At 35.6% G+C, this 72089-nt stretch overlaps 1 protein-coding gene across 1 annotated transcript; it reads left to right on the forward strand.

Moving 5' to 3' along the window:
- Positions 1-24841: 24841 nt before the first annotated feature.
- Positions 24842-30423, forward strand: LOC115921370. The gene is made up of 7 exons (XM_030978795.1): positions 24842-25483; positions 25769-26059; positions 26364-26596; positions 27181-27312; positions 28109-28244; positions 29092-29308; positions 29792-30423. Exons 1-7 carry the CDS (start codon positions 25129-25131, stop codon positions 30081-30083), a joined length of 1656 nt encoding a protein of 551 aa, XP_030834655.1. The 5' UTR covers positions 24842-25128; the 3' UTR covers positions 30084-30423.
- The last annotated feature ends 41666 nt before the right edge of the window (positions 30424-72089 follow it).

Here is a 72089-nt window from a genome sequence, read left to right on the forward strand (position 1 = left end):
TGCTGCAGGGATAATCATAAACCTTTAGGTCAGTCAAGAACGCCATGAATTTTACAATCCGATCGCCTGTCTGATTATCAAGATATTTATGATTGGAATTACATATTTTGAAAACCGTTTGCCAAAAGATTTTCATAACACTACAGTCTATTGGGGAAAACGAGTATGGTAAAACCGGTCACTCACAGATTTTTACTTTTTTGAGGCACTTCTTGATCAATTTGAATCGCGATTTTTTGTAGGGCTTCAATATTACACCATATCACAGACACTGATAACACGTAGCGTCGTGTATCTAAGATTTAACATTGTGAAACGATCCTTTTTTTTGGGGGGGGGGGGGGAATAGGGGGGGGGGGGCAACAATTAGAGTACACTTTAAATGGATTTTTGACAAACTTAGCCCCATAATTTAGCCAGTTGTTTCCTACCTATTTGTTATCCATTAAGATTGTTTAAAATGTGTTATGACCACGAGAAAACCCGCAAATCCAATCTGGTGTTCAAAATTCTACCCAGTATCCTAACATAATCGGTTCCTGCATGGCTACTATCTACAATAGATATTTTTAAAGTGTAAAAACACATTTTAAGGGTAAGAATACACAATGATGCACGGACAATGTATCATCAATTATACTTATATGATGATGAGTTACACGACAATCTTCATTTGATCGTAACATAAAAACACACAAAATTGAGTCTTGTCACTATTGTATTAACACTGTTATCAGACTCTGATGAACGCACTCCACATAGTGTGCAATTTGAAAATAGTTGTATACTTTCGAAACAGAATTCTTCAGCAGTCATGTCGCTACATTATAAATCTGAATATTCATACCTAAATTGTCCACTACTTGAATCATTAAAATATATTGAAACAGCATTGCAAACAGTGATGGAAATGATAGGGATTGAAATTTACAAATCAGCTACATACTGTTACATTCACAAACAAACGTTTACCCAAAGACCATGCCATATAAAGATTAACATTAATCTTACATATTTTCTCTCTACAGGATGAACAATCTCCTCCCACACCTCCTGTAAGTATATACACAGAAATAGTGAAAATACAAAATTATCAATTTTAAAATGATTCGATGAATGATTGTTGTGTAGTATGACGTCAGATCAATCTATACACTATTGTGGATCTATCAATTAATACGCCTATTTTTAGAAAGGTTCAACGTAACGTTAAGATATGAAAAGGATTTCCTTATTTACTGTATTTCTTGTAATGAATTATTATTATTTTAAGATGCGAAATGCATAGTAGAAACCGCTACTCTCATGTTTTTTATTTCATGGATCCTGCTTTAATACAAGTAAATATTTTGAATATCGTCCAGCTAAAAGAGGTAAACTTACGTCGCATTACACGTAAATGGTGATTCGAAATACATTATGTCAGCCTACAGTGTGCACATATTTAAATATCTATTTAGTGTAATGTCAAGCATATAATACGCTGTTTCTGTTTCATTTCATGATATGCACATGCATTATGTTTTAATTGTTGTCTTCTTCATCAAACAAGTTCAGGAGCAGTTTATATTGGGATTGGCGAATTAGCTACAGACTTTTGAAATCACTAACAAATGTTTTCTCAAAGGCTATGTTTTATAAATATTAATTTTTTCTAACATATTTTCTTCCTACAATAGGGAGAAGATTATGTGATATGCACATACCTTTTGTTTTACGCTGTGTTCATTCATCAAAGGAGTTTATGAGTCAGATTCGCTTTTTTCGTCACCTTTAAGTTTTTAAAGATATTACGATTAGTTGCGATTATCATTTGTTTAATTCATTCATTCTTAACAGTCCATTCCAATACATGAGCTAGTAAGTATTTATTCTTTTATTTTGTTGAAATACATGTAGAAGATGTATTATGAACATTGTTACCCCTCAAGCTAAACAATTTTTAAATTCCCCCCCCCCTTTCCTTAATCAATTGTGACATCATGGTTTATTCTTCATGGATAGCGCGTACATTGAAAATAGTGCTATTCCTGCCACCTCGATCCATAATTTCAACTAGAGCCTCTCAGTGCATATTGTAACGATTTGAAATATAAAACCCATGAATATCAAAAGCATATTTTTTATTTTGCTTTTGTAAATCTTAACTAACGTTATATTAGTTTGAAGTAATATTCCAACGTATCACTGTATTTTACTGATTTTTTTTTAATCTGTTAAAATCACGCAATTATTCTTTTTTTTACAATCTATTGCAAATATGTTGATAGCCGGCTCTGGTTACAAACATACACGATCCGTTAAAAGGGCTGTGACTGTGCCATGGACCAGTGATGGCCTGGTGGTAGAGTCGCCGCCCGGCAAGCAGTATATGGCAGGTTCAAATCCCGCAGGTTCCAAGATTTGTTCTGACTTGTTTTTCAATTACAGATCGATCAATCGATCTTATTTACTGGGTGTAAGCCACAAATATGTTTAAACTATTGAAATTTCTCCCAGGAAGCATTACATTTATAAAAGTTATTGTCCTATTGCGGACTAATGAATATTGATAAGTCAGAATGAATCAGGAGAGCTTGGGTATTTGTTTCTAGTTCATCGTGACTGTGCCATGGACCAGTGATGGCCTGGTGGTAGAGTCGCTGCCTGGCAAGCAGTAGACGGCAGGTTCAAATCCCGCTGGTTCCAAAATTTGTTGTGACTTGTTTTTCAATTACAGATCCATCAATCGATCTTATTTACTGGGTGTAAGCCACAAATATGTTTAAACTATAGAAATTTCTCCCAGGAAGCATTACATTTATAAAATAATTTATATATTATGTGGAATGCTGCCAATAAGGCTAAAACATTTTGTTTATTTTTTTGCCTCTTGCCTCATTCGATTGTGGCATCATAGTTTATTCTTGATGGATAAAATGTATGTATTTTTCAGAAGTGTATGGATAAGTCTACATGACTTTAACCTTGAGCTCTACATATCAGAAAGGATATCGACTTCATCTATCACAAATAAATCATATCATTAAAATCACTCAATCACTTTCATAAAAAAGACGTGAAACAAGTATGCCACCTTCATGTGCGACAGTTAAGTATACAATCTGTACAGTATATACATTATCGTAGTGTGTATATCAAATAATATTGTGAAAGGTTTGTAAATGTTTATGTTTAAAATGGATGTTTTGAAATAAAGGAGAACAAAATCCTAAATTGCATTATAGTAGATAAAACAAACGATGTTCACCTTAGGGATTTCCTTTGTTCAGAAATGCATTATAAAAATGTGATTAATGTCGATATATGATGCATAGGAATATTCTGAATATTGGCATTTGAAAAAGATTACGGAAAAGATTATGTGATATGCACATGACTCTTGTTTTACGTTCTGTTCATTCATCAATGGAGTTTACGAGTCAGATTGCTTTTTTCGCCATCGTTTATTTTGTTTAAAGATATTACGATTAGTTGAGATTATCATTTGTTTAATTGATTTTTTCTGAACAGTCCAGAAGATATACGACAGTGAGTATATATTCTTTTATTTTGTTGAAATACATTTTTATATCGTTTAGAAGATGTATTATGTACAAAATTACCCCTCAAGGTAAACAAAAAAAATCTTCAATTTTCCCCTTTTCCTGAATCAATTGTGACATCATGGTTTATTATTCATGGATAACGCGTACATTGTTTCAGAAGTGTATGGATCAGTCTTTATGACTTTAACATTGAGCTATACATATCAGAGCGGATTTCGACTTCATCTATCACGAATAAATTATATTATTACAATCACTTCATCACTTTCATGACAAGACGTGAAAAAGGTATGCCACCTTCATGTGCGACAGTTAAGTATAACATCTGTACAGTATATACTGTATCGTAGTGTGTATATCAAATAATATTGTGAAAGGCTTGTAAATGTTTTTGTTTAAAATGGATGTTTTTAAAAAAAGAAGAACAAAATCCTAAATTGCATTATAGTAGATAAAACAAACAATGTTCACTTTAGGGATTTCCTTTGTTCAGAAATGCATTATAAAAATGTGATTAATGTCGATATATGATGCATAGGAATAACTGAATATTGGAATTTGAAACTTCGAGGGCTTCTAATCATCATCATACAATTGCCACTCATAAATAAACGGGCCAAAGATTTAATTATTATAATAAAAAAGTCGGCACGCAATGCAGATGTTAAAAATGCAATTTTAATAGATGTGATTCTATCACTCATACCAATGATAATGTTCAATATATTGTGCTAATAGGAGACTCTTGTCACTTTTGCATTAAAACTGTTTTGAGACGTAGGAGAACAAACCCATCGTATGGTGTAAATGAATATAAATCAAGGCCCTCCAAACAGAATTTGTTGGTGGTCATGTGGGTATTATAATCATTGACATATTTTGAACTTAAACTTACATATCAAAATAAAAATGATAGGGGATTAGGAGTTGCGAATTAGCTACAGACTTTTTCAATCACTAACAAATGTTTTCCCAAAGGCTATGTTTTTATAAATATTAAGATTTTCTAACATATTTTCTCCCTACAATACGGAAAAGATTATGTGATATGCACATGACTCTTGTTTTACGTTCTGTTCATTCATCAATGGAGTTTACGAGTCAGATTGCGTTTTTCGCCATCTTTTATTTTGTTTAAAGTTATTACGATTAGTTGAGATTATCATTTGTTTAATTGATTTTTTCTTAACAGTCCAGTAGATATACGACAGTAAGTATATATTCTTTTATTTTGTTGAAATACATTTTTATATCATTTAGAAGATGTATTATGTACAATGTTACCCCTCAAGCTAAACAAAAAAAAATCTTCAATTTTCCCCTTTTTCCTGAATCAATTGTGACATCATGGTTTATTATTCATGGATAACGCGTACATTGTTTCAGAAGTGTATGGATCAGTCTTTATGACTTTAACATTGAGCTATACATATCAGAGCGGATTTCGACTTCATCTATCACGAATAAATTATATTATTACAATCACTTCATCACTTTCATGACAAGACGTGAAAAAAGTATCCCACCTTCATGTGCGACAGTTAAGTATAAAACCTGTACAGTATATACATTATCGTAGTGTGTATATCAAATAATATTGTGAAAGGTTTGTAAATGTTTATGTTTAAAATGGATGTTTTGAAATAAAGGAGAACAAAATCCTAAATTGCATTATAGTAGATAAAACAAATAATGTTCACTTTAGGGATTTCCTTTGTTCAGAAATGCATTATAAAAATGTGATTAATGTCGATATGTGATGCATAGGGTTAACTGAATATTGGAATTTGAAACTTCGAGGGCTTCTAATCATCATCATACAATTGCCACTAATACGTAAATTGGCAAATGAAATAGTTATTATACTATAAAAGACGACACGCAGTGCAGATAGTAAAGGGACATTTTCAATCGATGTGAATGTATCACTCAGATCGATCATAATTTTTACTACATTGTGCTGATAGGAAAGTCTTGTCACTATTATATTGATACTATTATCAGACTTAGGAGAACGAACGCCTCCTATAGTGTAAATGAATTAAACTTATAAGCCCTCCATACAAAATGTCATGGTTATTATTTGGCTATTAGAATCATTGACATATTTGGAATTAAAACTTGCATATCAAAATATAAATGATAGGGGATTGGGATTGGCAAATCAGCTACAGACCTTTTCAATCACTTACAAGTGTTTTCCACAAAGCTATGGTTTATAAAGATTAAGAATTTATCGAACATATTTTCTCTATACAATAGGAAATGAGATTATGTGATATGCACATGCCTCATGTTTTGAATTGTGTTGTTAATCAAAGAAGTTCTTAAGTAAGATTCGCTTTTTTCGTCACCCCTAATTCTTTTAAAGATATTACGATTAGTTGAGATTAACTTAAATTGTATGTATTTATTCTTAATAGACCTACACAGGATATCAATTAGTAAGTATATATTCTTTTATTTAGTTGAAATACATTTTGATATCAACTTTCATCGATTATACGATGTTAGATTATGTACAATGTTACCCCTAAAGCTAAACAAATATTGTTCTCCTGTTGTGTGCCTCTTTCATGAATTGATTGTGAAATATTGGTTTATTCTTGATGGATGACATTTATATTTTCTCCCAAGTTTATTGATAAATTTCTATAACTTTGACATCGAGCTCTACATATTAAAGCGGATATCGACTTTATCTGTCACAAATAATTCATATTATTACAATCACTTCATCACTTTCATGACAAGACGTGAAACAAGTATGCCACCAGTATGCCACCTTCATGTGCAACAGTTTAGTATTAGCTCTATACAGTATATACAAGGCAAGCCTTGTACTCTCTTCGCCATCGCTATGGGACGGATCATCTTTCCCAAGATACTTATACTCGCATTAAGGAATTAGGTATAAGTCACATGAGAAGCAGGAGAGGTGGTCAGCATATTCGGAAAAGGACTGGCAATGAAAAGGTACGCTCGTGTCCACATGAAAAGTATGTACGTACTCAAAAGAATGAAAGTTCAATTCCCGCGCTTATAAGTTCCTGTAGAAAACAAGTTTCTTGCCACAATACAAAATCAAACTTGTATAACTTGGTGCCCGTTCAGAGGGAGGATTATGACAAATTCAATAACAAATTGCCAGCCATACTTCTAGCCAATTTAAGATCCCTGAACTCTAAACACAGCGATCTTATGGCAACTATGAGAGTTAATAAGACGCAAGTAGCTGTTATAACTGAAACTTGGCTAAACAACAACATTCCATCAAGTGCATTATCCATCTCTGGTTTTGACATGTATCGCAAAGATCGTAATGACCGTCAAGGTGGTGGAGTCGCCATCTACGTAAGCTCCGACTTCAAAGCCACACCTATCGAATCACACCTTGTTCTCAACCATCAAGAGTTATTATGGTTAAAGCTGGTCCTCAGTAAAACTCGTATTCTGTTCGTATGTGCTGTGTACTTCCCTCCCCAGTCTCCGTTGAAAGATGAAATTATTGTCGGCCTGCAGTTTATGGTTGATCATTTAAAGTCACAACATCCCGATGCGAAGTTTATGATTTTAGGTGACTTCAACGACCTTAACACTGCTCCTCTTCTTGACGAACTAGGGTTCCAACAAATCGTCTCAAAGCCCACCAGAGGTCATAACATCTTAGATAAAGTCTTCACTGACTCCTCTGATTTATACAAGGAACCTGTTGTAACCAGCCCCATCTCAACTAGTGACCATCGAACCATCATCATCGACCCCATTAATGTAATTCTTAATTCTGCGCCACGTAAGACGACACTTCGGCCTATGAGGGACTCCAACATCCGTACCTTCGGCCAGTGGCTCACATCAGAGGACTGGACTTGTCTCAACAAATGTCGTGATGCTGTTGAAATGGTAGAGTCCTTTGCTTCATCACTTCGAGCTCGCTACCTCCAGATCTTCTCACCAACCTGCGTTAAACGTCGCTCTGATGATAAGCCCTGGATCACCAACCGAGTTCTTACGATCATCTCACAACGTCAGAAAGCTTATCTGCTCGGTAATATCCCATTGTACAAAACCCTACGCAATACAGTTCGAAGAGAGATTGCTTAGTGCAAGCAAAATTTCTACTCCCGAAAAGTCAAGAATCTTAAGAAACAGCAACCGGGAAAGTGGCACCAGGAGATTCGTCACCTCGCGGGTCTCAAGAAGACTAGACCTACCTTACCCGAAAGTGACTTGGCCCCTGCAGATCAAGCTGAAAACATCAACAACCATTTCGCTTCAATCTGCTCGGCACTACCTCCTCTTGATCGCAATGCACTGCCAGCATTTCTTCCTGCCCCGCGACCAACTCCTGTAATTGAAGCTCACCAGGTCTTTCAGAAGCTTAGGAATATCAACCCCCCTAAGGCTTCGTACAAGGATGACCTTCCGGCAAGACTCATCCGAGAATTTGCACCTGAACTAGCTGATCCTCTTGCTCGTATATTTAATGAGTGCCTACAATCCGGCGTTTTCCCCGACCAGTGGAAGCTATCCAACATAGTGCCCATTCCAAAGGTGAAACCATGCCAGTCTTTCGACCAATTACGACCGATTTCTCTAACACCTATCTTTGCGAAGATCTTTGAAACCTTCCTTTCAAGTTGGATTACCCGCGACATCAGTCACAAGTTACACAGTCAACAGTATGGAAATATTAGGAACTCATCGACCACTCACTACCTTGTGAGTCTTGTGGACACTATCTTAAAAGGAACTGACAAGCCTGGCCATGTTGCATCACTATGTGCCATTGATTATGCCAAAGCTTTCAATCATATTGATCATAATGTTGTTGTTAGGAAACTTATCCAACTTGGTGTAGACCTATCACTTATTCCAGTCATTTGTAGTTACCTTGAATGTAGATCACACTGTGTTCGTATCGGTCATATTGTCTCTAATTTCTCTAATGTGACATGTGGAGCCCCCCCCCCCCCCCAAGGCAGTAGCCTCGGCCCGGTCCTTTTCTTAGTCATGATTAATGATGCTGCCTCTGATACACAACTAAGATTGAAATATGTAGATGATCTCACAATTGCAGACGTTAGGAAACATTCCCAACCTTCTAACATCCAATCAGTAATCAACAATCTCTCTACTTGGTCTACTGATAATAGCATGACCCCTAAACCTGAGAAATGTAAGATAATGAATGTTTCATTCCTGAAAAGACCTACTGTATTCCCGAACTTTCACCTTGGTGCAAGCATCCTTGAATGTGTAGATACTCTCAAACTATTGGGTGTTATTGTACAAGCTAACATGAAATGGGACATGCAAACTTCTCATATGACTAGCGCAGCTGCCAAACGACTATATATGCTATGTATACTCAACAAGTACAAAGCCCCTGTCGGCGACTTGCTATCGGTCTATCTGATGTATATCAGGCCAATCCTAGAGTATGCCTCACCTGTGTGGTCTCCAGCTCTCACAGTACAGCAATCTAACCAAATTGAGCGCATACAAAAACGTGCGTGTAGAATTATCATTGGCTATCACAATTACACAGACTACGCAAATGCTCTCGAGTTTCTTAACATCATATCACTTGAGCACCGTCGAAAACAATTATTTGAGAAGTTTGCTAAGTCCATCATAAGCTCTAGGCACAGTTCGATGCTCCCACCTCTCCGAAGCACCCTACCTAATTATCGTCCCCTAAGATCGAAGGATGGGTTTCTAGAACTGATGTGTCGTACCCAACGCTATGAAAAGTCTCCTCTACCCCATGTCATTAAGACTCTCAATAACCTAATGTGAATTCCAAAAAATTGAATTGTATTTCATGTACCGGTACTCTTTAGATCTGAAACAACGTGTAATACTCCATTAAAGCTGTACTTTCTGATACATGATTCATAATATTGAAGATATGCGGGTTTTCCGATTAATAGAGGTGTCAACTTTTCCTGAACAATTAGCTTCACATGTTGTGAATCTTTAGACCTGATACATGTACAAGGTGCAATACTTTATTATAGCCGTAATTTCTGATTCGTTGAATTGAAGATATGCGGGTTTTCCATTAATAGAGGTGTCAACTTAGCAATTAGCTTCACACGTTGTGACTCTTTAGAACCACTACAAGGTGCAATACTTTATTATAGCTGTATTTTTCTGATCCAGAATATTGAAGAAATGCGGGTTTTTCCATTAATTAATAGAGGTGTCAACTCTTTAACAATTAGCTTTACATGTTTTGCACAACATTGTCGGAGAGGGTATTGATTATATTTTGCTATTTACTGCCAAATTGCCTGTACATTCTAGCTACTTTAAATTTCTTGAAAATGCTGAAAAATATTTAATGTTGACCATCATGTGCAGGCGCACCGTGGCCTTCGGAGCGGACGCGACGATGCGTTGCAGGCCAATCCATTGTTGTCTTCTCTGAACGCTCCGATAGATGTGTATAAGAAATGTATTAATGTTTTAATGCTACGTTTATCTACCTTGTTTCTTAATTTGCCTTTTAAAGATCTTCTCTCTCTCTCTCTCTCCCTCTCCATGTCTCTCTTTTTCTCTTCTCCCTCTTCTATCCCCTTCTCTCTCCCCTCTTTTATCTCTCTTCTCTCTCTCCTCTCTCCTCTCTCTCTTTCTATACCTCACTCTCTCCCTGTCTCTCTTCTCCCTCTTTCTACCTTCCTCCCTCTTCCTCTCTCTTCCTTCTCTCTCCATCACTTCCCCTCCGTATCTCCCCTCCCCTCTCTTTCCCTCTACCTTCTCTATTTTTCTTTCTACCCTCCCCTTCTCGTCCCTCTCTTTCTCTCTCACCACTTGTTCTTCTCTCTCTCTCTCTCTCTCTCTTTAGTCATTTACCTTCTTTTCGATTTCCTTGTCATATCTCGCCTTGGTCTAGCCCCATCTAGCCAGCCGTTGTATATTGTATTGTAAACATATTTTCATGTGTGTGAAACAATATGTTCTTCTTAAGTGTATATTTGTTGGTTAAATCTTGTTTACACTATTCAATTTCATTGTAAATCAACCATTATAAGTTCCTGAACTTTACGTGTTGATGTTTTTAAACCGAATAAATAAATAAATAAATAAATAGTATGTATGTCAAACAATATTCTGAAAAGTTTTTTTTTCTTCTTCAACTGGACGTTTGGAAATGAAGAAAAAAATCAGACATTGCACGAATAATAGATTAGACCCCCGGGATTTTCTTATTTCAGAATCGCGGTTTATTATGTGATTCATGTCGATATATGATGCATCTATCCAGTTAATTGACACATCATTGCTGTATCAATCTAAACATGCTAAACCTCTTCTCCACCTCCATTATCCCCTCTGTTTGTAGCACTCTCTCTTCTCTCCTATCTCTTTCTCTTTCTCAATTTCTCTCTTCTCTCCCACTTTATCAGTTACTCTCTCTCTATTTGTTTATATTGTAACGATTTGAAATATATAACCAATGAATACCAAAAGCATATTTTTTATTTTGCTTTTGTAAATCTTAACTAATGTTCTATCAGTTTGAAGTAATTTTCCAATGTAACACTGTATTTTACAGATTTGTTTTCAATCTGTTAAAATCACGCAGTTATTCACTTTTACAATCTATTGCAATTTTTGTAATAGCCGGCTCTAGTTACAAACAAACACGATCCGTTAAAAAGCAATGAATAAATGAGAGGAAATATTATTGGACATATTTATATATAGCTTCATATTAATTGTCCACTGTTTCACTGTATATTACTGATTTTCTCAATCTGTTGAAATCACACAATTATTCACTTGTACAATCTGTTGCAACTATTGTATTAGCCAGCGCTGGTTACAAACGAACACGATCCGTTAAAAAGCAATGAATATCTGAGAGGAAATATCATTGTACATATTTATATATATCTTTATATTTTATATTTTTACCATGAACTGGAATGAATATTTAATTTATATCATGTAATGTTTGATTTCACATGTATCATTGTATTTTAATGTTTTTATCAAATTGTAAAAAGTCACACAATTCAGCCTTTGGGCTGTGAGATAATTTTGAATAATAAACAAAACAACATTATATATAAATTTTCTCTTCATCACCTAAAATTCCCTTTAAGATATAACTATTAATTAAAATTAACATTAACATTAAAATTAACATCTATTTAAATTATTCATCCTTTACAGCTTGATATAGGTGAAAGATATGTGAGTATTTATTGTTTAATATCGTTAGTATACATTTTAATATCAACTTTAAACTGATTACAATAATTTATATATTGTGTGTATCATGCTACTAATAAGGCTAATAAGGCTAAAAGTTTTTCTTCATTTTTTGCCTCTTTGCCTCATTCGATTGTGAATGTATCACTCAGATCGATCATAATTTTTACTACATTGTGCTGATAGGAAAGTCTTGTCACTATTATATTGATACTATTATCAGACTTAGGAGAACGAACGCTTCCTATAGTATAAATTAATTTAACTTATAAGCCCTCCATACAAAATGTCATGGTTATTATGTGGCTATTAGAATCATTGACATATTTGGAACTAAAACTTGCATATTAAAATATAAATGAAAGGGGATTGGGATTTGCGAATTAGGTACATACTTTTTCAATCACTTACAAGTGTTTTCCACAAAGCTATGGTTTATAGAGATTAAGAATTTATCGAACATATTTTCTCTATACAAAAGGAATTGAGATTATGTGATATGCACATGCCTCATGTTTTGAATTGTGTTGTTAATCAAAGAAGTTCTTAAGTAAGACTCGCTTTTTTCGTCACCTCTAATTCTTTTAAAGATATTACGATTAGTTGAGATTAACTTAAATTGTATGTATTTATTCTTAATAGCCCTACTCAGGATATCAATTGGTAAGTATATATTTTTTTATTTAGTTGAAATACATTTTGATATCAACTTTCATCGATTATACGATGTTAGATTATGTACAATGTTACCCCTAAAGCTAAACAAATATTGTTCTCCTTTTGTGTGCCTCTTTCATGAATTGATTGTGAAATATTGGTTTATTCTTGATGGATGACATTTATATTTTCTCCCAATTTTATTGATAAATTTCTATAACTTTTACATCGAGCTCTACATATTAAAGCGGATATCAACTTTATCTGTCACAAATAATTCATATTATTACAATCACTTCATCACTTTCATGACAAGACGTGAAACAAGTATGCCACTAGTATGCCACCTTCATGTGCAACAGTTTAGTATCAAATATGTACAGTATATACATTATCGTAGTTAGTATGTTGTAAAAGTTTTTGTAAATGTTTAAGTTTAAAATGGATGTTTTGAAATAAAGGAGAACAAAATCCTAAACTGCATTTCAGTAGATAAAACAAACACTGTTCACTTTCGTGATTTCCTTTGTTCAGAAATGCATTATAAATATGTGGTTAATGTCGATATGTGATGCTTAGGGTTAACTGAATATTGGAATTTGAAACTTCGAAGGCTTTCAATCATCATCATACATTTGCCACTAATACGTGAATGGGCAAATGAACTAGTTATTATACTTTAAAAGACGGCACGCAGTGCAGATAGTAAAAGGACATTTTCAATCGATGTGAATGTATCACTCAGATCGATCATAATTTTTACTACATTGTGCTGATAGGAAAGTCTTGTCACTATTATATTGATACTAATATCAGACTTAGGAGAACGAACGCCTCCTATAGTGTAAATGAATTTAACTTATAAGCCCTCCATACAAAATGTCATGGTTATTATGTGACTATTAGAATCATTAACTTGTCTGGTTATAAAAGACCTATTGAAGAATAAAGAGTTCAATGAACTTCTTACTTCTTGCTGTGAGTAATGCTATAGACAAGAAGATGAATGAGATATTGACAAGATTAGATCGAGTTGAGGGTGACGGTATTGACCTACAAAGCAAACTGGAAATGAAAAAAACAAAGAATTGGACAAATTAGTAGGAAAGGTTTTACTCTGTGACAACACCACTGCCAAACTGAAAATGCATTAAATACCATAGAACAATATTCAAGGCGAGCATGTATTCGAATTTTTTGGTGCAAATGAAGTGAAAGGGTAGAACACAGATGCAGAGGTAGCTAAGGTTGTCACAGAAACGCTTGGTATCTCCCTTGATGTGGAGCGTGATATTGATCGTTCTCATCGCGTTGAAAAATTAGTCTCAGCTGCAGCAGCACTCCGAACTCCCGTTCCGAACTAATACTGCAACATCCGAGCCTCGACAGGAAACAAAGAAGCCACGACCAAGATCGATAATTGTGAAGTCCACAAGCTACAGAAAGAGAAAGGAAATATTAGAAAAAAGAAGGAAGCTCAAAAATACAGGAATATCAATCGTGGAAGATTTGACGACAAAGAATCAGAAATTGCTTGCAAATACACGCAGTACCAAAGGGGTACAATCTGCAAGGTCTTCGGATGGGCGAATAACTGCCTTGATTACTGCAAGTGGAGGGAAAAGTATCACAAAACTCATCACCTGTGATAATGACCTTCAACATATTATAACTCACTGAGAAATGACGTCATGCTATACTATTACCTCTCAAAAATGACTATAGTAACAATGATTTGACTGTAATCCACCTACTCCAAATTGATACCGTTTCATACCTGATTTGTTTGCTGTTGTTGTCGTCGTTGCTTGCCTTGTTTGTTTGTTCTTTTTAATTTATTTTAGGTATACTCTGTGTTATATGTAATTGTGTAGTGGAACCTAAAACTCTATCTTGCCACATATGTTGTTCTCAATCTGATAGCTTTTACGAAAAATCAAAATATCTTGAAGTATGTACCTTTGTAGAAAGGGATCTCTGCAATTGTCCTTTTCCATCCTGTTTTCATAACATATTTGCCTTTGATAATACTGATGATATCGCATTTGAACACCTTTTTAAAGTAATGTTAATACTTACCCATACCAACTTTTAAATAATCTCTGATGACATAGATCATAATCTTGATGTCTTAGACTGCAAATATTATTTAGATGATGATTTCTTAACAAAAGCACTTGAATTTAAAGAAAATGTTAGTAGTATTCACTTCAATTCACGAAGCTCGTCTAAAAACTTTGATGCAATATCCGATTTTATATTTTCTCTTAGTTTTAATTTCTCCATCTATGGATTTTCAGAGACTTGGATCCATGAAAACACACCACATACTTTTAACCTACCTGGATATTCGTTTAAACATAATGATCGCAAACATGCTAGAGGAGGTGGTGTGGGTTTGTTGATATCTGATCTTCTGGATTTTGTTATTAGACATGATATCTTAGAATGTTCTGACTATTATGAGTCTTTATTTATTATAGAAACTGTTATTCCTAGAGGGAAAAATATATTGTCGGTGTTATTTATGGAAAACCTCACTCAAAAGTCATGGATTTCAATAAGCATCTTCAGTCTTATTTAGAAAAATTGAATATCGAACATAAACAAGTATATATAATGGGAGATTTTGATATATATCTATTGAATTACGATAATGCTTCTGTTAATTAATTTTTGAGTGCAGTACATTTGAATAGCTTTGTGCCCTTAATGGATAAGCCAACGCGTGTTACTGAGTAATCCTCATCTTTAATTGATAATATTTTTTTTACTAATAACTATGGATCGAATGTGCTTTCTGGCTTATTTTACAATGATATTACAGATCATTTCCCAATTTTTCAAATAACTCATTTTTAATTTCATGCACAATTTACTCCTACTCGTAAATTTCGTCGTATAAATGAAAGTACTGTTAGAGTTTTTGAAGAAAAGGTGTATATTGTTCATTGGAGTGATGTATTTAACTGTACAGATACTGATGAAGTTTATAAAATGTTTATAGATATGTTATCCAAACTTTACGATGATGTATTTGTAATGGGAGACAGTAAGACCTAAAGAAAAAGTATTAAAAAGCCATGGATTACTGTAAGCATTTAAAAAAAGACAAGGTTTAAAAAAAAAATGTTTAAAAAGTATAGGAAAAATTGTACTGATGACAATAAGAAAGGATATGTCAAAGTCAGGAATAATGTTACTAAAATATTACGCTGTGCACGCATAAACTATTATAAACTTAAATTTCAGCTCTTTAAAGGAAATATGAAAAAAAAAACAAGGAATATGATAAATGAATTACTTGGAAAATGTAAGAAAAAATTGCCATGTTACTATAAATGGAATAGATGTACATGATGAAAAGGATATTGTTAATAACTTTAATACATATTTTGTAAATATAGGAGCCTCTATGGCTAATTCTATACAACAAGATGATAACTTTGTCGATTTTTTTATCTGGAAGATGTAACAACACTATATTTTTAAAACCTGTAAAAGAAACTGAAATATTGGAAATTATCAAAAAATATGTACTAATCTTGTAGTAGTGGCATTGATGACATTTGTCCCTTTGTTGTGAACAAAATTATTTATGGTATTGTGAAGCCTTTATGCTTTATTTACAACCTGTCATTCTTATCTGGAATAGTACCCTTGAAATTAAAAAAGAGCAAAAGTTACACCTGTCAACAACAAAAAAAGATATCCATGACATTTCAAATTATAGACCAATATCTGTTCTTCCTTTTTTTTCTAAGATATTAGAAAGGCTGGCTTATCATCTCTGATTTCTTTTTAAAAATACTGTGTAAAGTGAATTTCAATATGGCTTTTTGAAAAATGTTTCTACTGAAATGGCACTTATTGACTTACATGATTATATTGTTAATTCTTTTGCAAATAAATGATATGCAGTTGGTGTTTTTCTTGACCTGAGTAAGGTATTTGATTCGATTGATTACTCAATATTATTACATAAATTAAGTTTTTACGGTATTAGAGGACTACCTTATTCATGGTTAAAAAGTTATTTACATAATCGAACTCAAGTTGTGTCAAACAATAATGTCATTTCAGATTCTCCTAATATTTCTTTTGCTGTTCCTCAAGGATCGATTATAGGTCCTTTGTTATTTCATTTGTTTATTAACGATCTCCCAAATTGGTCTAAAATATTAAAATGTATATTGTTTGCTGATGACACCAATACCTTGTACTCAACAGATGATCATTTATCATTGTCAACTAATTTAAATAACGAACTACTAAAGGTCTCTAAATGGTTAAATGCCAATAAACTTACATTAACTATAGATAAATCAAATTATACGTTAGTTTATACTGTGAAACAGAAACAAAAATAAAGTACTTTGCAAAACTTAGTTGTGAAACTCAAAATTCATCAATTGAACGTGTATATTGTACGAAATTTCTGGGTGTTTACATTAATCATGATTTATCACGGAAAACTCACATTTCTTATGTCAGAAAGAAGTTATCACAGAATATCGGTGTCATCAGCAAATTATGCCATATCCTATCAAAATGCATTCTTATTACATTGTATAATACTTTAGTCCTGCCCTACTTATAATACTGTAATGTCGTATAAGCTAATACATATTCTTCCAAACTGGAAGCACTTTTTATATTGCAAAAGAGATTTGTAAGGATAGCTTCATCATCTACATAATTAGCACATACTAAACCTTTATTCAGAATGTTAAGCATACCGAATATTTATAAATTAAATAATTATTTTAATGCAATACTACTTTTTAAACACAAGCTTGGTTTATTACCCAATAATTTATGCAGTATGTTAACTTTAAACTGTTCAGTTCATAATTATAATACTCGAAATAGAATGAATTATTATTTATCTGCTATTACAAAACAATATGAATTACACTCTTTTAGACGTAAAGCCCCTTCTGTATGGAATTCTTTACCGTCAGATAATACTTCTATTAATGGTTTGAACTCATTTAAAAAAAGCTTAAATTATGTCTTATTTCCAATTATCTTACATCGTAAAACCACTCACTTACTCCATAGTGCAAATTTGTTTAGGGTTGTGCGGTCTACATGTATGTTGTTGTTTTTGCTTATGTTCTACTGTGTTCCGTTTTGTTTTGTTGTTGTTTTTTTGTTATTGTTTATTCAAATACCATATATGATTTTGTATGATTCCTATACTAGTTTCCTGTTTCTGGTGGCTGTCCAGACAAACCCTCTAGGTTTTTTTTTTTATACAACAACCTAATTCCTATTTGATTTTTAACTGTCAATATTGCAATATGTTAGTAATAATTATGTAAAAGTAATATTTTGATGTTACTGTTTTTTACTATGGAATTAAATAAATACTGAACTTGAAGTTCTTTAGTAATATTCGCTTTTTTCGTCACCTCCAATTCTGTAAAGATATTACAATTAGTTAAGATTAACCTTTTTTCAAAATATTCTTTACAGTGCATCTCAAGGCATATTTCAATAAGTATATATCCGTTTATTTTGTCAAAACACATTTTGCTATCAACTTTATTTTGATAAGAAGATGTTATATTATGTACAATGTTAACCCTCAAGCTAAACAAAAAAGGGTTTAAAACTATTCCTTTTTCGCCTCTTTTCCTGAATTACTTGTGACATCATGGGTAATTTTTTATGAATACAATTTATATTTTCTCACACATTTATTGATAACTCTCTATAATTTTTACATTGGGCAATACAGTTCAGAGCCAGCGGAATGGACTTTATTTATCAAGAATAAATCATATTATCACAATCACTTCACCACTTTCATGAAAAGACGTAAAAAAACAAGTTTCCAACTTCATGGGCAACAGTTTAGTATAAGTTATATACAGTGTAGTAGGTTACATCACCAACGGTTTCTTTCAGGGTTTCCTTATTTCAAACTGGCAATATATTTATGTGATTAATGTCGATTTATGATGCACGGGTACACTGTGAAAATGTTGGACAATATTTTTTCAACACTTTGCCCAATGGTGTGCCAATAGTCAACCCAACCATCTATTGTTTCGTATTTTGACCAAAATTTGGGCAAAGATATGACCCTTCAACTTCCCGACTACGGTAGCCGTAGTCGTGGGTTGACTATTGGCAAAGTGTTGGAAAATATTGCCCAACCTTTTCACAGTGTATAACTAAATTAAGAAATGTGCAATTTTATTGGTTTCCGATTATAATAAAACAATTACAAAGCTGTTTTTGTTATGTAAACGAGCGATCAATCCTTTGTTTTACTACAAAAATCTACACGTAATGCAAATATTCAAAGGACATTTCGCCATCGATGTGATTCTATTGCACAGATCAATAACACTGTTTAATAATAATAATAATACATATGATTTATAAGGCGCCAAATCCACTTGACAGTCATATGCTCAAGGCACAGCTTGTGCAAAAGATGAAATACATACATGATACATTTATACAAAGTGCGATATGAAAGGTACAGACATAAAAGGTTATGGTAATCAATTACAAGCTAAATTAAACAGATATTTTTAAGATTGTTTTTTAACACTTCAGCAGAACTGCTATTCTTAATCCATTGAGGAAGAGTATTCCATAATGAAGGCCAAGCATGAGCGGGTTCGCTCCCCCATTTTGTTTTAACCCTAGGAGTAACAAGTAAGCCAGAGTTTTGAGAACGTATCTGTCTAGAGGGAAAGTAATGCTTGATCAAGCTGTTGTTATACTGCGGAGCAGAGCCATGTATACAGTGAAATAATAGCAAAATAATCTTGAAAACAACACGTTTTTCTACGGGCAACCAATGGAGTGATTTGAGGACTGGTGTGATATGACTGTACTTGTTGAACAGGGTCACGACACGAGCAGCAGCATTCTGTAATCTTTGTAATTTTGCGATTAGGTTGTGAGGCGAACTAAAAAAAAGGCCATTACCAAAATCCAAGCGAGAAGAAATTAAAGCATGAGTAATTTTCTCAGTGGCACTACGATTAAGATATTTACGAATAAAACCCAAATTGCGTAACTGATAACGTACTGATTTTGAGACATATTGAATTTGTGTAGACATTGTCATGTTTGAGTCGAGAATCACACCAAGGTTGCGACATACATTAGATAGGGTAATTTCATGTCCAGCAAGAGTAATTGAAGTGATGGAAATCTTCTCTAACTGAGCCTTAGAACCATACATTATAAATTCGCATTTGGCGATATTTAATTTAAGTGAATGTGAATTTAACCAATTATGAACATCTTGTACACAAGTCTCAATGTTATGAATAGCGCTGGCTGCATTGCTCTGATTGGGTTTACTACATTTTGTTCATACACTGTAAAAAATATTGGGTGAAAAATTGCCCAACTGTTACCCATCATGAGAACGATTATGTGTACAACTAACTGTTGGGTAAATTCAAGATTTTGCATGATTTACCCAGTGTTGGATCTAAACAAATACCCAAATTTTAACCAACAAAAATTTACCCAATCAGAAATTCACCCAATTTTCCCCATAATATGTAGCATATTAGACACTAGTTGTGCAAGTAAGTTGAATAAAATATTAGGAATAAAAGGACAATAGGGCCGCGGCGGGACTAGTAACGCGGACCTTGTGATTCACAGTCCCATGACATATCCACTCGACCACGACACATCTAGAATAGAACCCTATTGTTGCATAATTGTTGCCCGACTTACGTTTGCCCAGTAACATCTGCCCAACTAATGTTGAACATTTAATTGGGTAAATATACATCTAGTAAATGTTAGGGAAAAAATAACCCAAATGTTGGACAAAAATGGCCCTACTTTAATTTGCCTAATAACATTACTCAATTATGTCATTGGTTACTACATGGTTGGTAGGAAATAACCCAATTATTATGGACGATATTCGCCGAACATCGATTTGCCCAGTTACACCTACCCAACCTATTTTTCACCTTTCATGAGGTAACTGCATTTAGTAAATGGTTGGGAGAAAATAACCCAATTATTGTACAAAATTAGCCGAACTTTGATTTGCCCAGTAACATCTGCCCAAATTTTGGTTAACAGTTTAGAAGAGTCGTGTCACTATTGTATTTTATACTGTTAAGTGTTGTCAGACTTGGGCGCAAGATGTATAAATGAAAATACTACATGCCCTCGAAACAGAAATTGTTGACAGTCATGTGACTAAATTATTGTAAATAATCAAATATATGTAGTCCACTATTAGAATCAATAAAATATTCGGGCATCAAACGTACATACAAAGATCGTAATGATAGGTGTTGGAACTTTGACGGATTAGTCACATTCTTTTTCAATATCTTACTAAGAGACCATGTTAAATAAAGATCAACATCAATCTAAAATAATTTCTCTAAAGTTATTAAGTTTCAAATGATTCGAAGATAGATTATTATGTAGTATAAACTACGCCCAATCTATACATTATCGTAGTTCGACCAATCAATAGGCCCGTTCTAGAGAATAGTTTAGTAGAGCGTTTAGATATGAAAGGAATATTCTTGAATTATGCTTTTTTTTGTAAAGTGAATTCATTATGTATTGATTTGAAAAGTCCTGTAGAGACCCCTACTCTATTGGTTTTTCAACAATCCCTGCACTAATTTAGATAGATATTTCGAATATAGTCCAGCAAAAAAAGGTTACCTTACCTCATATTTTCGTAAATGTCGATTAGCTATAATTTGTGCCCGCCTGTATTTTGTATATATTATAGTGTTATATAGAGCATCTATTGCACTGTTTCTGTTCTCGTTTATACAATACACATATTCATAAATTGTATGATAATAGATTAGACCACCAACATTCACTTTCGGGATTTTCCTATTTCTGAATCGCATAAAATACATATCCTCGAAGCTACCTGATTCTTCAATTACTAACAAAATTCACAAAAACCGGGTTATAAAAAGATTATTTGTGTAATAAATGTTCTCTCTACAATAGGAAGGAGATTATTTAACGAGCACATACCTTATTTGAAGTTGAGTTTATTTATCGAACAAGTTCAAGAGTAATAGGGATTTTTTCACCTCTTCTTCGTTTAAATATATAAAGATGAATCAATATTAACGTTTATTTAAATCATCTATTCTAAACATTTCTGTGCCGTTTCGTTTTTTTCTGTATACAAATTCAAATACCTACAAGAATACAATTTACAAATATAATACAAATCAAGAATTAAAAACGGCTGAAATGCTCTATTCAGAGCCATTATTAAAGAGGCTCTGTTCTTCCTAGATATACATTGATAATTTAATAAGTATCTACTCAGTTAAATGGTTAATACAAAAATGTATATCAATATCAACTGATTAGTAAAAAATTCTTGTAAAATGTTGCCAATTAAGTTGGAATATTTATTCATTTATATTATTTTAAATAAATCATATTATCAGAATCGACTCATGAAAAGATGGAAAAACAAGCATTCACACGTCCTGGGCAACAGTGTAGTAAAGACCCATATCAGGGTATACATTATCGCAGTATCTACATTACTCAATATTCTAGAAGGGGTATACATATTTTTTGTTTTCAACTAGATGTTTGAGAATGAAGGAGACAAATTCATCAATTACGTGATAATAGATTAGACCACTAACATTCAGTTTTTAAATATTTTAAATTTCAGAGTTGCATAAAACACATAGGCCTACCCTTGAAACAAAACACTTTGGCGGTCGTTAGGCTAAATCAGTCTAAATATTCAAAAATAAATAGTCCACTATTAGAATCATTGACATATTCAGATGTCAAACTTGCATTTAAACATGGAATTATAGAGATTGGGATTGGCGAGTTAGCTACAGACTTTTGTAATCACTAACATTATTCATAAATACTGTGTTATATTAAGGTTATCATTAATGTAAATATTTTCTCTCTACAATAGGGAGGAGATTATTTGCTAAGCCCATCTTATGTTTTAAGTTGGGTTTATTCATCAATCAAGTTCAGGAGTCATTTCGCTTACTTTGTCATGTCTTATTGTTTTTAAGATATCATAATTAATCAAGATTAACATGTATTTAAATAATTTACTTTAAAAGGCACGTGACTTTTATAATCAAGTCACTTAACTCTCAGTTACATTCACGGTGTCAATATAGAGTTTATTGTATAGTTGGAACATTTTGTTTTTGCCCTTTTTTCCTGAATTAGTTGTGAAAATATGGTTTATTCTCGATATATATTATCATTATCTTCTCAAAAATGTATTGATCACTCTCTAAGACTTTTCACGTTGAGCATTACAGTACTGATAGAATATAAACTTTATCTATCAAGATTAAAACATGTTTTCACAGTCAACTCAGGAAAAATAGATGTTGTTTATAAGTGGCACGATAATATATTGAATTTGAATAAGAAGGAAGTCCTTTCATTTATTGACCATTAAAAACAACAGAATATACAAAAGATCAATACTGTATTGATCTTTTGTATATTCTGTTGTAACAATAGAAGAATGATATCAAATAACAACAACATACAAAAGTAATTATGGCCAGGGTCCCTGAGAAGCAAAACCGCTTGTAATCGGGACCCTATATACAAGTACATTATAATATAAATATAAATTTAAATTTAAATGCACACGCACGCATAATAAGCACACACACTCACACACACACGCACACACACATACACACACAAACACGACAGAATGGAGCAAAGATATACGAGGAAGGAAACATACAAGATAAAGAGCTACGAAGAGAGATCGAGATTATTTAAAGAACTGATTAATAACTTTAGACGATTAGACCACTACAGATTATTTTCGGGATTTTCTGATTTCAATATCGCATTATATTAAAGATAAAGACCAGTTAAGGTCATGCGATTGCATTGTGAAAGAAACGTTGTGGAATCGATCAGAAAAGGTTGATCATCTAGCATACAAGTATTGGTGTGTACTGCAAGGTTCTGATGGAATCATCAAACTGATAAGAAATTTGGCCCAGTCTTCGTAAAGTTACAAGCACTGTACACAGAAAGATGTATATGGGACTACGCACACGTGCGTGACACGTGCGTTTATCTCTCACACACCAATAGATAAACTAATTTACCAAATATATCAATTAGTAGGCGGTTTCCCGGCAAAATTGTTATCATTATGTATTAGTCAAAAAATACTCTTTCACATGATTGTTAATAAGAGTTTCCATTTCATTTTTTGAAATTGGGGCGTTTCCAATACTGGTATTTACCTTTAAAGTGATTCATATCGATTTGTTATGCATAGGTATAATAGAATATTGCTATGGTAAACATACTCTGTTTTCAATTATCTTAAAACAATCGCAAGGCCACTATTTCAACAAAAAGTATACACGTTATTCAGATATTCATATTGCACATATTGGAAATGATAGGGATTGGAATTGGCAAATCAATTACACACTTGCCAATCGCCAACAAATGTTTTCTCACAGACCATGTTAAATATAGATTAACATTAATCAAAAATATGTATTCTTTACAGGGTGAATGAATTCTTCGCATACCTAATTTGCATATAGATATACTCAGTAATAGTTTAAATATGAAGTTATAAAGTTTAAAAGATTGTTGTGTTGTTTGGACTCTGTACAATATATACGATATCGTGGTGCCGTCAATTATTAGGCCTATTCTAGAAAAGCTTCAGCAGAGCATTAAGATATTTATGGAATATTTAATGACTTCCGATTGATAAATTAAAACAAATTGTTACCAATAACTAACGCTTCACATAATATTTTGTCCGTATAACAGGTCGTCGATGACTTTGCTGAGGTGAGTATTTTTTCTATTTTAAAGGTACCAAGATTATGATGATTATAATGTGTTATACTGTATATAAATGATTTCATACACAATAGACACGGGTGGCAGTATCGTTAATTATTCTAAAAGGATTGACCGGAGGCAGTATGTTACGCTGTAGACCATGATAATTAATGTTACTTTAATATTATTTGATGTTTAATTAATGTTTATTAGGTAAAACCGTATTTATTAAGATACAAATAAATGATGTTCATTTCCATGTCCGAGTTTAACGCTCCGAATTGGTTAAAGTCAAACTCAACGGAGCTCCACCGCCGCCAGACACGCTCCTGATGCGTCCCCAGCTAGTCAATTCCAGCTCTTGTTAGATTCTATTAATTCTAGAAGAAAATAGATTAAGAAGAAAAAAGACTAACATGTGACGATAATTGTTTAGCTTCCTTACAGAGATTTGTAATTAAAATTTGAAAAATTTAAATTCTCGATAGAATAATATTCATTCGGTTTGCTGGTATTTTCACCGACACTTGTAATATTATTTAAATGTTTAAAAATAAATCTTATTTTTAATACTCAGGTCACAAATCAAACCACTACAAGCCTCACTCTGCAATCTTTTCCTGTTAGCAACTTGAGCTACTGTTTCAAGAAGGCGCACCGAGTACAACCCGGAGGAAAAGAATTGTCTTTGATTGGCGTCTCCTTTTCCCAACCCGTTGAAACTAAAAATGAAACCCTCGAGATCCTCAAAATCAGCGCGGGAAGAGGAAACGTATATCATGTGCTTCATGAAGTTGCTGAAAACTGCCCAGCGTTGACCAAGCTAGACTTAGCTTTCGACGTAGAGGATTATTCAAATGAGGTGGCACACATGCGCTCGTCAACATGGTCAATTTGCCACAGTCTACGCGTTCTAGAACTTACTTTTGGGCAGCTTACTCTGAAGGACCTTGTATCTGTTATGGATGTGGTCTCTGCCTCGTATCCAAATATCCAACATCTTACTATCAATGTGAAATATCAATACCAGTCTGACGAGGAGAGCATCAACAGTAGTGATAGCTTGCAGCTACATCACCTGGAAGATCTTAAATTTTCTAGTACGGGAATGGATCCGAAAGCAGAAAAAGACCTCAAATTGACAATGCATGAATTATGCCCCCAACTGGCACCTGCAACAACCCAGGATGGCGTTTACTTCTTTCGGCGGATGTACGGCGTGTCAGGTATTATATTTACTATACAGTTTTGGGGACTCGATATTTCACTCAATCTTTGAGGGAAACATCTAATAACTTATAGCGTTGTCCATGCACTCCTGTCCTTTTAGGGGAACTCATATGAATGGAAACTTGATATCTAAACTTTGGTTAGATAACGTTCTCACTCCTAACAATTTTACCATTTACCAGACAAAACAACCGTTTGAAAAGGACATTTCTTTCTAATTTGTCATTTTTTAAAGTGGAGAAGGGACTACTTTAAACATATTATTCTGTATAAACTTTCAGACTACTTGGATCATCTTGGTGGGGAGTTATCTATCCCTGCTCACAATGTAAAGCTTTCCATTCCTCCGGGAGCGTTGGAAGACAGTGAGAAGATCAGCATCGAGGTTTTCACTGACCTACCAAATGGCATAAATCTTCAAGACAACGAAGTTGCAGCGAGCTTCGGGTTTAGATGTTTTCCATCGGGATCAAGTTTCAAGAAGCCTCTTACCCTATCAATACCTCACTGTGCGGTTATTAACGATAATGAATCTGTGGGAATGGTTCTACACTTTGGAAGTAATGATGAAGGTACAATATCTTTTATATGTTTTTTATAATTATTGGTAGTTGTTGTGTTTCCTTCTAATTCTATTCAAGTAAAATAATATCAATTTCTCTGAGAACACTACGTATATGTATTCCTTCTCTTCAAAGCAATAAACGGATGGGGCGCAGCAACACTTTATAATGAAAAAGAATAAAATGAAAGCAAGCTTTTAATGAGAGAAGAAAGACAAGTTATCCCACTTCATCCTTGTAATCATGATTGTAATTTTTCCAGAGTGTGAGTGTTCTTAACAATGTATGCTTTGATATGTTTCTCACACTACAGGAGAGATCAGGCGTATTCCTTTGGATAGCAATAGTTATGTGATACATGCTGACAGAATCGAGCTTCAACTTGATCATTTTTCCTGGGGAATACTAACAATGGTCTATAACTGGCTGTTCCCTGCTACAAAGCGAATGTTATGCACACCTTTCATACCCGAGACCCTTCCGGAGAATCAGGACTGTCCAACTCTGCGTGTGCGTTTCTACGATCAACTTCCTGGTCTTCCTGAGGTAAACTGTCATTTATGTTCGTCGCCACAGTACCAGGAGGTGTAAAAAAAATCGTTATATCTGTGCGCTGTGAAAGAAACGATTTTTACTTGTTTATGCTTATAATTTATTTGTAATGTTTTGTTGGAAACATGAATAAATTTGAAATCTTGATCTTGAAATTCATTAACAATAGCATAATCATTACCATGATGATTATTGTCATCGCCGCTCTCTATTATTGTTATTCATACATAGAACGTTACTGGTCATGTCTTATCATTTCAAGTATTAAGTGCGACGCATTATTTTCATCACTAAATTTTATTTCATAACCAAAACTCCCAAAGAATTGTCCTGGAAATGAATCATAATTGGAACTGAGGAAACCAAATATCGATGATCTCTGCGACACTGCAATTTTATGATGTACATGTACATGTATTGAATGAAGACAGTACACAAAAGACACATTTATTTCAAACTTAAGTCTTATGTCTGATTTCGATTATTAAAAGAAATTCCTGATATTCCTCATGAAATAAAAGCTTTCCCGGAAATCGCAACATATATCCCTATTTGAATTTGATTTTTACTACGAAAAGAAAATCCTTGCAGAAGAAGAATCGTTGAAGTACAAGAAGATTTATCCGGAGGAAGAGCTGATCGTGAAGGAGCGTTCTATTGACATGTCTATTAGCTGCCAGTCAGATGAATCACCAAGTACACAGACCAAGGTAACCTACCAATTAACGATAAGGTAGAACTTTACATTAGTTTAACAATATTTTACATTCTTTTAAGTGTACATATTTTTAGTTTGGACCTATTCATTGGCTTTCCACATAATTTAGATTAGTGATAGAAAAAAGTGAAGATTCAAATCAATAGAATGAAACACACTTTCAAGATTTATATCTATTAGATATCAATAAAACATTACAGCCTATGCTTTTGAGTAACATCATGGTTTGATGTAAGTCAATGTGTTTCCCTAAGCACTATACGCATCCATACATTTTTGGCTAGTAATACATATCATATGAATACGTATTTCAAGTAGGTTTGGGGGCTTTCAGTGGAATCTCTCTACAACAGTACAAATTACTCTCTACAAAACAATGACAACAGCGACACAGACTCAAAAATATTGGCATTTATGCGTGACCTCTTCTTCATCATTCAAAACACGGGCCATCCCCATTTCTCTTTCGATTTGGCAATATATTTAGGTGTATCATTAGAAGTGAGGCATCATTGTTGAGGATAAAAACAAACAGTTCAATGATACTAACGCCAAGTATGATAACAGGACAGATTGTAAAACTCTCAAAAATGAATTGCATACCTCTTTTTAAGTGTATATAATTTATTTATATATTTATATATATATTTATATATATATATATACATATATATATATATATATATATGTTTGTATGTATGTAGTCCGGGACTTGGGTAAATATGATAGGTCTGTGGTATATTCGATATTACTGTTATAACGCATTTCACATTTATTTACAATGGCAGGTTATTACTGCCAAAGAGCTGATGCAGCATGCGAAGCTTTCAGTGTGTATGACCCTTCTCCAGCGAAGTTCATTGGTTACTTTGATTATTACACAGGAACGTGAAATAACAATGACATTCTCGACAGACATCAAAGGTGATTCCCAGTTAATAAAAATATACGTTGTTTGAAAGGGTGTATTGATGTAACCTTTTCATTGCCGAACTTAGTATCTAGTGATGTCTAGTGATGTTAGGATATTGTTCCTAAAGTTTTACTATACAAATCGTACACAGCAGTGAGGGCATTAGTAAAATTACCCACATAAGCTACCTTTGAAACAGTCTAACACGCCCGAGGCGGTAGCCGAGGGTGGTTGGACTGTTTTGTACCGAGTGTGGGTAATTTTACTTATGCCCGAACAAAATGCTGTGTATTATTTGTTATATAAGATTATGTTCTATTTGTTATATGAAATGATGTTTCATAACATGATTTTACTAATGACCGGTCATTATCCAGATTACGCGTTAGGCAAAATAAATGCCTGGTCATGTGTACGCTTTCAACCAATCATTTGATTAGGATCCACGTTATCATCTTATAAAATATATTACTACCGGGATTCATGTGATATTTTTTTTGGTGTTGTTTCGGGGAATCGGCTATGGAAGAGGAATGGTTCGTCTATCTGGTCCTCATTTTCCCAAATAAATAGTTGCTAGTTCCACCATACTTCTGACGTGATATTTGCTCTGGTAGGTACAGCTAATTATATTAAAATGGTTGAAATTATATACTTTGCAACAGTTTAGGGCTAAGCATGTCAAGACCAAACGAATTAGTATGTCTCTTGTTCTTTCTTCGCAACAAAGAAAAGGGGAATAGGGAGATTTAGGATGTTATCTTCTTATTCATAAACTAAATATGTAAGTAGGAAGATATTATTTTTCTTTGCAAATGGGAAAACGATATGTTAGTCATTTTCCCTATTCGATTTCAGAGGCATCTCCTTTGCTTGGAGAGGTTGAACAGATTATTACACCACTGCAATCCCTGTCACTTAGAGAGGTTCCTCCCATATGTCCTCTACCAGGATATAGACATGAAGAATCACCTGGGGCATTGGTCCCATATGTCCCAACTCCAGAAACAGTACAACGTTCAATAGCACAGCAAGAAGAGCTACCGTACCAACATAGACTAGTCGATCTCAACAGGTTAGTAAGCACTTTGATATTGTTTTTGTTCATGTGTAATATGTAATAATAAAGAAATAGGGTCATTTGATAGAGTAATTTATGCCGATGATATGATCCTTTGCAACTGGGAATTAAAGAGATCCAATAATTTGTTCTTTCACACGTTCACAAATAAGGTACACTTGTTCAAAATACAATCAACTGCAGTACTCTGTGTGCTTGTGTGTGTGTTTGTGTGTGTGGAGGTGTCGTGATATAGTAGTCCAATCACTGGAGTGTCAAATGAAGGGTTGAAAGTTGATATCCCAGTACGGCACTAACGTCCTTTGGCGTAACATTCATCAACACTCTCTACCCAGGTGTAATTTGGTACTTGGCGATGGATGGGATAATAATAATGCATGTCCCTCGAAAAAGGGAAATATCTGGACTGACTTAGATACACTGGGTATACAATTTGAAACAAATATTTACTTTCCTTGATCATTCTTATGTTTGAAGAGACCCTGATTGCCTGACAGACAACCAGCTTGTGGACATATCAAGTAAGCTTCCATTAGACAAGTTCAATCCTATAGCCATCAAATTAGGATCCACCATGACGGAAACAGAAAACATCCGATCAACAAGCAACAAAGCAGAGGAAATGTACTTCACTGTGTTAACCCGATGGAAAGAGAGAACGAGAGCGCCAAGGCGACAACTCATAGATGTTCTCAGGAGTGTAAAGCTTTTAGGAATAGTCCAGTCTATGGGTCTTGAGCATGACTCTTCCCAAGAAGATAGTGACTAAACATAGAAATATGTTTTCTTTAAATGAACTAGTTCGGAGATGGCACTTGTACACATGATGCCACTATACCTAAAAATATTGTAATACACGGAGAATTCCCACTTTTGCATTTACAATAATCACTACCCAAGTGATATAGGTGCCCTCTTGAAAAATATACTTTCCCCTGAGTGTGTATCATGCATTGAACTTTCTGTAGATAAAGTAATCATGATTAAGAAATTTTCTGTACATAAATTAATCATGATTACGAAACTTTCATGAACACGTTTCTAGCATTCGTCTCGATGAAATTAAATTGATTTGTACAAATGACCTTTATTTGACCATGTGCAGACATTATTCCGAAGTGGCTCTTTTTTGCATGTAATGTGACAGTAAAGCTAGTGGCAAAGGATAGAGAAAAAGATCGTTAGTGAAACTGTAAGTGGTAACGTCATCATGTCCATTGAAATATGGCAGCCTCAACCTGAAAGTTATTTGCCACTACCCAGGTCTTTCATTATTTTGTGCTGTCTATATGAATGTGTATTATGAAATGGCGAATAATCATAGCAGTTTCAATGATGTGTATGAGAAGTTAGTATTAGTTATCATGATAACAGTGACAATACAATACATATACTGTTCTAAATGCAAAGTGTACAATTTAATTATAGCTATATTTCAGGCAGTACCATTATTTAAAACGTTCATTTAGAATAGAGAGGAATTATAATGTATATATACAAAGATAAAGCATGTGCCTATAGCTCAGTTTATTAAGCTGTTAAATACTCGAACCAGGTGGCTCCTGTACATGACATTTAGAGAATTCAGAAGTCAATTGCTAAATCTCGGTTTTAAATCACTTTTAATTGTTTGAGACCTTTCTACAACAACCGTACCTCAATGCTAAAACTGTTTTGCCTACACATGTAGAGTGCCGTATTTCATTTAGTTTATTGATTGTTAGTATAAGTATTATTATGATTGGTACTTGTAACAGTAGTAGTAGTATAAGAAGTAGTAGCAGTTACAGCAGCAGCAAAAGTAGAAGGAGTAGTCGTAAAAATCAAATGATATGTTTTGTCCGGCCAATTTTATCAAGTTGACATTCAAATTCATTGGCTCGAGATCACAAAGGAGGTTTGTCTACAAGCCTCCTTTTGTTTCGATAAACCTCCTTTTGTTTTTAACAAACCAGGTTTGTAAAAAAAACGCGTCAAAACGCGTCATATGACGTACATAAACCTCGGTTTGTTGACAAACCTCCTTTGTGAATTCGGGCCATTATGTTAAAAGTCAAATGTCACCTTTCGAACTAAATCTGTGTTTTTTTAATCCGAGTATTCAAATATAAGCCTAGGGTCACACTCGGCTTACGACATATAAAAAACAAAAGCTGTGACCATCGACATTCAATTTGTAAGAATTGATAGTGGGCGATCGGTTGCAATATCTACGTCCATACCTACTTACTTTTTTTTAACATAACCCTTTTTTTTCTCTCTAAAGGAAATTTAAGTGGGAAAGAAATATTATGGAAAAGAAAAACAATAATTTGAAATTTATACGCAAACTGGTCGATAAAATAGTACAAACTCTTTTAGTGAATTGTTTAAAATGTGAAGATATAATTTTGTTTATGTGAATATTTTTCAGCTGTAAATGTGTAACTTTATTTGTTACCGTGTACGGAAATGTAAAAGTTCACTTGCAAACTTATTTAGACCTATGTGAAGATTTGTTTTGTTTACTTTGTATACAATGTTAACAATTATGTACAATTTTCTTTATGAGAAAAATGAATAAAAACTTTATTATTTATAATACATTTTGAGCAGTATCCCAAAATAGAAGGCACGTAACAAATAAAACAATAAAATTAATGATTTTTGTGTACACGACACACGGGAGGGTTGTCCGTGACTACGTCACAATCCAATTTGCAAACTTGAAATTACCAAAGCTACAGTGATCTCAATATTTTTGAACATTCATAACTCTCTTTTTATTTGTGACATTTTTGTTTGACATTACAATTAATCTATGTATTATAAGATATGTTACTCTATGATTTGTCAAGTACATGCTATCTGTATTAAATTTGCTCGCTATGAATTCTCTTAGCTGCAAGTCTTTTAAGGTGTTATATTTCGTTCTTGTAACTATTTTCAATATACTTGTACTTGCTTATTTTTTTTACTTTGTAAAGCGCATAGAAAAACTTTGGTTTTATTATGCGCTCAATAAATCTATCTTTCTTATTGTTATTATTACTAATAGCTTACATTCTTCACCTCCTGTGTCTTAGCATGACGAAAACTCGTCGTTTAAAATTGAAACCCCCATTTGACTTTCACCATTTCTACTTGTACTAGAGCTGAGATTGTGATAAGCCCTAAGTAAACACTAGCGCTGTAATCCACCCCCACCGAGACCTTGATGAGGTGATAGCAAGAGAGAGATAAGCATGATACAAGGGGAAAGGAAGGGAGAAGGGAGAAAGAGACACATGCAGGGGTTCGCTGCCAGAGTTAAAATTGTTGTTATATCGCCAATTATGGGTCATTTTGCTTCGTTCGAACTTTCATTTTGGTCTTCATCTAAATTATTAGTGACTTTAGTATGGTGGCCCTGAAGGGATATAGCGAATAGACTAAATCGTGAAAAATATGCGATAAAATTCACGATATCGTCAATTTTATCGCATATTTTTCACGAAGAAATTCACGAAATTGACGATATCGTGAACTTTATCGTGAACTTTTCACGATGAAATTGACGATATCGTGAATTTTATCGTGAAAAGTTCACGATATAAAGTTCACGATATCGTCAATTTTATCGTGTACTCTATCGTGTACTCTATCGTGTACTCTCCTGACGGGCGCTTCGCAAACACTAACCAGCCCTAGCTGGGGGAGACAGAGAGAAGGAAAAAAGGGAAAGGGAAAGAGAAGATAAAAGGAAAGAAAGAAGAAGAAGAAGAAAAGAGGGAAACGGGGGGGGGGGCGAAGGGCTCTTGCCTCCTCCTCACTCTCCCCGCCAAAAAATAAATCAGAGAGAGAGAGAGAAGGGAAAGGGAAAGGGAAAGAGAAGATAAAAGGAAAGAAAGAAGAGGAAGAAGGAAAGAGGGAAACGGGGGAAGGGCGAAAGGCTCTTACCTCCCCCCCCCCCCCCGCCAAAAAAATAAATAAGAGAGAGAGAGAGAGAGAGAGAGAAGGGAAAGGGAAAGAAAGAAGAGGAATAAGAGGGAAACAGGGGAAGGGCGAAGGGCTCTTGCCTCCTCCCCCCCCCCGCCAAAAATAAATAAGAGAGAGAAGGGAAAGGGAAAGAAAATATAAAAGGAAAGAAAGAAGAGGAATAAGAATGAAAGAGGGAAACGGGGGAAGGGCGAAGGGCTCTTGCCTCCTCCCTCCCCACCCCCCGCCAAAAAAATAAATAAGAGATAGAGAGAGAAGGGAAAGGGAAAGGGAAAGAGAAGATAAAAGGAAAGAAAGAAGAGGAAGAAGAAGAAGAAAAGAGGGAAACGGGGGCGAAGGGCTCTTGCATCCCCCCGCCCAAAAAATAAATAAGAGAGAGAGAGAGAGAGAAGGGAAAGGGAAAGAGAATAAAAAAGGAAAGGAAGAAGAATAAGAAGAAAAGAGGGGCTCTTGCCTCCTCCCCCCCCCTCCCGCGCCAACAAATAAATAGGAGAGAGAGAGAGATAGAGAGAAGGGAAAGGGAAAGGGAAAGAAAATATAAAAGGAAAGAAAGAAGAAGAAGACGGAAAGAGGGAAACGGGGGAAGGGCGAAAGGCTCTTACCTCCCCCTCCCCCCTCCCGCCATAAAGGGAAAGAGAAGGGAGAGGGAAAGAAAATATAAAAGGAAAGGAAGAAGAGGAAAAAGAATAAGAAAAGAGGGAAACAGGGGCGAAGGGCTCTTGCCTCCTTTCTTTTCTTTCTTTTCCTTTCTTTCCTATTCTCCCTCTTTTTCGTTTTTCTCTTTCTTTCTTCTCTTTCCCTTTCCTTCTCTCTCTCTCTCTCTCTCTCTATTTATTTTTTGGCGGGGGCGGGGGGACGAGGCAAAAGCCCTTTGCCCCCGTTTCCCTCTTTTCTTCTTCTTCCTCTTCTTTCTTTCCTTTTATCTTCTCTTTCCCTTTCCCTTTCCCTTCTCTCTCTCTCTCTGATTTACTTTTTGGCGGGGGGGGGGGGGGGGCAAGAGTCCTTCGCCCTTCCCCCGTTTTCCTCTTTTCTTCTTCTTCCTCTTCTTTCTTTCCTTTTATCTTCTCTTTCCCTTTCCCTTTCCCTTCTCTCTCTCTCTCTGATTTATTTTTTGGCGGGGAGAGTGAGGAGGAGGCAAGAGCCCTTCGCCCCCCCCCCCCGTTTCCCTCTTTTCTTCTTATTATTCTTTCTTTCCTTTTATCTTCTCTTTCCCTTTCCCTTTTTTCCTTCTCTCTGTCTCCCCCAGCTAGGGCTGGTTTTGTTTACGAAGCGCCCGTCAGGAGAGTACACGATAGAGTACACGATAGAGTACACGATAAAATTGACGATATCGTGAACTTTATATCGTGAACTTTTCACGATAAAATTCACGATATCGTCAATTTCATCGTGAAAAGTTCACGATAAAGTTCACGATATCGTCAATTTCGTGAATTTCTTCGTGAAAAATATGCGATAAAATTGACGATATCGTGAATTTTATCGCATATTTTTCACGATTTAGTCTATTCGCGATGTCCCTTCAGGGCCACCATACTTTAGGACATAAAAATATCTTAAAACAAGTAAAATACTTATTTCCTACTTCTCATTTCCTTTCAGGCAGACCCCAGTGAGAGTTTGTTTACACTAGTATTACGTAAGATGATGTAGAGTCCAGCTGCAATCCAATATCTTAATCTCTCACTCAGAGCCTCAAGGCTCTGTCCAAGTTTTTAACGAGAGAATTGAAAGTGGGGTAGTGAGACCCCATCAGATTCCCATTGGTGCCTGTGTAATAGTAGTAGCTCTCTCAAAGTTGTAACGAGAGAAACGAAACTGGGGTATTGCTACCCCACCAGATTACAAAGTTTTAACGAGAGAAACGAATCTGGGGTAGTGCTACCCCACCAGATTACATTGACTGCTGTGCTATAGTGGTGGGGTATAGTTTTAACGAGAGCTTTTCGTAATGAGTATCACAATGTGGCCTTTGCTAAAAATGATGAATTACGCGGACAAAACAAGAACAACTAAATATAATTTCCCTCTGCTGAACCTATCATTACAGCAGCCACGCCCGTAGATGGCGCTTTGTCACTCGGACTGCACCGATTGATTAACGATACTAAACAGAGAAAAAGCTGTGAACCGATTCGTTTTCCATGCTTTTTTTAACACAGTAGCATGTTATCCACCATAGCTGGCGGGGGGGGGGGGGGGCTATCCAAGAGCGTAAAAAGAGATGGATCAATGCCTTCTTTAATCAGACAGGTACTAAGCCGTACACGAACGAAAGCATGGATACATGTATTTTACCTATTACTTAGCATTCTAGATGCCCCCTCCCCCCCCCCCCCAACAACAAAAAATAAATAAATAAAATAAATAAAGGCTGACTCTTTCACGTTCATCTCATCGAATTAATGTACAGTATACACAGTCAACAACTAAATTATTCACCCCCTTACCAATTTTCTTCATTTTGTAAAGTGTTTGTCCTGAATTATGTTTCTCGAGAATGTGTCGTATTAAAGCCCACGTCTAATAGTATTCAACAAAGGCCCGAATGAAACCAGTCAACCCTGCATTCTTGAGTTACGAAAAAGAAAATTAACAAAATCGAATTGTTAAGGGTTATAAATAATTTTGTTTGTAACTGTAAAATGCTGTATTATTAAGGAGATAAACTCAATTTTAAGTCACGTCACAGCGTCTGTGATTGATAGGAAGAAGATATAAAGATTTAGATTTATGCTAAAAAAAATCGATATATGCCCTACTTACTTAAAAGCAAGGGATAGGCGAATAACTTTATATTGCTGAAGAAAATATTGATGAAAGATTGTCACTTGATAAAGTTCAGGTTAGGATAACATTGACTTAATGCATGGAATCGGAACAACGATGTTGAAATAAATATATGCGTATATAATTTGTTATTTTATCTTTAACCCTGGCCTAGACCCGACTGGGTCCAGTAGTGTTATAAGTAGAAGTAGGCCTAACAGCAGTAGTTGCAGTAGTAGTAGTAGTAGTAGTAGTAGTAGTACTAGAAGTAGTGGTAGTATTAGTATTTGTAGAAGTAGTAGTAGTAGTAGTAGTAGAACTAATAGTTAAGTAATAGTAGTAGTAGTAGTAGTAGAAGTAATAGAAGTAGTAGCAGTAGTATCAGTAGTAGCAGCAGTAGTAAAAGTAGTAGTCCACTACTACTGCTACTACTACTACTACTACTACTTCCACCACTCCTGTTACTCATATAACTACTACTGTTACTAATTTCATCACTACTACTACTACTACTAATACTACTACTACTACTATTACTACTACTACTACTATTACTACTACTTCTACTACTACTACTACTACTGCTATTACTTCTACCAATACTAACATTCTCGTTTCTCTGACTCTCACACTTGTCAATCTGTAAACGTGTGTAAGCTTGCACAATGAGAGGCAGCAAAGAAATATGTTTTTGAAAAGAAATTTGAAGACAAAAAATCAAAAGTTTGTTCTTTGTTCCCATGGCCTCTGGTGGCATTTTGATGTTTGTTTGGTCATGGTTGTGTGACTAGCACTCCAGACCTGACAAGAGAAAAGGGTGCTTTTATTACGGTCGGGTATTATGTTTAAGCCCTTCCCTCTATTCCAGTGTACTGTCTGTTTACGAGTAGATATTGCATCGGCATGTACACAGCACAACGGATACATTACACGTAAATTGAAAGTACGACCTCCCACACATGTGAGTTCATTGGTGATGGCCTACTTTAAGTCTACAGACTCGTTAACATCTCCAACGACATTTCTTTAAACGTGAGTATCTTTTACATTGGATTCATACAAACCCTCAAATGAATTGCCTCCTTACCCTTAATGGAGATTTGGAAGTGCATTTTGTAGATTTTGTTTTTTCACTGCGCGTTGTGGAGGTTTGGAAGTTAAACAAAATAATTATGTAATATTATTGTAAAATTAACAATAAATATTACGAATTGGCAGAACTTTTATCTCAAAAAGTGAGCTGCAAATGTCCTCTGAAATAGAAGAATACGAAACATTTCTTGAATAAATACATGCCAAATGTCACTATTCAATACGAACTTTCAACAGTAACATTGATGGAATTCATGAATGTCCCTACAGCAAAAAACAAAAATCATGCCATTGTATTACATGGCGAGTGGAAATTGTACTTGAATTGTTCTATAGTATCTGATTTCATGTGCTTTTTCCTCATTTATTTTTATTTTTCGGGGGGGGGGGGGGGGGGAGGGCGCTTAACATCAATTTACATGTTGCCATTTTTCTCTAAAATTATATTTATTTCCTATCAGACAACCAAAGTTTTGATTTCTAGTGGCGAAATAAGTCTTTTTTCAGTTTCCCATTTCAAAAGTTGATACTACTGTTTGCAGGATTAAGCAGAGAGAGATAGAAATCAGCATTCTTTCATTTAAACGCCTGTATAGTATTATTCTTGTTTGTTCATCCCTTCTACGGTGCTATTTCACTGACAATAACCAGCATTTTTGTTTTTATTTCGGTAAAGAAATATGTGCTAGATACATATTTGCTAAATGTATATTCTACTGGTTTTAATATATGGGGCGCAAGTATATTATTTTCTTTAAAAATATTATTAATTCCAACGTTTCTGGCGATTTCATCAACAACAATAACATTATGACAAGCAGGCAATTAAGATAAACCAGTTATCTGGGCTCCACTCCAAAAATAATTAAAACAACAAACCAGGCGCGTACGCAGGATTTTTTCAAGGGGGGGGGGGGGTTAATATTTTGAAATCGGGCCTTAAATTTCGTAACGACTCAGCCAGCCGCTGAATAAGCGAAAGTGAACATAAACTGTAAATGTTTTGCACTTACACATTTGTTATATGTTGTGTTTTTATTTTGGATTAACAAATAATAAAATAAAAACATAATTTTCTAACAATAACCAAATGCTACCTCGCTGCTGTCATAGCAACGACCATCTTCGTATATGTTCATTTTCTTGGAGACAAGCCCATACTAAAGAATTATTTGTTAAATTTAATGTTCTCACTGTGTTTCAACTCAACTCTTACTACTGTTCAATATTAATTTTTAAACATAAGCAGAATATGCTCCATAAATCATTATCATCAATGCTCACTTCTAATACAACTGTTCATGACCATAATACAAGAAGCAGAAATAAATATCATCTATGGACTGTTAATAAAAATTACTCACTATTCTCTTTTAGACATCATGCTCCTGTTATCTGGAAGAATCTGCCACTTGAAATAAAATCACTTAACTCAATGAATATCTTTAAAAGAAAACTCAAATCGTACTTAATCACAAGTGTGTGAAATTTTAAATTTTTGATTTTATTGTCTTGTATTGTCCTGTGGTGGGTTCGTGCGGTTATGTATTTTTTAAATAAATGATGTTATATTTTCATAATTGTTTATTCCTTTATGTACTTTATTATCTTTTATTTTTTTAAATATTATATTAAATGTTCAATGAAACGTATTTTACCTTCATCAAGGGTGGTCGTCTCGACAAATCCACATGGTTTTTTATGGCCACCCAATTCCAATAATCTTATGTTGTTATCTGATGTATCACTTTATAGTTTTATAATTTTACCTTATTTTGTATTATTGATCGACTTATTCTGTCATGATTGTATTCTGTTTTGTATATTTTATTGGAATTGAATAAACTGAACTTGATAAACTTGAAACTGAACTTGATCTTCTACCAAAATGTAATTGAATGACCAGCACTTTGATGGTAATCACACTTATAATATGAAATGGATATTCTTCGACAGTACTATATACTTTTACAGTTTCTCATTAGAAATACCTGGTATTTCTGAGATTTTATGTTACTATGGCAACCACCCAATCTGAGCATCTAATGATCTTGGAAGACTGAAATTTTTATTCAAATGAAATGGTTAGCTTGAAATATATAGTTACATTTAGCCACTAAAATGACATGTTTTGGCTTTTTGCTGAGAAATATTTAAGTTTTAAGACGATTTCTTTCTGTCAGATTGGCATCCATGAGGTCAATCTGTGTCTGTATTAGGGCCACTTGGTACTGCACGAGAAGTTTCAGATGCACTCTTAGTCTAGTTATGGACCCTTTATTTATTTGTTTGAATTCGCCGACTATTAGCGTTAAGCCGGGTGATGGTGCGATCCCGAGAACCGGTCTGGTGCCTCGTCCGCCGAGACTTTTGTAAAAAAATTCATCTGATCTGGATATGAATTTATTTTCCGGACCGGTTCTCGGGATTGCGCCGTCACTAAGCATCGCTCCATCACTCGGCTTAACGCTTATAGTCGGCGAATAAAAATCTATCTATCTATCTAGGTATCTTCTCCCGGTTCGGAGGTTGATTGCAACATCTCTTCATTTTCTGCCATTCTGGTGCACTCTTGCTGTTTTAGTCCACTCCAGTTCTTGACATTCTCTTCCCAGTAGAATAAAAATAAAATATTTAAAAAAGGGTCCAGAACTAGACAAAAGCACTCAATGAAGGCCCTCAAATGGTCCTGCGCAAGAAGAAGGTATGAGACAAGAACCCACAGAGGATTTGCATTGCAGTCCACTTTAGACCTTTCTCAGACTCGTTACATGTACTGCAGTCCTGCTGTACCTATCCTCGAATGTTTTTCTATATATGTAAGCAGGGGACCGTCAAAAACATGGATATACGTCGTGTGGTAATTTGAATTACCACACTACTTAAATAATTGCGTCGTGTAATAATTTGTAATACCACACTACCTAAATAATTACTTACTGTGGTAATTCGAATTACTACACAACGTAATTCCGAATAATTGCTCAACGATTTAACGCCATAACATTAAATAATTAAGGTCGTGAGGCAATTTATATTTCTACACGACCTAAATAATTACGTAGTGTAGTAATTCAAATTACCACACTATCTAAATAATTACGTCGCGTTGTAATTAATTATTAAACTACGTAATTGCAACGATTTATTACATTATGACGTCAAATGGTTAATCAAACCAATGCAATACGAAGACCGGTGCCACTAGCGCGCCCGTATAACTGAGCTGACCTTAGTGACACAACTCTACAACTGTATGCCCTATTCACATCTGAGATGTGCCTCTTTATTTTGACAAATGCCCCCGTTGCTTTGTAAGAAGTGCCCCCCAATGTTCATAACTACCCCCGTTTTAACTTGGATAAGCGAACCTTATATTTTCACATGCGCCCCTTTTCATTATAATAATTGACCCTCTTCCTAATGATAAACCCCCTATTAAAAAAAGCCACTTCTCCTTTTCATAAATGCACCTTTTCATCTCTGGTAAACAACCCTTTTCACGTACAAGAAGTTACTCCTTTTCACTTCAGATAAGGGCCCCCTTCGCTTCCGATAGATGTCCCTATTAAAATGTGAAAATCTGATTGGTACCCCTTTTCCTTCAACAAATGCACAATTTCCTTTATTAGAAGTGCCCTTTTGCAGTTTCCATAAGAGCCCCTTTTCATATCTCGTCATTGCCCCTTTTGGGGTGCGATACGTTCGCCTTTTAACCGCTGATAATTTCCCTTTTAACAATGATACGTGCCCCTTATCGTTTATACTAAGGGACCTATCCCCTTTATGATCAGGTTGGGCCCCTTTTTGGTCGACAAATGCCCATTTCCTATTCTCTAAGTGCCTTGTTTTCATCCCTAGTGAGTGCCTCTTTTTGAAGGTGTAAGAAGTGCCCCATTTTCACCTTTGATAATTACTCTTTGTACTTTGACACGAGCTCCTTTTCTTTTCTAATATTGTGTCCCCTTTTCCTCTCATCATACCTCGCCCCTAATTTCAAGCGACTAAGAGCACCTCCCCCTAAAGCTCGCTCGCAATTATAGATGATATACTTATGTTACTTTAATATCAAAGGTCTTTTGAGTCTTCCGTTATGAGAATGTATACAAAAAAAAACATCAAGATTGAGTTTTTCGTCTTTATAAAATGTCATTTTTCATACTGCGACCTTATTAATTTGAAGACCATCACATCCAACTGCAAAGTATGACTATTTTCGCTTTGAGATTTCCCTTTGAATGTGCCCCCTTTTCCCCAAAATTGAAGTGGCCTCGTTAGTAAATTTCAAGCGAGATCACGCGAGTTTACGCAAGTTACGCGAGCCCTGCTTTACGGAGGGCTTGCTCCACTCGTCTTCCCATGTCCCTTGTTAACTAAAAGAGATGACACGGTCACATAAAGTCGTTAAGATTCAGGAACCATTGTCAAATCTTTGTTTCAAGCTTCATTGTAAAACTAAAATTAACTCAAGTCGTCCACAGGGCGGGTATGTCTATACATCGGTCTATACATCCATCACAACATCCGTTAACACTTTCCGGTAATGTGGGGCATCTGGCTGGTCATGCGATTGTATTGTGAAACAAACGATGTGGAATCGATCAGAAAATGTTGATCATCTAGCTAGCATATAAGTATTGATGTGTACTGCAATGTTCTGGAATCATCAAAATGATAATAAATTTGGCCCAGTCTTGGTAAAGTTACAAGCACTCTTCACAGAAAGATGTATATGGGACTACAAGATTATGTGGCATAAAAATCCATCCCGATTTGTAAGCTGTTACATTCCATCCCGGTTATTCCATATGTAGAATATGAAGGCATTTGAAGAGCCGTGCTTCTCAGGGACATGTTTTATCTGAGGTTCTTCCACACTTGCATGATACTAATGATAACGATCACAAGTTATTTTTCACCTCTTCCCAGAACTGGAACTTCTTTCTAAAGACCCCAACCACGTTTCGGTCTCAAACCATAGGCCATTTGACCCACATTCGACAGTACTGATGATGTATTTGATGTATACATTATGTGTCGTGTTTTTTGCATCAAATTTTGTTTTCAAAGATTTCCACAGATGAACTCCTAAGGCAGTGTATATTTGTTAAACAATTTGAAGCCAAAGGATTGGCATTTTCACCATGGGCAACTTTTGTCCACTCCTTCTGGTAAGTTAAGTTGATTTGTATTGATATTTAAGACGTCATAGTTTCCAACATTAATTTATACATGGTATTCAAATAGGCTCAACATCAATAATGCTATACAAAACTACCTAAAATGCGTGCCGCAATAAACCGTCAAGGTTTTGGTGGGGTGGGGGGGGGGGGGGGGGGGGGGGGGGGGGGGGAGGGAAACACTTCGGATGGATTTTGAGAAAGTTAGCCACAAAATGTAACCAGTCGTCTCTCCTACATGCGTGCATACCCCCCCCCCCCCCGAAGGCTAATCAAATTGTTTACTTCTCTTTCTATACACATATTTAGTGAAACTGGGATGCTATATTTCGGGTGGTAGTTAGCCTTTAAACAAGGCTACATGTCTGATAGACGCCGAGTGACTAAAAAGAGACTAAACGCGAAAACCCGAGTGAACGACAGAGCGAGTAGCGCCACTCGGTCGCGTGTTCACCCCGGGTATCTAGACTCATCTTAGCCGCTGTTTGGGGTGGAAAATAGCCAGAGTCACGAGGCCTTGTCAAAAGGCTAGGTGGTAGTACGATAGAGTGGCATTGCGGGGTCAAACCCGTATTAAATAATATACACAAACCGCAAGACACCGATTATCTCGAAAATGTGCAATTAAATTAATTGGTTAACTATCATATTTTGCACGTACCGCATATTTGCAAAATACAATTTTGATGTAAATACATCATTTAGATCAAAAGCAATGTGTACACAAAGCTTTCTGTCGCAATTATTACATTGTCAACACTCTTGTCAGGCTTGGGTGAACGCATTCCGCGTAGTGTGCATTTGACAATAATCATGCCCTCGAAACAGAATTATTCAGCAGCCAAATGTCTAGATTATAAATCTGAATAATCATACATGAATCGTCAACTGCTGGAATCATTGAAATATTCTGAAATAACATTGCAAACACTGTTGGAAATGATAGGGGTTGAAATTAGCGAATTAGTTACATATTTTTCAAATGACAAACAAACGTTTACCCAAAGACCATGCCATATAAAGATTTATATTATTCTAAGATATTTTCTCTCTACAGGATGAACAATCTCCGCCCACACCTACTGTAAGTATATATTCAGTAATAGTGGAAACATAAAGTTATCAAGTTTAAAATAATTAACGAACGTTTGTTGTGTATTATGAACCATGTACAATCTATACATTATCGTGGGTCTAGCAAATAAATATGCCCATTCTAGAACAGGATATGAAGGTTAACATTAAACTTAACTATTGTTTTCTCTCTAGGATGAACAATCTCGTTCTACATATATTCAGTAATAGTGGAAATATAAAGTTATCAAGTTTTAATTGATTCAATGATATTTTGTTGTGTAGTATGAAGGCTGCACAATATTTACGCTATCGTGGATCTATCAACTAATATGCCTATTCTTAAAGGGTTCAACGGAACGTAAAGATATGATAGGGATGTTCTTTATCTTTTGTATTCACGAAAAGAGGTAAAACAATTTATAATCCAAGTTCTTGGGCAACAGTGCAGTGGAGACTATATACAGAGTGTGCATGCATATAATACAAGACTGAGAGTACATTTTTATATCGATGTGATTTTATCACTCAAACCAATAGTATATTCTCTACACTTTGATCATGGGAGAGTCTTGTCAATATTGTATTAAGAGTGTACAGCAATAAGTTTAGATATGAAAGAAATATTTGTAACTTATGTATCTTTTATTAAATTTCCATGTATTTATTTGAAAATTGTAAGTACAACCCCCAATTCCCCAAAAGTTTTTAATAAATCCTGCAGTAATTCAAGTAAATATTTCGAATATAGTTCAGCAAATTTTTTTTTTTTTATCTGATGTTCTTCCACACTTGCATAATACAATGATAACGCTCACGAATTATTGTTCACCTTTTCCCAGAACTCAACCTTCTCTTTAAAGGCAACAGCCTAGTATAGACCCTGAACAGTATATGCAATATTGTAGTATCTATATCAATTCATTTTCTAAAAGGTTTATAAATATATTTTTTAATCGCATTTTCGTCACCTTTTAATCTTTTAGAGATAATAAGATTAATTAGTAGGCCTACTAACATTTATATAAATCATTTATTCTTAACAGGGCTTTGCCGTTGATGATTCCGTAAGTATATGCTCGGTTGTAGTGTTAATATAAAGATTAATATCAGTTTAAATTGATTAAAAGATGTTATAATACAGACATTGTTGCCAATTTATGTTTGAACTTCTTCATTCTTTTCCCTGCCTCTTTTCCTGAATTGATTGTGACATCATGGTTCTCACAAGTTTATTGATAAATATATCTGACTTTTACATTGAGCAATACAGATCAGAGCGGATATGAACGTTATGTATCAAGAATAAATGATATCATCACAATCAATTCATCTCGTTCATGAACAGACGTAGAACAATTATTCCAACTTTATGGGTAACAGTTTAGTTTAAATTCTTTACAGTGTATACATCCTGGTAGTATCCATATCAATCAATATTCTGAAACATTTATGAATGTTTCTGTGTATAGCTGGATGTTTCGGAGTATATTCAAATGATATTTTCCACGGACGTGATTCTGTCACTCAGATCAATATTCCCAATCCATGAATCAGTTAATTTGTTATTGATGACGTCAATAAGGTAAACTATTCCCCCCCCCCCCCCAACAAACAAAAGCTTGCAAAATTCAGCGACCGCACGGGATTTCAAATGCCTCCACACGCGCAACTCCCGTAGGGTCACAGCGCTCACGTCGTGCAATTTACGCAGTGCAGTATTACTGCAGTTATTGCACTGCACTATTGTAGTACCTGTATAGCGCCAGCTAAACATATGTACGTCTTCAATGTTTCATTTGACTTGTGCGAATTTCTTTTATTTCGTGTTTTTAATGTGATGCAAATGCGAGTTCGTGTTCTTACAAAATTGTCCAATGAATGATACAGGTGGAAGGGATATAAAACAAATATATAATGACTCATTCTGGGAACAACCTAAAACGATTCGCACTCAGGAACATCAATAGTACTATTTGATGTTCCTTCGACGCAAATAGTTCTAGTTATATACTAGTGCTTTTTGTCTGCGATTCCCAATTGACATTTTCAGTCATTTTTAGGGCGTTGATAAACAGACAGTTTATCAGATTTTCCGTGATGTTTTAAGCAATCTTTACTCTATAAAAGGATAAAGTAAGGATTCTTGGTAGATTTTTGTTCGAATTCGGCGTATAAAAGAGATATCGACTGCTTTAATACTCGAGGACTGGCTGTTTCTATACTGGCTCTCGGGAAATTTGCCTTGAGCGTATAAAAACAGCCAGTCCTCTCGTAGTAGTCGATATCTCTATAGTAGATCCTCGATTGTCATTGTATATTTGTATACTATAATTATACTAATAATATATAATAATAATAAAAACGTTGCTTATGAAGCGCTTACCACCGAAGTCTCAAAGGTGTATAAATCTATCACTCAGATCAGTAATAATGTTCACTAAATTTTGCTCAAAGGAGGGTCTTTTCACTAGTGAATACATAACGTTATCAGGCTTAGGCGAACGAAGTCTGCGTACAGTGTTAATAAATATGAATTACAGGCCCTGGAAACAGATATTTTTGGCCATCATGTGGCTTTTTCATTGTAAATAATAATTTAGGAATAGTCCATTATTGAAATGTTATATGAAGAATATTTTTACATGTTTTCTCTCTACAATAGGGAGGGGAATATGTGATATACACATGCCTCACGTTTAAGTTCGGTGTATTCATCAAACGAGTTCAGGAGTCATATTCGCATTTGTCCTCAACTCCAATTATCATTAAGATATTACGATTAAATAAAAATACTATTTTTCCACTGTTTACTCTTAACAGGCACGTCGTGTTATTAATGCAGTAAGTAAAAACTCTTTTATAATAGTCTTTATATCAAGTGTAATGTCAATTTAAATTGATAAGAACGTACTATGTTACGTCCAAAGTTATTCATACATTTGGAATACATGTATTTGTTTTCTGCCTCTATTCGTAAATTGATTGTGACATCATGATTTATTCTTCATAGATGCATATCATATTTTTAATATGTTTTTTGATCACTTCCCATTACATTTATTTCGGGAATCACAGTTCCGAGAGGATATGAACTTTAGAATAAATCAAAAATAAATCATATTATCACAAAAGATTCACGAAAAAACATAAAACAATTACTCCAGCTCAATGGTAACAGTGTAATAAAGACTCTATACAATGTGTACATAATCGTAGTATATACATATATACGTATATATTTATATATATATATATATATATATATATTCTACAAAGGTTTAAGAGTGTCCGTTTCCTACTGGATGTTTTGGAATGAAGGAGACAAATATATATATCGTTAATTGCATAATGATAGATTAGACCATCAAAGTTTACTCTCCGGATTTTCTTAATTCAGAATCGCAAAAATAAATGTGATTCGTGTCAATTAGTGATATATAAATGTACGTATAATAAGATATTGAAATTTGGAACCATTATAGGTTTTCAATTATCATAACACAATCTTAAGTCCACTACTGTTACGTAAATTAGAGATTTAACCCATTATTTTACTATTTAATTCGGGACTTATTGCAGACTTGATGTACACATACCATCGATATTATTCTATCACTCAGATACAATACAATACAGTACAATAGATTCATTTATATAGGCCTCTTACAAAGTACCTGCTATTTCATAACGTTTTACATAACAACTTTGAACGAATCTATTGTTGATCATGGTCAGAGAGGAAAGTTTTGAGACATTTTCGAAAGACATCAAACGAAGGTGATAAACGGTTAAAGCGTGGTAGCTCATTTTAGAGTCGAGGAGCACATGATTAGAAAGCATTGTCGCAAGCTGGAACGTGTAGCAGGGGGTTCTAGGACACCTACCTCCTGGACGTCCTCCCTGGATAACTACTCCCAGTCAACTACCCCCTAGGACAACTACCCCCTAGAAAAACTACCCCCTAGGGTGACCACCCTCTAGGACGACTACCCCAGGGACAACTACCCCGGACAACAACCCAAAGACAACTACCCCCTAGGACAACTACCCCCAGGACAACTACCCCCGGATAACTGTCCCCAGACAACTACCCCCAAGGAAAACCTAGGGGGTAGTTGTCCTAGGGGTGGTGTCTGGGGGTAGTTGTCCGGGGGTAGTTGTCCCGGGGGTAGTCGTCCCATAGGGTGGTTCCCTAGGAGCTAGTTAGAACAACCTAGGGGGAGTTGTCCTAGGAAGTAGTTGACTGGGGGTGCTTATCCGGGGGTGGATGTCCAGGGGGTAGGTGTTATAATAAGGTAGCAGGGTGTTATTAGTACATGAACGAAGGTCAGGACGAGAAAGTAGGTAGGCCTACTGTCATCATGAACAATTTGAGATACGCTTAACTTTGTTTTGGACGCACTTGTAGAAAGCCTTCGGGATTTTGAACACAATGCGTCGCTTGATTGGAAACCAATTAAGTTTCTTTAGCAACGGGGTGACATGATCGTGCTTACCGTCCAAGTAGATCAGCTTTGCTCCGCGTTTCTGAATCTTCTGGGTGCGCTGCATTTGTGATGACTTGATCCCATACAATAATTAAGTGGCATAGTCTAGCCGTGACAACAAAATGGCTCGGACAGCATGCTCACATGATCTCGCATTTACGAAAGGTCTAATTGGAGCTATATTTGATGGGTTGTAGGGAAGTCCACGACAGAGCGATAACACATGACGATCCATCTTGACTGCTGAATTAAACTCCACAACAAGACTTTTTGCATCAATTGTTGGATTTATCGACACGTCAGGAATTTTGACATCAGACAGTTTGACATCAGACATATACTACCGTGGTTGTGGGGTAGATGCTTCAGGACCAGGATATAAATCAGTCCTCTCTGATTGTGTTATTGGCTCGCTGACCCTGAAATAAACTGCAAAAGTTCCAAACTCGAAATGGGATTACTATTGAGTCTTTATTAGATTTCTCAAGTGAAGAGTATGAAGAGTTGAAAACAAAACACACTGTCAATGTTTAAATTACCAATTCACCTTCTATACAATCCTAAATGCTTCATTGAGACTGAAAGAGAAGGAATATCTAGCTTTAATTTTATTATAATTAACAAAATGAACTTTTTTTTCTCATCTTATGGAACAAACAAACTGCCTTTATAAAAATTTCCTCTAAAATTTTCAACCTGCTTAAAAAAAAAAAATTAAAAAAAAATTCGCTCAGCGAATGTTGTTGAAAATTATATAAATAAATAAATACTACAGGAAACTCAGTTTTGTTGCAAATTAGCTTCAGCATATTACACGCCATCAAATTTAGGAGATACTCAACACAACTTGATAAAGAAGAAAGAGCACGTTTCACTAATTCTGTAGTCCTAGAGTCAGCAAATACATACAATGAAGTATCGTCTGCATATGAGTACTAGCGCCCACCTCAATAGTGTCCAATTATGTCTGATAGTGGTTGCGTGTACATGCTGAAGAGTTGCGGTCCGACCTCTGATCCTTGCGGTACGCCATAATAAAGAGACTGTAGAGTATATAGTTTACATGTTACTTTGCCTCTGCTGGTCCGACCCGACAGGTAAAAAGTTAACCAGGATGAACACTGCCTATGATACTTAACATTTCGGAGAGTCGCTCAAGAAGGATTGTATGATCTACTGAGTCAATGGCAGCTGAAAATGTAGGAGAATAACGTAAGTCACATGTTTCATCTTCATCTCCATAGCCTGCAGTATATCATTCTTCATCTTCAAAAGTGCCGTGTCCGTGCTTTGATGCCGTCGATCCGTCGATATGCTGACTGATAAGCACTGTTGAGTTCATTTAATTCCACGTGCTATGTAACCTGCACCAGAACAGCTTTTTCGATGATACTGGATAGGAAGGGCAGATTGCAGACCGGACGATAGTTTTTGAAGTTATCTCGATCGAGGTTCTGCTTCTTGACGAGAGGCGTGACAACAGCTTACTTCAGTGATGAAGGGAAGTCCCCAGATTGTATGGATGTCTGGACTATTGACACTATGTCAGGTGTAAATATTTATTGACCAAATGGCATTATTTTTAACTTTTGCATGTACTGTATAATAACATTTTATGCATTGATTTGTACATTTGTAATAATTATTGTCATCCCATTTTCAAGATGGCGTTTAGAGAGAGTTAATTTCCCCTGCGTGGTCCGCTGTCTGATTTTGCAGACATGTTCCAACCGGTTCTGTCTGGTTCGTTAATATATTCTATTGTTATGTAGAGTTGTTATTGCTAAGTAAAGAGCGTATACGTGCAAATTAATTTTGTGTGCGTATTTCAACCACGCTACACGAGTGGTTGGGGCTTCGATCTGATTAGTCCATATGGAAATAAGAGGGATTATTTTCATCGATTCACACAAGTCGTTGCTATAACATTCACCTTAATTGCATTCGTCTTTCTATAATTCTCACCTTTAACTTTTCACTGTTCTCTCCAAGTCCATAATCTCAGCTGAATGAGCAGCGTTCGATGCATTCAGCTTTTCCGCCTCGTGGTCACCTTCTTTAATACCACAAATTATCGGCAACCTTCTCAGTAAAGTATCTAAATAATCCGATAGATCACTTGCAAACACAGGTGTTGGCAAAACAGTTTGAGATCCGTTCAAGAGCGTGTTATTAAAGTTCACTGAAAATCGACTTCGTATCATCATCACTCAACTGGTCATTGTAGTATGACGACTTTGCTTTTCGGACGAGCCTGCCTAGTACGTGTATCTGGTCCAAATACTTAATTTGATCACCAACTGTGTGACTCCTAGACCACGACTTTTCGAGTCGTCGTCTATTACGCCATGCTTCACAGATTTCGTCAGTTTACCAAGCTAGATGCGAGCGAAACATATGAGTCCGTTTTGTGGATGGACATAGGTTATCCAGCGCTACACAGAACCATCTACTGGAAAGTCTTCAAATGCTCCTGCTATCCCGGAACGGAAGGACTCTTTGTCAGGACCGTGAAAATTACGCGAAACCGAGGTCACATTTTGTAACTTGGATTTTCCCAAATCTAGTACACAGGTTAAAAAAAATGATGATCAAAATATGGCTTCTCATGAACGAGGCAGGATGTTACAAAAGAATCATCATTGTCCATAGAAATAATTAGATCCAGCGTGTGACCATATCTGTGAGTAGGACCCTGGATATGCTGTTGGAGTCCTGCATCCTCAAGAGATGAGAGAAACTGAGCTGTTCACTACATTTTGCTCATAAGTGTGTAAATGGAAATAAACCACATACCCTCAAAAGAGAATTCTTTTGCGGTCATGCGGCTGAATCATTCTAAATAATCATACATGAATAGTTCACTATTATAATCATTAACACAGTCGGACTTGAAACTAGCATATGAAGAGAGAGGTGATAAGGTTTTGGATTAGTGAATTAGATGCATAATTTTCACTAACAAGTATTTTCCCAAGGACCATGTTATCTTTAGATCAACATAAATCTAAAACATTTCTCTCTATAATGAGGAGGAGTTTAAATGATTTGCATATGCCTTACGCTTTAAAGGGGCACGTTCCCGCCAGTGTATTTATCGGAACATGCCATCTGCCATCGCGTACGTATTTTGAACGCCCTCTGGAATACGGGGAACATGCCTCTTTATGTTAAGTTTGTAATCAAACACATGTACGAGTAATTTTCGCATGTATCGTATACCTGTCTTATTTGTTAAGATATTCAAATCAATTAAGATTAACTTTTTTGTTATTCTTTACTTTTAACTGGCCAATTGCCCTTAATGACATTTCAGTAGGTAAATACTCTTAGTGTTTTAAAGCCAGTTCAGGACTAGTGTTCGCCAAAGTTGGTTTAGCTTTCATATTTTATAAGATATTCAAATTAATAATGATATATTTTATGATTAATTATTTTCCTCTCAACAGTTATCTGGCGTTCGTGGTCCTGTAAGTATATACTCAATTTGTATGTTAAAAATTAATTTCATGTCAATTCATATTGAATTGAAGATATTCTATTCTGTAGAATGTTAAACGTAAAGATTGAACATTTGAAAGGGGGTTGCTTGTTTTCCTGAATTGACCATAAAAATCGTGGTTTATTACAACCACAACAAAAATTATATATGTTTACAAGTTTATTGTTCAATCCCTATGACTTTTACACTGAGCAATACAGATCAGAGCGGATATCAACTAATAACTATATAAATAAATGTTCTAAAAAGGGTATAAATGTTTCTTTTTCTGCTGTTTTCAACTGTTTTCAATCCCTTATCGTAAGAGTGTTGGATAAGACAGGAGCCCCTAAACACTGGCAAACTTATGTGGGGGTGGGGGGGGGGGGGGCATTTGCCTCCTAATAAAGGCTCAAACGTGGTTTATTTCTAATTCGATACTATTAACAAATGTTGATGAAATAACATTTTTCGGGATATATTTCTCATTTTGTTTAAAAATTAGAAATTCCGAAATTTACATTATGGCAAAAAATGTGTTTGATTAGAAACCCTAATTATGTCAGGGCCTGCAGAACGGCGGGCTCGGGGGCTCGGACCCCCCTCCCCTCACTTGTTTTGAAGAAAGAGAGAAAGAAAGAATGAGTGACCTGCCAGTGTCACAAATAAGATATTTATGCTCATCTGACCGTAATTAAATGCCTAAGACTTTGCCCCCTGGTAATCCAACATGGGCCTAAAGGAGGGGCCCTGGATGCTCATCTGACCGTAATTAAATGCCTAACACCCCTGAGCTTCATTGGGCTCAGTCCTTTGGACCCAATGCCAGTTAGTGACCTGCCAGTGTCACAAATAAAGTATCAAAAGGGCCCTTAGACGGGCCCCTTGATGCTCATCTGACCTCAATTTAATGCCTAAAGCCTCTGATCTTCCGGGAACTTCGCCCTCTAACAACCACCGGGGCCAAGCCCGTCGACCCGACGCCATTTACGCTCCACTCGCTTCGTTCGCTTTTTTGATCGTTAATACTCCATTTTGAAGAAAAAAAACGTTCCGTGAGGCCTGCTTGTAACATGTAAGGGTGGTGGTGGTGCAGATTTTTCTTCACCCCCCCCCCCCCAAAAAAAAAGTATTTGCTCATTACGCTACTGCCCCTGAAAGGTGAGACTCCTGGAATGTTTGCCCCCCCCCCCTCCAATCCCAAACTGCTTTCGACGCGTCTGCTCGAGTGTCATTTTATATTTGTATACTATCGTATCATCTATATAAATTCATATTTCAAAAGGTGTATAAATCTATTTCTTACATCAATGACAAAGTATTAATGACTGCTTTGAGAGGAATAGTATAGTATTAATGACTGCTTTGAGAGAAATAGTTGTTTTTATACGCTCAAGGGAAGGTAAGAATTGTGCTATTGCCAGAGGCGTGCCGAGGGCAATAGCCCAATTGTAACCTTCCCGAGAGCGTATGAAAACAACTATTTCTCGAATATTAAAGCAGTCATTAATACTTTTATATGCCGAAAACAAAAAAGTCAACTAATGACACCACCTTGGCCTTCTCTAGTTTATCTGCACATTTATTTTTTATGAGTGTATCTTTGAGAGTAGACTAGATCTAGATTCTAGTCTAAGGAAGATATTTTTACAATTTCGGGGGTGGGCCGGCCCTGTGGGCAATATGGAGAAGAACCTGCGCTTTCATATGACACCTCACTTATTGAGTATCACCTTCAGGATCACAACAGATAAAGGTTTGAATCTCGAATTGAAAAAAAAAAGAGACTTTTTTTTGCTTGGTCGCGCAATGCACGTAGACTGCATAGCGACTGCATTGCGTGCAAACTCTATGAGAAGAATTTTAACACACAGCATCGGGTGCGCGATCAGACACCTTGATAACTAGATGTATTTTCGTCTAGAGTCTACGTCTATGCTTTTTCAGCAAGTAAACGAACATGTTTATGGATAATTTCACGTACCCTTTTTGTTGTTCTTGCTGTCAGCGAGTCTTGCATTTGATAAGTTGAAATCTTGGGAGAGTTTCTTGAGCCATTTTTGTCTTGTTTGGAATTGTCTTGTCTTGTATGAAAATACCGACCAATTCTTCGCACACGTACGGTATCCTCGATCGCTCAAACCATTTTTTAACATGTAAACCTATGGGGTAACCATGGAGACTGACTTATTTTCCCGGTAACCATGGTTACTGGTATTTTAGAACTGTTTTAACCATGGTTACTGGGAATTTTACAGAAGTAGTTAAAGTTTATGAATGCAATTTCGACCAATCAGATGGCTGGATTTCTTAAGTGAGGTATATAATTGTTTTTATACGCTCAAGGGAAGGTTACAATTGTGCTATTGCCGGAGGCAACAATTGTAACCTTCCCTTGAGCGTATAAAAACAACTATTTCCCGAATATTAAAGCAGTCACTAATACTTTTATATGCCAAAAAAAAAAGCCAACTTATGACACCACTTTGGCCTTTCTCTAATTTATCTGCACGGTTGTTTTTTATGAGTATATCTTTGAGAGTAGACTAGATCTAGATTCTAGTCTAAGGAAGATATTTTTACAATTTTGGGGGAGGGCCGGCCCTGTGAGGAATATGGAGAAAAACCTGCGCTTTCATAATGACACCTCACTTATTGAGTATTACCTTCAGGATCACGAGCAATATTAGTTTGGATCTCTGGTAATCAAAACATCGACCAATTTAGCATTAGTGCGCAATGGCCAATGCATAGGGATGTGTGCAATCTCTACGGGAAGGATTTTAGCACTACTACTAGGATCTAGGCCTACAAGATCTATTTCGGAAAAAAAAATATGGAGAATTTCACGTACTCTTTTTGGCTTTCTTGCTGTCAGCAAGTCTTGCATTTGATCATCATCAAGAAGTTGAAATCTTGGGAGAGTTCCTTCAGCCACGTTTGCCTTGTTTGGAATTCAGTAAGATCGAGATTGCCGTATTAAAAGTACCGACCAACTCTTCGCACACGTACGGCATCCGCGATCGCTCAAGCCAGTTTTTAACATGTGAACCTATGGGTATTTCACCAAGACTGAACTATTTTCCCGGTAACTGGAATTTTAAGGGAATAGTTAAAACCATGACTGCAATTTTGACCAATCGGATGGCTGGATTTCGTAAGTGAGGTATATAATAATGTTTAATACATTTTGCTCAAAGGAGAGACTTGTCACTAGTGTATAATTACTGTTAATATCAGGCTTAGGCGAGCGAATATCAATTACAAGCCCTCGAAACAGATATTTGTTGGGGTCATGTGGCTAATTTATTGTGAATTATCATGTATGAATAGTCCATTATTGAAATTTTATATGCAGATTAAAATAAATCCATTAAAAAATGTATCTTCAATAAGGAGGATATTTTCTGATGTACTTATGTCTTATGTTTTAAATTTAGTTTATTCATCAAAAAAGTTCAGGAGTAATTTCTAAATGTTTTCGTCACTCCTAACTCTTTAAAAATATTATGATTAATTGAGATTAATATTAAAATATCTTCTCTTACCAGGTATTTACAGTAAGTATATTTATCTTTATTCCCTGAATATAAATGTTAACATCAACTTTCAATTGGTTAGATGATATTCTACAATGTACAGTATTGCCCATAACGTTGTTACATTTATTTCTTATCTTTTCCTTAATTGATTGTAAAATCGTGGTTTATTCTTGATAGATTTAGACAAATATATCTTCTCACAAGTGCATTGATCAATCCCTATGACTTTTACATTTTGCAATGCAATTATGGGAGGATATGAACTGTATCTTTCAATACTTAATCTTAAAAGACGTAACACAATGAATCCAAATTCATGTGCAAAAAGTTTAGAACGGACTCTATAAATTGTAAACATTATCGTAGTATCTTTATCAATCTAAATTCTAAAAGTGTATAAATGTTTCTGTTTTTAAAAATATGTTTGGAAGTAAAGTTGACGATTTTATAAATCGATTGATAATTTATTTAAACACCAACATTCACTTTCGGGATTTTCTTTTTGCAGAATCGCATTATAATCATGTAATTTATGACGATTTCTGGTGCATAGGTATAGCTTGAATATTGGAATTTGAAACATCATCGGTGTTTAATGATCATTCAAAAGTTGTAAGGCCACCATTAATACGAAAATGAGTCGTTGATTCAGTTGTTGTGCTCGACAAGTCTGCACGTAATCTAGATATTCCAATGACATTTTCTATCGATGTAATTCTATCAATCAGATCAATAATAACGTTCACTACATTTTGCTCAAAGAAGAGTAATGTCACTATTGTATGAATATTGTTTTCAGACGAATTTTAGGTTGAGTTTATTTATCAAACAAGTGTAGTTGATATTTTCACGTTTTCGTCAAACAATTGTATAAATACTGTTTTCAGACATAGGGCTAACGAATTCCGCGTGGTGTGTAATAGAAGTTGTTTTTACGTGCCTTCGAAAAAGAATTATATTTACAGTCATGTGACTAGATAATTCTGATTAATCATAAATAAATCCACTATGAGAATCATATACATATTCAGACATCAAACTTACATATGAAAATGGAAATGATAGGGGATTGGGATCGGTGAATTAGCTACACACTTTTCCAATCACTAAGAAATGCTTTCCCAATGGATATGTTCATTAAAACTCTAAAATTAATTTTTCATATTTTCTCTCTACAATAGGTAGGAGATTATGTGATAAACACTAGCCTCATGTTTTAAGTTTTGTTTATTCATCAAACAAGTTTAGAAGTCATATTCGCATTTTTCGTCACCTCACATTCTTGTTAAGATATTACAATTGTTTAAGATTAACATTTATCTAAATCCTTTATTCGTAACAGATTCGGCCTCGTCCACGTTCGGTAAGTATAGACACTTTTATATTGTTAATATCCATGTTAACATCATCTTTACACTGATTACAAGATTTTATATTATGTACAATGTTTCCCATTAAGTTGAATTTCTTGTGACATCATGGTTGATTTATAATAGATGAATTTTATATTTCTCACGAGTTTATTAATTATTCTTTATGAAGTTTTCATTGAGAAATACAGATCTTAAAGGTAAAGGCCAGTTTTGGAAACGTCCCAATTTCAAAAAATTAAATGGAAGCTCTTTATTACCAATTATGTGAAATAATAAGTCTTGACTAATACGTGATGATAAACATTTTGCCGGGAAACCGCCTCCTGATTGATATATTTGGTAAATTAGTTTATCTATTGGACTGTGAGAGATAAAAGCACGTGTCACGCACGTGTGCGTAGTCCCATATACATCTTTATGTGTACAGTGCGTGTAACTTTACGAAGACTGGGCCAAATTTCTTATCATTGTGATGATTCCAGAACCTTGCAGTACACACCGATACTTATATTCTAGATGATCAACCTTTTCTGATCCAAATCCAAAACGTTTCTTTCACAATGCAATCGTATGACCATAACTGGTCTTCATCTTTAAAGCGTATCTGCCATAGTTTACAGGAGGGATTAGACCGCTCTGCAAGGTCACTGGAAAGGTGGTTATCTCATCAACTCAGCTCTCAGTTAACATAAGAAAAAGAGGATCATGGGGGACCAATGGTCACCGATTAGGCATTGTTTGTTATGTAGAGGGCGCAAGTAGCTACAAGTAATGCAGTGGGCCTTTAAGGGATATGAACTTTATCTCTCAAGAATAAATTATATAATCACAATCGATTCATGATGAAACGTGCAACAATTATTCCAACTTCATGGGTAAATTTTTCAGTATAATATACACTATCATATAGTATATAGTAAAGTTTACTACATTTTGCTCAAATGAGAGTCTTGTTACTAGTGTATAAATACTGTTATTAGATTTAGGTGAACGAAGTCTGCGTAGAGGGTAAATGAATATCAATCACAGGCCCTCGATACAGATATTTGTTGCAGTCATGTAGGTTATTTATTGTGAATAGTCATATATGAATAGTCCATTATTAAAATGTTATATGAAAATTAACAATAATCTATACAAAATCTATCTTCATTAAGGAGGATATTTTCTGATATGCTTATGTCTTGTGTATTAAATTGAGTTTATTCATCAAACAAGTTTAGGCGTAATTTTGTTCATGTTTTCGTCACCTGAAGTTCTCTTAAATATATTATTATTTATCGAGATTAACATATTTAATAATATCTTCTCTTAACAGGCGGACCATGAGGGTTCCGTAATTATATTTTCTTGATACCCTTAATATAAATGTGAACATCAACCTTAAATTGGTTAGATGATATTCTACAATGTCAATATTGCCCATGTGGTTGCGACATTTATTTTAGATATTTTTCTTAATTTATTGTGAAATCAAGGTTTATTCTTGATAGATTTAGACAAATATATTTTTTTCACAAGTGTACTGATCAATCCCTATGACCATTATATTGTGCAATAAAAATATGGAAGGATAAGAACTTTATGTTTCAATAGTTTATCTTAAAATCACAGACAATTCATGAAAAGACGTAACACAATGATTTCAGATACATGGATCAAAGTGGACTCTAAAAAGTGTATACATTATCAAAGCATCTTTTTCAATCAACGTTTTAAAATGGTATAAATGTTTCTGTTTTAAAAAATGTGTTTGGAAATGGAGGTGACGATTTCATAAATCGATTGATAATTCATTTAAACACCAACATTTAAGGTGGATAGGTATAATTTGAATATTGGAATTTAAAACATCATCGGTATTTAATTATCGTAAGGCCACTATTGTTACGTAATTGAGTCACTGATGCAGTTGTTGTGCTCGAAAAGTCTGCATGTAATCTAAATATTAAAATGACATTTTCTATCGATGTGATTTTATCACACATATCAGTAGTTCGCTACATTTTGCTTAAAGGAGAGTCTCGACGCTATTGTATGGATACTTTTTCTGACGAATGTTAGGTTGAGGTTATTCATTAAACAAGTTTAACTGAAATGTTTGTGTTTTCGTCAAATTATGGTATGAATACTTTTTTCAGACTAGGGCGAACGAATTCCGCGTGGTGTGTAAAAGGGTTCTAGGACACCTACCTTCCTGGACATCCACCCCCGGATAACCACCCCCAGTCAACTACCCCCTAGGACAACTACCCCCCCCCCCCTAGGGCAACCACCCTCTAGGACGACTACCCCGCGGGACAAATGCCCCCAGACAACGTACCCCAGACAACTACCCCTAGGACAACCACCCCCGGAGAACTACCCTTTCGGACTACTAGCCCCCGTATAGTTACCCCCCAGACAACTCTCCCCCCTGCGACAACCATCCTCTGAGAGAACTACCCCCAAACAACTATCATAGAGGGGGTAGTTGTTCGGGGGTAGCTGTCCGGGGGAAGTTGTCCTAGGGGGTAGTTGTCTAGGGGATAGTTGTCCGGGGATAGGCGTCCTAGAGGATGTTTGCCCTAGGGGTAGATGTCCTATGGGGTAGCTGACTGAGGATGGCTATCCGGGGGGATGTCTAGGGGGTAGGTGTCCGGATACGGTGTCATAGAAGCTGTTTTGTGTTTTTAGTTCGAAACAGAAATATTTGGCAATCATGCGGCTAAATAAATCTGATTAATCATACATAAATAATCCACTATAATATACATAATTTATTCGGACCTCAAACTTACGTTTGAAAATGGAAATGATAGGAGATTGGGGTCGGCGAATTAGCTACACAATTTTTTAATCACTAAGAAACGTTTTCCCAAAGGCTATGTTTTATAAAGTCTAACATTAATATTTCATATTTACTCTCTACAGGGGGTAGGAGATCGTATAATAAACACAAGCCTCATGTTTTAAATTGTGTTTATTCATCAAATAAGTTCAGGAGTCATAATCTCACTTTTCTTCACTTCAAATTCTCCGTAAGATATTTATACAATAAATAAAGATTAACACTTATCTAAATCCTTTTTTTCTCAACAGCTTCCGCATCTTCCACGTTCAGTAAGTATATACATTTTTATATTTTTAATATCCATTTTAATATCATCTTTAAATTGATTACAATATGCTATATTGTGTACAATGTTACCCATACAGCTGAATTTCTTGTGACATCATGGTCTATTCTTAATGGAGGAATTTTATATATTCTCACCAGTTTATTCATTAATCTTTATGAAGTGTTCGTTGAGAAATACAGATCTTAAGGGATATGAACTTTATCTCTCAAGAATAAATTAAATCATCACGATCGATTAACGAAATAACGTACAACAATTATTCTAACTTCATGGGTACAAGTTCAGTATATTATACATTGTCGTATCATCTATATCAATTCATATTTCAAAAGGTTTATAAATCTTAAACTCAGATCAATGGTAATGTTAACTACATTTTGCTCAAAGGAAGGTCTTTTCACTAATGTATAATTACTGTTATCAGGCTTAGGCGAGTAAAGTCTGCGTAGAGTGTAAATACAGATAAATTACAGGCCCTCGAAACATATATTTTTGGCCGTCACGTGGCTAATTTATTGTAAATAATCATGTATGAATAGTCCATTATTGAAATAGTACATGAGGATTAAAATTAATCTTTAGAAAATGTATCGCTTCAATTAGGATATTTTCTTATATGCTTATGTATAATGTTTTGAATTGAGTTTATTTATTAAACAAGTTCAGAAGTATTTTTTGTTTCATTTTTTCGTCATTTCTAATTCTTTTAAAGATATTATGAATTACTGAGATTACCATATTTAAAATATCTTTTCGTAACAGTTCTATGAGAATTTCGTAAGTATTTTTCTTTTTACCCTTGATATAAATGTTAACATCAACTTTGAATTGGTTAGATAATATTATACGGTTCTAAGACAATTAACCCCTGGGTAATTCCCCCCCCCCCCCCCCAGGAAAATCACCCCCGGAGAATTACCCCCGAGGACAACTACCCCCCAAGGACGATTACCCCCGGAAAATTTCCCCGAGGACAATTATCCCGCGAGGTCAATTAATCCCGACGAAAATTACCCCCGAGGACAATTACCCCACTGAGGACAACTACCCCCTAGGACAATTACCCCCCCCGGAGAATACCCCCCCCCCTTGAGGACAACTATACTCCCGAGGACAATTACCCTTGAGGACAGCTATCCCTGTTGGACAATCATGATTCAATAGCAAAAGACGATCTGAAACATTGAGAGATGGCTACTAGCCCATAAGATCCCATGCATGAACCCATATTCGTTCAAAAACTATAGTACGTCATTTACCTCATTAGTGCACATTTCCCTTTCATTATAGTTTATACAACGCCAGTGCGATTGGTGATTTCCACGAAGGGTGTAAGTTTTAGATAATTGTCCAGCGCTTCTTAAAATGCATAGATATTCATTTCTCTGGAGCAGCGTTATTTTCAACTTAAGTTCCCTCTTAAGAATTTAAAAGTTTCTCCCAAATCCCAAAGTCTTCACAGACTTTTATTTTGCATGACTTTGGCACTCGTCAAGTGTTATGTACACACGTATGGGCACATTTGATAAAAAAAAAAGGGAGAAGACATTTTTAAACTGGTAACAAATTAGTTTGTAATCAACACACTAGAAACGATTTAAATAACAATAATAATAATTCGTCCTTATTTAGCGCATATCAGGACCGCAGGCCCTCTCAATGCGCTTTACAGAGATATTACCCCAGTCATCGGACTCATGCTTACTCGCACACAATGTATGCGCATTCTCCACTCCCTGGGGAGCATTCCAGCTAGTCGCCATTGTACAAGCGCCAATTGCTAATCAAACCACATTAACTTTCGCATCCTACCGGGTACCCATTTAACGCCTGGATGGAGAGTGGCAAATGTAGATCAATGTCTGTATGCGGGCACCTTGCCGCCGAATGTACATGAATAAAAAGTGAGATATTCGGTCATGATCGTGATCCACGAATATGAGGATATTCGGGCCTCTCGTTGCCCTTATTTATCATGTTTTTAAATCTTATGAGTGTGGTAACAAACTCGAAATAAAAGATATAATATATATTCGGGCGCCTTGCTGTCAAAATATTGTCAGTGAGAGAGGAAGAAAAACACTATATTATCTTTAGAATGTTATTTTTTCATATAATTACATAGTCAGTTTCTGATATTTTTTTTTTTTTTTTTAAATCGACGTTTTCCAATTGTAACTAGAATTCTCTTGCGGCACCCCGGTTGAAAAACGCTGAGCTGGAGTTACAAAATCAAATGAGATGAATTACCAGAGAGCAGATATTTATTTTCTTTTGACATGGCACCGTACATATAACTTAAAGGCAATTTATATTTCAAAACAATTCTTAAGAAAACATATTATACTTCAGCACGACAACAAAAATAGATTACGTGAAGAACACCTTAATTTTGGATCATGCATGAAGGCCCAGTATACATACAAAGACAAATACATGATCAGCTGACTAAAAATGTTACAGAGGATGCATAAATCAAATATGACATCCTAATTTATTTGTTGTGCTATTGTTGGTGAGAGAGGCTGTAACGCGTACTCATCTGCGCGCAAAATATTGTTAAATTTCTAAGAAATGTAATTTCTGTTCTTTACTAGGTGGCAAAACTGGCTTAACGGGGGAATTGGGCAACCTCCACCTCCCTTATCGAATTGAATAATTTGAAAAGACTGAAATAAACTTCATAAGCAACATGAAAATGAAAGTTTTATGAAATTTTCTGAAACTAAAATAACAATCTGGAGAGAAGCTCGCATTATACGTCACAGTGTTACAAATTCCTCATTGGTGATTGTCATTTGCGGGTAGCTGTCCTCGGGGGTGGGGGGGGGGGGTAGTTGTTCTCGGGGGGTAATTGTCATATGGGTTGTTGTCCTATGGGGGTAATTTTCCTCGGGGGGGGGGGGGGGTAGTAGCCCACGGGGGTAATTGTCCTCGGGTGTAGTTGTCCTCAGGGGGTAATTATCCTGGGGGGGGGGGGGTAGTTGTCCTCGGAGGTAATTTTCCGGGGGGGGGGGGGTAATTGTCCTCTGGGAGTAATTGTCCTGGGGGGTTATTCTCCAGGGGGTAATTTTCTAGGGGGGGTAATTGTCCTTAATTGTCAAGTGCATTGATCAATTTCTATGACTTTTATATTGTGCATTACAATTATGGGAGGATATACATTTTATCGTTCAATAGTTAATCTTAAAATCACGGTCAATTCATAAAAAAGACGTAACACATAGATTTCAACTACATAGGCAAAAGTGTAGAATGGACTCTGTAAAGTGCATACATTATCGTAGTTTCTTTATCAATGAATGTTCTAAAAAGTTAGATATGTTTTAGTTTTAAACAGTAAGTTTGGAAGTGAAGGTGATGAATTCATAAATCGATTGATAATATAACTGAATACCAAAGTTTACTTTCGGGATCTTCTTTTGGGAAAATTGCATAATCTTTATCAAGCAATATTCTAAATGGGGCTTACAAACTACATGCTGTTTCACAGCGTTTTACATACAAATTATGAAAAATGTAGTATTGATCATGGTCGAAGAGGAGAGTTTTGAGACATTTTCGGAAGACATCAAGCGAAGGTGATAAACGAATAACACGTGGAATAAAACATGGAAGCTCATTTCAGAGTCAAGGAGCACATGCTTGGAAAGCATTGTCGCCAGCTTTGGTGTATGTTCGAGGAACGTGTAGCAGGGTGCTGTCAGTACATGAGCGAAGGCCAGGACCAGCAGATTGATAGGATACGATGAGAGATTTGAGATACACTAAGCTTTGGTTTGGATGCACTTGTAGACAGCCGTCATGATATTGAACACAATGCGTTGCTAATTGGAAGCCAATTAGTCAGGTGTCTTTGTAAAATCACCGTTACATGCCAGATAAAAGCGTCATTTTTGGTGCAGGGCTTCCTGAGAACATACTGAACGATATTAGGGTTAAAAAAACGGCAATAATTTTGTTTAAGGGTGTGGGGGTGGGGGCCCGCCCGGGCGTGGCCTCGTAGCCCACACATAATTTATAAGGTAATATAACATTTAGTTTTTGTTGTACAGACGCCTTTTATGGTACAGGGCTTCCTTAGGACCTGCTGAATGGTGGTAGGGTAGGAGTCCCCCGCATAATATTCATATATGTGTGATTGGGGGTGGGGTGTTTTTCCGAAGCCTCATGTTCTATATAATGGAAGATCACATTGATTTATGGTTTCACGACCCTCTAAACTATATAAAGATAGGAGCCCCGGTGCATTTTTTGTATACGTTTATGGGGGCGGGGCGTTGATGTTAAACAATCACCAATTTTGTTTAGTATAGAGATTCCTTAGGACCTAAAGAACGATAGTAGATTAGGATTAGTCATTTTCCTCATATCCAAAATACGGTAACTTAATGTTAAAAGGAAACTAAGCAAACATCAGTGTTACTAATTGGGGTAGGCGGTCATATTAAAGACATAGTCATTTTGTAATAACAATTCACTTATTTGTCCTACTCTTTTATTTTAATCTTCTTGCTATAATTATCAGTTGAAGCGTATCAGTGGAAATGCAGTTAAACTACAACATTCATGGTGGAAGGAACGAAACATGCGAATAAAAGGGGGACAAGTACTTTTGGCTACAACACGTGTCCACACTGTGTAGATACATTCACATCATTCATGTTGGCTTGTGATAAGTAAGGGTATATTGTACATCACAAATGTGCCTTGGTTACATCATTGATAGAGTTTGATGGACTCGATTTCTCGTACAAAATAACGGTCGGCCTTTCAAGAAGCTAAAAGGCTCAGAGTCAACGGTCATCTTCTGAAAGGGATGCTTGGCTAGACAAGCAAATTTCTCTGTGGCATCATCGTACACTTTCCGAGCCTGCCAGATTGACTTCTTTCCCTTCCCATAAAAATACGCCGATGTCGTGTCGCAACCTGAACATGAGTGTGGTATATAGGGAAGAGCTTGTGACTGTGACTCTCCCAGACTCCAACAAATGCCATTGGTGTGGAAGTATCTGTATTTCTTACCCATACCGAATGCACCCAGATGTCAGTTAACGATTGAGTCTTCAGGAGATCATAGAATTTACCGACAAGGATGACTACAACATCAGTGTCTACTGTACGCACAAGGACAGTCTTTGCTCCCTGCTCTAGTGCATGCAGAATATGAACCACAATCCTCGTGTCGGCTTCTTCGTGATTGCAGTTTCCCATGCCGATGCTAGATACAATAGATGACACAGTTTCTAATGACTAGATAAACACGTCCTTGCCATGTGGCCAGTGGAACTCTATGTAAGAAAGGCAAACAGTTCTTTCTCATTGATTGGGTCACAGAGAATATCCATCCAATTGCCTGAAAATTTGGTCTGGCCAGACACTTTCCAACAGATGCCAGTTCCTCTCTTTTCACGAGTATAGACTCTTTCAAACTGTCTGGAATGTAAAGTGTCCCACACAAGATATGTTCTCTTGGTAGTTTGCAGTTGCTTCCCAAGATATAGAACGAAGACTTCGTTGGCGTATCCATCAAATGTACTAAAACCTATTTCAGGCAGACAGTGGACGATGACAGCTCCATCGAGGAGTTTAAAGCAATTAGATGATGGTTGCTCTGGTTAGTCAGGCTACTCAAGGCAATGCAGCATGTCAGACTTTGCACCTACTTAATGTAAATTACCGAAGTCTGAGATAGAAGGAGGGAAGGACTGTATCTCGTGTGCGAAGAATGTATCTAAGTCACTCTCACGGCTCTGCATATCGATGTAGAGTTGGCCAAAAGTGCTACATTGTTCTGTTTTGTTCTAAAGCACTTTGATCTTCTTGTCTTTTTTTCTGAACACTATCTTGCAGTGTGATTTTCTAAAAAGAGCCAGTGAATTTCTCTTGATTGAATCGAGGATCGATTGAGTGCGCTCATCAAGCACCGTATTGGCAAACTCTTGGTACCGTATTGTTTCTGTCTCTTCCAGTTACAATGGCTCTGTCTGTGCATCTGCGACTGTTAAGCATTATTGGATCATCAAACTAATCCACACATGGATGAACCGTTTGCCTTATGCTTGCAGAAAGGGCATTGACTTGTTTCTGCATGGAAATTCATCACATGCAGAGATAGTGCAGATTTAGCTGGTGCGTATCCAATCGACGGTTGATTCGATGCATGTTATGTTGCCTATGTGATAGCATCCTTGCTGTTTAGTTTATCTTTTGCAAGAAGAGGGAGTGCCTAATTGGTCTACTTCTGTTTTGTAGTTCCTGCATCATATATGCAACTCTCGACAGGAAAAACAACAATTAATGTAATATTACAATATGTATAACATTGGGGCTCCGGCACGACGCCCCTGCCCTAATCATACATATATCAATGTTATGCAGGGGACTCTTATCTAAACAACGATCAGAAGGTCATATGGAAGCCCTGAACCGAAAATGATATTTGTACACCAAAAGACAGACAAGAATATTTCACCGTATTTTTAATTTAGAGGGCTCCTGTACAACGCCCTTGCCCCCAAAGCACACCTTTATGAATATTTTGTTAGAGGCTCCAACCCTTACATCATTCACTTGGTCTAAGGAAAACCTTTACCGAAAATTGCATGTATACAACAACAAATCAAAGTTACCTATTTGGGGGCTCATCGACGACCATCACGGCTCGAAATCACAGCGTTATTAATATTTTGTTTGAGGCTCCATCATTACATCTATCAGTAGGTCTTAATGAAGCCCTGTTACAAAAGCAGCATTTGTACAGCAACAAATCAGTGTTACCTTGCCTTATTGTGCGGTGGGGTTTCCAGGACGACGCCCCCGCCCCACGTCCTTAAATTAAAATTTGTGCCGGGGGCTCTTACCCTTATATCGTTTAGTAGGTCCTAAGGAAGCTCTGTACCAACAATTGCGCTTTTATCCGGCATGTAACGGTAATCAATAAATGTGACGCTAAGCCACCTGACTATTGTAGTTCTTTTTGCAACGGGGTGACATGATCGTGCTTACGGGCCAAATAGATCAGCTTTGCTGCGCGATTCTGAACCGTGTAGAGGCGCTGCATTTGTTACGACTTGGTCCCATACAATAATAACTTAGCATAGTCAAGCCGAGACAACACAATAGCTCGGACTGCATGCTAACATACTTTCGCGTATACGAAAGGTCTAACACGATCTATATTTGATAGGTTGTAGTGTCCACGACAGAGGGATGACACATGACGAGCCATCTTGAGTGCCGAATCAAACTACACACCAATAATTTGTGTAGTAATTGTTGGATTTATCGACAGGTCACAAATCGACAGTATGAAATCCGACACATACTGCCGTGTTTGTGGGATATAAACTTTAGGACGAGTATTTGAACCAATCCTCTCTGATCTTCTTCTTGTCACGAAATAGCTTCAGCATATTACATGATACTGTATTCCTAGGATCAGCAAAAACATACAATGAAGTATCGTCTGCATATGACGGATAGCGCACAACTTAATACTGTCCAATTATGTATGATAGTGGTTGCGTATACATGCTGAAGAGTCGCGGTCCGATTACTGATCCTTACGGTACGCCGTAATCAAGATAATGTTGAGTAGATAGTTCACATGTTACTCTGCGTCTGCTGGTGTGACCCGACGGCTAAGAAGTAAACCACGACAGAGCACTGCCTGTGATATCAAACAGTCGATTAAGAAGGATTGTATGATCTACTGAGTCAGAGGTAGCTGAAAATCTAGGGGGATAACGTAAGTAACATGTTCCATGTCCATAGCCTGCTGTATATCATTCTTCATCTTCAGAAGTGCTGTCTCCGTGCTTTGATGCCGTCGATAGGCTGACTGATAATCACTGTTGAGCTCATTTAATTCCAAGTGCTATTTAACTTGCACCAGAACAGCAATTTTTCAATGATCTTGGATAGGGAGGGCAGATTGGAGACTGGACCTATGTTGTTGTTTGTTTGCTATCTCGATCGCGGGTCTGTTCCTTGATGAGAGGCGTGACAACAGGTTCCTTCGGGGATGAAGGGAAGTCCCTATAATGTATGAATATCTGGACTATTGACACTATGTGAGGAAGAAATATGTCAATGTTCTCCTTTAACAACCACACTGGAAAAGGGTCATGGGCAAGTGAGCAAGAGTTATTTGGTGATGCCGTGATAACCTTGCGGACTTCATGTGCGGTCACAGAGTCAAAGTCGGATAACTCTGCAATACTCGAGGCCAGATCGCCAGAATGATGATCTCTACATGTAGTTCAATCTGTAGGAGTATTAGATGAGGAAGAAGCAGATGACGGAGCTTCTCTTATCTTGGCTACCTTCTCGGTAAAGTATCTAGCAAATCTGTCCGAAAAATCACTTGCAGACAAATGTGTTGGCAAAACAGTTGGTAATCTGTTAAAGAGCGTATTATTAGAGTACACGGAAAATCGACTTCGTTTCAATACCACTCAACTGGTCATTGTAGCACGATGACTTTGCTTTTCGGACGAGTCTGTCTAGAACGTGAATCTGGTCCAAATTTTAATGTGATCACCATCTGTGTGACTCCTATACCACGACCTTTCGATTATTCGTCTATCACGCCTTGCTTCATAGATTCCGTCAGTGTACCAATTAAGCTGGATTCGAGTGAAATTTATGAGTCCGTTTTGTGGATAGTCATAGGTTATCCAGCACTGTACAGATGGTGCAGTTGTAGAATGAAGCCTGTATATCGGCAGAACCTTCTACTGGAAAGTCTACAAATGCTCCAGCTATCCCGGAACGGAAGGACTCTTTGTCAAGATCTGGACAATTACACGAAACCCAAGGTCACATTCTTTTATTGGATTTTCCCATATCGTGTACACAGCTAAGAAAATGATGATCAGAATATGACTTCTCATGAACGTGACAGGATTTAACAAAAGAATCATCATTGTCCACAGAGGTAATTAGATCCAGCATGTGACCATATATGTGAGTAGGACCTTGGATATGTTGTTGGAGACCTGCCTCCTCAAGAGATGAGAGAAACTGAGCTGTAAACTACATTTTGCTTATATGAGAGTCTTTTCACTATTGTATTACACTGTTATTAGATTTAGGTGAACGAACTCCCCGAAGTGTGTGACTGAAAATAAACCACATGCCTTCAAAAGAGAACTCTTTGGCGGCCATGCGGCTAAATCATTCTAAATATTTATACATGAATAGTCCACTATGACACAGATGGACCTCAGATTGAGATGATAAGGATTGGGATTAGCGAATTAGAAACAGACTTTTCTAATCACTAAGAAGTATTTTCCAAAAGGACCATGTTATATTGAGATCAACATAAATTTAAATATTTTTTCTCTCTATAATAAGGAGGAGTTTATGCACATGCCTTACATTTTAAGTTGAGTTCATAGTCAAACAAATGCAGGAGTAATTTTTCGAATGTATCATATACCTCTGTTATTGTGTAAGATATTCAAATGAATTGACAAGCACAAGCACAAGCACAAGGTACGATAATATGCCAACGGCGGACTGTACTATACTGGAAGAAGAAGAAGAAGATTAAATTGTTTATACATTCTTTACTTTTAACTTGCCAATTGCCCTTAGTGACATTCCAGTAAGTAAATACTCACTTAGTGTTTTAAAATCAAGTTTAATATTGATTCAAATTGGATAGAAGATACTCTATTATGTCCAATGTTGCACGTAAAGTTCGAAAACAAAAATCCTGACATCAAGGTTCATTCTTTATAGATATCATATATATTTTCTCACAAGTTTATTGATAAATCTTTATGACTTTTACATTAGGCAATAGAGATGAGAGCACATATGAACTTTATATATTATTAACAAATCATATTATCCTAATCACTTTATCGTGTTCATAAAAAAACGTAAAACAATGATTCAAACTTCACGGGCAGCAGTGCCTTATAGTTTCTATACAGTGCATACAATATCTTAGTATCTTTATCAATCAATATTCCTAAAAGGAAATGTACGTTTTATTTTTTTTTTCAACTGGGTGTTTTGAAACGTAGGAGAAATATTTACAAATTGTCGATTGCATAAATAGATGATAGATTAGACCTCCAAAATTCACTTTCCGGATTTCATTTATTCCAGAAACGCAGTATCATAATGTGATTCGTGTCAATTTGTGATATAAAGCTTTAATTTAATATTTGAACCATCATCGGTTTTCAATTGTTATACAACTATCACAAAACCACTGTTCTTTCGTAAAAGAACGATTCGGTCCGTTGTTGTACTATACAATTCTGGACTTAATGCAGATTTGATAAGTATATTGACGATCGGTGCGATTCTATCGCTCAGATCCTGAGATGTATTCACCATATATTAACACTGTTATCGGAATGGGGCGAACGAACTCCGAGTGGTGTTTAAATGAACAAAATCTGTGACTAAATCATTCTGAACAATAATACATGATAGTCCAATATTATCATCATTGACATATTCGGACCTTAAACTTGCTTATGCTTATACAAATAGACATGTCGATACGGGATAGGGCTTATCGAATTAGCTACAGACTTTTTTAATCAATAAAAAATATTCTCCCTAAGACCATGTTATATACAGATTAACATGAATCTAAACAAAATCTCAGTAAGTGATATTAACATGCCTCAGGTTTTAAGTTGATTTTATTCATCAAACAAGTTCATCAGTCATTTTCGCATTTTTCGTGAATTCCAATTCTATTTAAGATATAACGACTATTTTTTTTGTTTTTATTTATTTAAATTATATATATTGTTAACAGCCGAGGACAAGTTCAGTAAGTAAATACTCCGTTTTATCGTTGATGTAATTAAATGTCAACATTAAATTAAGTAGTATAATATCTAATATGTACAATTTTGCTTATTAAGCTAGAACCTTTTTTTTCTCCATTCTTGATGAATCAAATTTATATTTTCGCACAAGTTTATTGATACATTTCTACGATTGTTTACATTAAGATACACATCAGAGCATATATGCATTTTATCTATCAATGATAAATCTTATTTATAACAATTACTACATCGTGTTCATAAAAAGACGGGTCGTAAAACAACAATTCTAACTTTATGGGCAACAATGTAGTAAAGACTCTACACAGTGTTTACATGTAAATTATCGTATTTCCTTTAATCGAGTTTGACTTTATTTATCAAACCAGTTCAGGACAAATTTTCGCATGTGACGTTTAGCTCTCATATTTTACATGATAGTCAAATAACTAAAAGTAACTATTTTTTAATTCTTTTCTTCTCAACAGTTGTCAGTCGATCGTGGTCCAGTAAGTATATACTGAGTTTGTGTGTTAATACTAATTTTCATATTAATTCAAAATGAGTAAAATATATTTTATTCTGTACATTCTATATCTTCTCACATGTTTATTGATCAATAACTATGACTTTTAAATCGAACATTACAGATCAGAGCGGATACGAATTGTATCTATCAAGATAAAATCATATTGTCACAATCAATTAATCGTGTTCATAAAAAATACGTAAAACAATGATTCCAGCTTCAAGGGCAACAGTAACGTATAGACTATATAGAGTGTATACATTATCGTTATATACCTATGTCAATCAATATTCTAAAACGGGTTTAAATGTTCTTTTTTCATCTGGATAGGAGTAGGGATTGGCGAATTACCTACAGACTTTTCTAATCACTAACAAATCTTTTCACAAAAATTATGTTAAACGAAAATTATCAAGAAGCTCAAATATTTCCTCTTTATATTAATAAGAAATCATGTGATATGCCATGCTTTATCTTTTAATTTTCGTTTATTTATTAACCTAGTTGATGACAAATTGTCGCATGTTTCATTTAGCTCTCTTATTTGTTAAGATATTAAAATTAATAAAGATTTACTTTTGTATTAATTCTTTCCCTCTCAACAGTTATCTGGCGTTCGTGATTCAGTAAGTATCTACTCCGTTTGTGTGTTAATACTAACATTGACATCAATTCAAATTGGATGGATATTCTATTATGTAGAATGTTGCCCGTAAAGATGGAACATTCGATATTCAAATTATTAAATAAAGACTTACTTTTTTGTATTAATTCTTTCCTCTCAACAGTTATCTGACTTTCGTGGTCGAGTAAGTATATACTCAGTTTGAGTGATGATACTAAGATTCAAATCAATTAGAATTGAATGGATTATCTTCTATTCTGTAAAATGTTGCCCATTAAGATGAAATATTCGTAAGGTGGGGGTGTGTGGCTCCTTTTCCTGTACTAACTATGAATTCGTGCTTTATTTTTGAGGAAAAAAATAACATTATATCTTTTCACAAGTTTATTGTTCTATCTTTATGACTTTTACATTGAGCAGTACACATCAAAGCAGATATCAAATTTATATATCAAGAATAAATGTTATCATAACAATTACTTTATATTGTTCATGAAAAGACGGGCAACAATGTATTTTAAACTCTATAGTGTGATACAGTATCGTGGCACAATGACTATTGCAATAAATATTCTTTCAAAAAGTATAAAGTATTTCGGTTTTCAACTGGCTTGAGATCGGCAAATTAGCCACAAACTTTTCTAATCACGAACAAACATTTTCCTAAAGACCATGAAATATAAAGATTAACATCAATCTAAAATGTTTTCTTTCTACAATACGGAGGAGTTTA

The sequence above is a fragment of the Strongylocentrotus purpuratus genome, unplaced genomic scaffold (genome assembly GCF_000002235.5).
Source record: "Strongylocentrotus purpuratus isolate Spur 01 unplaced genomic scaffold, Spur_5.0 spur5_scaffold_1, whole genome shotgun sequence".
Lineage (NCBI taxonomy): Eukaryota > Metazoa > Echinodermata > Echinoidea > Camarodonta > Strongylocentrotidae > Strongylocentrotus > Strongylocentrotus purpuratus.

Bases quoted from the DNA above. Each gene is read 5' to 3' on its own strand.
- LOC115921370 (XM_030978795.1), top strand. From the start codon at position 25,129: ATGCGCTCGTCAACATGGTCAATTTGCCACAGTCTACGCGTTCTAGAA. The intron at 26,597-27,180 runs GTAAACTGTCAT...TACTACGAAAAG, and splicing joins AACTTCCTGGTCTTCCTGAG to AAAATCCTTGCAGAAGAAGA. The intron at 27,313-28,108 runs GTAACCTACCAA...TTACAATGGCAG, and splicing joins CACCAAGTACACAGACCAAG to GTTATTACTGCCAAAGAGCT.